The 72,089-nt window shown below is 41.4% G+C and overlaps 1 non-coding gene across 1 annotated transcript; it reads left to right on the top strand.

The window, feature by feature from the left end:
- Nucleotides 1-48,650: 48,650 nt before the first annotated feature.
- Nucleotides 48,651-48,756, top strand: LOC121978949. Its single transcript, XR_006111264.1, has one exon. It is a non-coding gene; the product is annotated as a small nucleolar RNA R71 (small nucleolar RNA).
- The last annotated feature ends 23,333 nt before the right edge of the window (nt 48,757-72,089 follow it).

The following is a 72,089-nucleotide window of genomic DNA, read 5'->3' as shown; positions in this document are numbered from 1 at the left end:
CCCCACTATCAATCTTGAGCGAGATGTTTCGTCATAGATATAATCGACGATTTGGGGCTGGGGAACGTCAATGATATCTAGGATTGCCTTCTTGCTAATTCTATAGAGCATAACAATCCTCTGTGTTGTGAGTGATTATTTAATAATACGTGCACCACTTTCGTAGGACTTCTCCAGGAACCCCCACGTGTTCTATGGCTTGGGCCCATGGCTCAGGATGATGATGCTGAGGACCCACACGAGATCCTTTGGGTGGAGGAGTAGGTACCACTGGACATTCAGGAACTAGAGCGGAGGCGGATGTAGCACCCTCCTTTTTTCGAGTAGCTTGAGCTTCTTCAATATTAATGAATTCAGTTGTCTATTCAATTAGTAGCTCAAAGTTAGTCAGAGGTTTTCTAACCAAATCTTTAAAGAAATCATTATCATTAATCCCCTAAGAAAAGACATTTACTAAAAGCTCTATGATGATCGTGGGAACATCCATAGCTACCTGATTGAATCTCTTGATGTAGTCTCGAATGGTCTCCTTAGGCCCCTACTTAAGTGAGAAGAGGCTTCAAAGGGTTTTCTAATACCTTCGGTTACTAGAAAAGTGATGGAAAAATATCTTATGAAAGTCCTTGAAGCGATGAATAGAGTTATCTGACAATCACTTAAACCATCGCTTGGTTGCTCCACCAAATGTAGTGAGGAACATCTAATATTTTACACCATCCATAAATTTTTAGAGAAGGGCAGTGTGCTCAAATTTGAGGAAATAATCCTCTAGATTAGTTGTTCTTGAATACTCTCCTATGTTCAAGTTCTGATAGCACTTGGGTAATAGATCATCCAACACCCTTGGAGAGAATGGAGTAGTAATTTACTCAGGGGAGCTATCACGAGCCACATATTTTCTCCAAAAGACTCTTGGGGCATTATTCCTTGGCCTAGCTGTTCTAGTGGTGTACGAAAAAGGACTCGGGGGCTTCGAGTTAGTGAGAGAGGCATAGGGAGTAAGTGAGCAGGGCCCTCCTCCTGAACCCCTCTCTCCCTCTAATGAGTGGTTATTGATGCTTCCAGATTTGGTGGTGGCAACATACCACCAGTGTTGGCTTGTTGTTGTTGAAGTAATTTCTACTCCCTGGTGTTGATGAGCAACTCCAGATCTTCTTGTCTTAAGGTTACGATATTGAGTTTTCCAGCTTCTTCCATCACAAAGCTTCAGATCCAGGTGAAGAGTTCCCACAGACAACACCAAACTTGATCCTGTCTGAAGGCGATGAGACGATGACCTAACTCCGATAGGTGGTTGATCAATGAACAATGAGCTTCTCTAGATCTGAAGGAAATTCCTCAATAATCATGTACATAGTTAGATGAGCTAACAAAGAGTTAGTAACCTAAGACCGGGGTGAGAATCCCTGGCTAGGTCCTTCGACACCCAAGTTAGTTTCCTTTCTTGAAAAGTGGAAGAAGAACAATAACGAAGAATGCAAGAAAGTCGGGTTTCAGACAAATGTTTTCATTGTGTACCTTGCCAGTGGAGAGAATTCTCCTTTTTATACCACCTTACATAACCTCCACGATCGTGAGGTGATCCCTGATTTGTTAGAGTTTGTTAGAAGATGAGAGAAGTACAACCTAGACATCGTGCAATAATCTTCCAAGGAATTTTTTTTCTACCCCAGATATACCTTCTTTGCCGTTTATAACTTGGGCCTCTTAATTAATGAAGAAGCTTCGAGGGTATATTTCCCAGCAAGTTTGTCAGACTGTTATAAGTTTATTGAATACTTGTCTGCAAAATATATCTCGATCGGTCATTTAGCCGGTCGTATATTGAGAATACATTCTATTGAATATATCTCGACCGATCATTAAGCCTGTTGTATATTGAGAATACCTTTAGTTAAATATATCTCGGTTAATCATTAAGCCAATCATATATTGAGAATACCTTCTGTTGAATATATCTCGGTCAGTCATTAAACCGATCGTATATTGAGAATATCTTCTATTGAATATATCTCGGTTAGTCATCAAGTCATTCATATATTAAGATTTTTATAAGGTTAAATAACTTTAAGCTCGCTCAGGCTTTGCCTGGTCGAGCGCATATAGGAAACCTTATGTTCATTCAGCCTTTGCTTAGTCGATCGTATATTAAAAGCTTTATAAGACTAAGTACCTTTAAGCTCGCTCGGGCTTGGCCCGGTCGAGTGCACATAGGCAACCTTATATTCGTTTGGCCTTCGCTTAGCCGATCGTATGCTAAGAGCTTTATAAGGCTGAATACCTTTAATCTCACTTGACCTTGGTCCGATCGAGCTCACACAAGTAACCTTATGTTCGTTCGGCTTTCGCTCGGTCGATTGTATACTAAGAGCTTTACAAGGATGAGTACCTTTAAGCTCGCTCAGGATTTTCCCTGTCGAGCACACACATGCCACCTTATGTTCGTTCGGCCTTCGCTTGGCCGATCATATGCTAAGAGCGTTATAAGGCTAAGTACCTTTAAACTCGCTCGCTCTTTGCCTAATCGAGCGCACACAAACCACCTTATATTCATTCAGCCTTCGCTCAGCCGATCGTATGCTAAGAGCTCTATAAGGTTGAGTATCTTTAAGCTCGCTTGAGCTTTGCTAGTCGAACGCATACAGGCCACCTTATGTTCATTCAGCCTTGGCTCGATCGATCGTATGCTAAGAGCTTTATAAGGCTGAGTACCTTTAAACTCACTTGGGCTTTGCCCGGTCGAGCGCACACAGGTTGTGAAGATCCGATTTTGGACATGATGATGGACACTAGTGGAGATACCTTTGAAGGTTAAGTTAGATTCGACTCCTAAAAATCTTAATACCATAAAATTTAATCCAAGTTTATGATTACTTTGTGTCATGTGTAGGTTTGGATCTTAGGGATTTCGGATGTTGGGCCTAGTTACTCATATGTTTCTTCTATGCTCTTCATCATGATAATTTAATGAGTCACATGTTAATTTTATGTGTTTTAAATTTTTATTCTAGTTATATCTATGTTTTTCTTGCTTTCTAACAAGATGACTTAGTGAGTCATATGTTAAAATTTTATGCCTATGTGTCTTTTAGTTTTATCATGATAACATAATGAGTCATATGCCAATCTTTTTATGTAATTTGAACTTGTTCTAGATATGCCTATGTTTCATATGCTATGTTGTAATGGTATGGTGACCTTCCACCTAGCCTTTTAATAAATGACCCTCCATCTAGCCATCTCTTTATATGCCTTGGCCACCCCTTCATCTAGCCATGACCCTTCATCTAGCCATGAACTTTTACCTAGCATTTTTAATGAATGACCCTTCATCTAGTCATGAACCTTAACCTAGCCTTTTAATGAATGACCCTCCATCTAGTCATCTCTTCATATGCCTTGGCCACCCCTTCATCTAACCATGGTTGGCCTATAAATAGCCAAGGCATTGTCTTCCAAAGGCACACTTGAATCCTTTGAAAAACTTCTTGTCCAAGTGCTGCAGAAATTCGTCCAAACCTCATCCATATTTCGTGCAAGTTTCTTCCCAAGTTTCGATCAACAAGTGGAAGTTCAAATCTCATAAAATTTCTATCCAAAATCGAAGAAGTTTCTGACCAAGTAGGCTTTTCGTTTCAAGTATAGCTGTGGAATATGTTTACATTTCATCATTTTATATTGCAAATTCATTTCTTTTTATTCCAAGATGCACTGTTATGACTTAAGTTAGATATGGTAATGAGAATTTCCAAAAATATGATAAGATATGACAAGTTATGACCCTGATACGATGGGTAATAATAATTGATATATGACCTCACCCCTTAGAGGAATTACATATAGGGGACTGATCAGTAAAGGGAATTTTCGAAAACATGATTATGGCCTTGATGCGATGGGTAATAATAATCGATATATGGCCTCACCCCTTATAGGAATTACATATAGGGGACTGATCAATAATACCATGGAAAATAAGATGATTAACAATGCTATGTTTTTTTAAGTTATGTTTCTGTCATGAATTTTGAATGTCTTGCTAAAAGTATATGTTTTTGATTAAGTTATGTTTCTGTCATATTTCATGAAATATGATTTCGTCATGAATTCCGAATGTCACGCCCCGAGAAAGACCCTGTCCGAAGAAATTTCGGCAGCACCTCCCCTGTACGGGTGACAATCTGAAGCATTTATACAAAGCCCTCAGGGCCACATATACCTCGGCCAACACGGCCGGAAATACTAACAAACAAATAAGTAAACAACCACGCAGTTATATATGTAGCAGCCCACTCGGCTGTACAAAAACCAAAGCACAACGGAAAATAACAGAAACCAAATACAAACCCAGACACTGAATGCTAGCCGGCTAGGCTTACACAACCATCAACCAATACAAAATACACTCCAGAAACAAAATCGGAACACAAGCTAAATAAACAAGTTCATATACCAAAATAAAAGTAAACAAAATGCGGAGACCGATCTTCTGAGGTGAAGTGGGGACCAGCAGACAGAATACTCCAAGCGACACCATAAACAACCTGGTACCTGAAAAAGATAGTGTCCACGGGGATGAGTTCAACGACTCAGCGAATACCAATAGACATGCCTAGTAAAATATATCTAACAACAATAAACATGGAATACAGCTTCCTAATCATATATATATAGGAAAGATGCAAAACTGAAAGATAACTAAGAAAGCTGTACTCACCAGGAACTCCTATCCAGACAAAAGGGTCGTCAAACCGAAAGTGGCCTAAATCCTATATGCATGTCAAACATATGCATCCAACCAAATGCAGCAAAAAAATGCAGTAAACACAATCACAAGAAATAAATACATCAATGCATATGATGTCAATGATGCGTCCTGGTCACCCCTGACGCCAGTCAATCATCTCACGCACAAATGGCGAGACCGAGTGGGTAGGGCTGTGACAACCGTGCACTCTGTCGTCACTGCTCCTGATGAGTGACCGAGTGGACGGGATGCTATCGGAGTACACCTATCCTCCTACCCCAAATCATAAATGGGGGAGCGCAATGCTCTCAACTCCCGGTACACGATGACGGGGAGGAATCCCTGCCGGCTAACACGTTGTGTCACACTACCCATGAGCGGACCAACGTAGCCAAACAAAGTCCCTGCTGCAACACACACTGCCTGAATCGACCACTAACCCATGAGTGGTGGTGTGTGCAGATCCATGTAACTGGCGATGTGCTCAACAATAATGGAGTCGACTATCGCACAGCATGCAATCATGATGCATGACAATATCCTGATCATCATAGAAAAATCCATGTATATATAATATGGGTACCACAATATTAGTAAGTCAAATTCACGAATCCAGGGTATACTGGTCCTCTATGTATAACAACCTATATCCTAAACATATCCCCCTCCATGACATATGTACCAACAATATGCATAGATCAAAGAAAAAGGGTCTAGGTACACAAATCAGATATGATATACAATATAGAGGTACACAAGTCAGGTATGTTATAAAAACCTAGATATCAGATAATCTAGATACACATGCCAAAATAAAATCCAGAACCTAGTCTTAACCTCAGTAAAGCATGGTATGTCACTTACTCTAGGAACTAAGGTACTCATGACAATAATCACGAGGTATAAACATGGGTACCTAACAAGCGACAAAACAGAACATGCTATGGATATCAAACTGACATACCAAAGACAATCATGACTATTGCTTGTAGCTATAAAATACTATGCATATCCAATTGACAATATCATAAAAGATAAGTCAAGAGGTATCCGACTCCAATAGAAAAGGTCCAATCCGATAATCGAGATACTCGTCTCGTGTTAAAGTCCTGTAATACATGATATCTAGATTTAGCTAATTTCATATAAATAATTAGCTAAATCAAATCCTCGAGAAGCTATCATAAATTTGGATCCAATTATAAACTCTAATTAGATCATTTAACTCCTCAACTGATTCTAAATATTCCATTCGAATTAGGATTTGAAATAAACATAATTAAGCATAGCATCTTACCCGACTTAGCCCAAATTCAATACATATTCAACTAATCAAATAAATCCAAATTCTTTACCTCAATTCCCACAGCCAATCTTGCTGCTAAAAATCAAAGAGAAGCTGGAAGGTGTGACTGCCGGTTCCATGATCAATCCACAGCAAAGCAAACCCTACTGGAACCTTCCCCACTGCTCGGATCAGATTGAGATACACAAATTACCCATTTAAGAAATCCTAATTACATAACACAATTTCTTACCTCCCAAAATCAACAAGACTCGGTTGGACCTGGTGGTCGGCAGCAGTGTGGTACAGAGACAGCGGCACGAAAGAGGGAACTTGGCCGACTGTGGTGGCTGTGAATCTGCTGGTGGGCTCGAACCTCACAGCGGCGACTAGGGCACAGGAAAATCAGCCGGCGGCCAGCGCTGGGTCGGACCTGGTGGCTGGCATAGAGGAGATTAGAGAGGAAGGTGATGCTCGGCAGAACCCAGGGCAGCAACCCACACAAGTGTGAGGCTCGGCTAGGGCAGAAGCAAGGACGGCAGACGACACTAGGGCAGAGAGAAGATCGGAGAGGGGCGGTGGCTGTGAACCCAAAAATCTAGGGCACAGGGAGTTAGCCGGCGACGAGAGCTCGGGTGGCTAGCGACCGGCCGCGACGCTGTGGCATCGGAAATGGGGTGTCGACGCTAAGGCAGAGAGGATTCTCGTTAGCGTCAGCTGTGGGGGCGTCGCCGCTATTCCTTGTGGTGGTGGCGGCAGTGGAAACTAGGGCACGGCTCGGCGTCGGTGGCCAGAGATCAGGCTCGGAGAAGAGGAGGCAGTGGCTGGCGCTAGGGCGGTGAAGTCAGCGTCGTCGGTGTGGAGAAGGAACGGCACAGTGAAGAATCGGGGAAGAAATGGAAACCGTCGGGTCGGGTGAGGGGTTCGGCGAGGGAAAGAAAAAGAAGAAAAACAAAACAAAAAGGAAAAGAAAATAAAACTTTTCCTCGTTAAATGGGGTGGCCTAAACAGGCTTTCCCGGACCCCGTTTTTATCCCCGTTAACTCGTCCGTATGAGCTCTGAAAAATTCCCGGAAAATTTCCAAAAATTATGAAAAATTCCATTATTAATATTCGCCTATTTTCGATATTTTACATTCTCCCCCACTAATAAAAATTTGGTCCCCAAATTTTGTTATCTACCATCAGGAAATACTAACAACAGGCAACGAGTATAAATGCTGAACGGTAAATAAAATCACATATCCCAAATGAAAAATGGGGTATCGAGCTCGGATAGTATCCTCGAGCTCCCAAGTAACCTCCTCGTCCAAATGATACTGTCATCTGACTTTAACCAGTCAGATAGTCTTGTTCCGCAACTGACACTCTTCCCGGTCTAGAATCCATACCGGAACCTGCTCATAGGTGACGTCAGGCTGAATAGGAACTGAGATATCTGTCAACAAATCTGTCGAGTCGGATATATACCTCCTCAGCATAGACACATGGAATACGTCGTGAACACCTGACAGGAATGATGGTAGTGTCAGACGATAAGCTACCGCTCCAATCCTCTCCAAGATCTGGAAAGCTCCAATGTATCGCGGAGCTAGCTTACCTCGGGGCCAAATCTCTTCACTCCTTTCGTGTGTGAAACTCGCAGAAATGCATGGTCGCCAATAGAGAACGCTAGGGGTCTGCGTCTCCGATCAGCAAAACACTTCTGGCGATCCTGCGCTTCTAACATTCTCCGTCTGATAATACGGACCAACTCTTCGTTCTGCTGAGCTCTATGAGGTCCCAACAACTGGGCCTTCCCAACCTCATCCCAAAGGGTGGGTGCACGATAAGACCTACCATACAACGCTTCAAGCGGTGTAATCCGAATAGCCGAAAGAAAACTGTCGTTGTAGACGAACTCTACCAATGGCAGATGGTCCTTCCAACTGCCTCCAAAATTCAATACACACGATCTCAGCAAGTCCTCTAGAGTCTGAATGGTCCGCTTTGACTATCCATCTGTCTGAGGATGGAAAGCTGTACCGAAACAGAGCTGCGTGCCCAAGGCCTACTGTAGTCTCTGTCAAAACGAGACGTGAACCGGGGGTCTCTATCCGAAACAATAGTCAACGGGACACCACGTGATCTGATGATCTCCCAGCAAAACAGATCTACTAATCGATCCAGGAAATCAGTCTTCCGGATCGCTAACGAGTGCGCGGATTGGGTTAATCAATCAACGATTACCCAAATCGTGTCATAACCTCGTCGTGTTCTAGGCAGACTCACCACACAGTCCATGGTAATATGTTCCCATTCCCCCTCAGGAATAGGGATCCACTAAAATAATCCAGCAGGTATCTAGTGCTCTGCCTTCACCTGCTGACAGACAAGACCTCTCGTTACAAATTACGCGATGTCTTCCCTCATATCGTTCCACCAATAGGAACACCTCAAATCTCGATACATGCGGGTCCCGCCTGGGAGGATAGCACATCGTGAGCGATGAGCCTCCTGACGTAACTCCGATAAGACCGGGTGAGACTGAGGTACGCACAATCCGCCTCAGAAGTATATGATACTCGCTTCATCTCGGGGAAACTTAGTCTGCTGCCCGAAAGCTATCCAGCTACCAATGGACCGTAAATACTGATCTCCAACCTGGGTCTCCTGAATCCTCATCCTGATCGAGGATTGAGCAACCATGGTAACCAGAATACCCTGCTCTGTCCGTCCCAGCTCCTTAAGGCCCAATTCGGAGAATTCCTGAATCAAATCTGTGACCACAACTCGGTGGTAAGCTAGAGTCCCTCTAGACTTCCGGCTAAGTGCATCGGCAACCACATTAGCTCTCCCCGGGTGATAGCTAATGGTACAAATCGTAATCTTTCAGAAATTTCATCCTTCTCCTCAGTCGGAGATTAAGTTTCTTTCTAAGTGAATTGATATTTGAGACTCTTATGGTCAGTGAGAATCTCAAATGTAATGTCGTACAGATAATGCCGTCAAATCTTCAAGGCAAAACTAATGGCGATCAACGACAAGTCATGTACTGGGTAGTTCTCCTCATGTTCCTTCAACTGCCGAGAAGTAAGAGACTACCCTATCGTGCTGCAGCAAAACAGCGCCCAAACCCTGTAGAGATGTGTCGGTACAGAGCACGAATCCGTCCTCTCCAGAAGGTAAAACCAAAAATCGTAGCCGACACTAAACTCCGCTTCAGCTCCTAGAAGCTGGTCTCGCAATCCTCAGTCCAAGTGAACTTCACGCCTTTCCCGGTCCGGCGTGTAAATAGCATAGCAATCCGTGAGAAATCCTCAACGTATCTCCGGAAATATCGAGCCAAACAAAGGAAGTTGCGAGCCTCTTATATCGACTCCGTCTACTCCCAACAGTAACAACCTCGATCTCCTGTGGAACCACGGTATACTCCTACTGGTGACCGCGTGTCCCAATCATCATCACATAAGACAATCCAAATAAGCACTACTGATCATCACATATAGATGTTCTCGTCGAAACATCTCTAGATCTAAGCAAAGGTGGTGTATGTGACTCACCGCGGATCCGAAATAGATCACAACATCGTCAACAAAGACAATGGAAATCGATCCAAACATCCTCAAAATACCAGAATCATCATGATAACATCTAGGGCACCGCAAACCCTAATGGTAAAACCAAGACACATAATGTCTGTATCACAGATATTCCTAACCATAAGATCCCTAACAATAAATCCGAAATGTAATCACCAACAATATAAATCGCCAAAGAATAGATCCTAGATCTGATCACCAACGATATAAATCACCAAAGAATAGATCCTCAGTTTGAGAGCAACGCTCCATCACAGAAAATACCACATATGTGGGAGCAACAGAAATCCTCAATATGTAGGAGTAACACTCCACTACAAATAATCTGAAATATGTGGGAGCTATGCTCTACCCCAACAATCCAGAATATGTGGGAGCTACACTCTACCACAAACGATCCATAACATGTGGGAGCTACGCTCTACCGCAACAATACATAAGTGCCCAAAGCACCTAACTATCTAGCTAGAGACTGCACGAGATCTCTCTACCACAGATCACTGTGGGTAGCCTAGGGTATAACCACCCAGTAAGCAAATCAAATCCATAGTCAACTCTATCATCCTCCTAGTGGGTGTGTCACCCACTAATGGAAGAATTAGTTGACCGGGTAAAACAACCAATATCATAATGTAGACATTTAACATTCTACATTTAACATAGGTAGAATCATCATGATGCTACCAACCATACATCTGACACACGTGCACACACAACATATGTATGATCGACATAATCCTCCAATTAGTACACACCAAATATACTCACATCATAGTATAAATCACCGTGACTCCTCCAACATATATACCGAACCCGTGTGCAGATATCATCGTAGGTAAAATCAACAATACCCCTCAAACAACACTCACATGACAAATATACACATATGCCAAGAGTATAATCAGCATATACTTCAAATAAGGCATACTAAACTCAGGTGCACTCACAAATCACACATAATCAACAAGATACCTCAGATACCACACCAAACACATATGTACATATCACAACACCGATGTAATCGACAAGATACTTCCACATGACACTCACACCCATGTGCACATACCACGACACAAATTTATATCAATAAGATACCTCCAATATGTCCATCAGGCACGTACAACTAACTAAATAGTTATAATCCACAAGGAACCTACAATAACCATATCTAGATGGGAATACCCACACTATCTACAAATGAACTATCCATCCTAGAACTCCTTCAACTCATAACAATCATATGTATACGAAACAAAGATATGAATAATCAACATATTTGACCCAATCAACCTGACATTCCGAAACGACAGGGTCACCTTCTAAGTTATCCAACTAGATACATACCGTCTAAAATTAAAGTATCCATAGAATATGATACATCGATCCTCTATAGACTGACCAAAATCGACAATGATATACGATCAACTCAGTCTTTTCCACGTCAGTACAAAACATGTACTCAAATGTGTTCTAGATACCAAACTAAGCACAAACTACCCAAAGATTCAGATCGGACCAATAAAGCTAAATCGGTCATCTATTAACTAATCAAGAATACCTTAATCCTCCATAAGCTACTAAGGTATATCAATCTACGACTACCCAAGTCGACAAGCGTAAGTCAGTCTTTCACTGACCAATCTAACAAGAGTAAATCAGTTATCTACTGATGTAATTAATTAAGATAAAATGATATACTACTGGCTAGGTCAACATGAAGATATAGATACTATCCACTACCCAGCTAATACTAGCAGAGGCTGGTATGTGCCTCAATATGCTAATCAACTAGTAGTAATAGAAGCTAATACTACTAATGGTGTGATATGAAAAATCAGCAGAGACTATATTCCTTAATCTCTATTAAGGGTGATCAAGATCAATGGCTAACCCATCACAAATAATATGTGCTACAACAACCAGACAGATACTAAATAAAAAGTGCTAATACATGTCATAACTATCATGGTCAACTATGCATACACTAACAGAAGTATATGATAACAATATACCGACATACTTCCTATAGCTTGGAGATGTCCTGATGCTGCCAGGTCCCAAATCTGAAAAGTCACATCGAGAAGACCAAAACACGAAATCCGAAACACGAGAAATAAGACTCGTAAACCGAGCTCTGATACCAAATAAATTGGTATCAGATAAATCTCGAAAATCCACAACATATAGCAAGTATCGTAAACCTCGCTCTGATACCACTAAATTGTCACGCCCCGAGAAAGACCCTGTCCGAAGAAATTTCGGCAGCACCTCCCCTGTACGGGTGACAATCTGAAGCATTTATACAAAGCCCTCAGGGCCACATATACCTCGGCCAACACGGCCGGAAATACTAACAAACAAATAAGTAAACAACCACGCAATTATATATGTAGCAGCCCACTCGGCTGTACAAAAACCAAAGCACAACGGAAAATAACAGAAACCAAATACAAACCCAGACACTGACTACTAGCCGGCTAGGCTTACACAACCATCAACCAATACAAAATACACTCCAGAAACAAAACCGGAACACAAGCTAAATACACAAGTTCATATACCAAAATAAAAGTAAACAAAATGCGGAGACCGATCTTCTGAGGTGAAGTGGGGACCAGCAGACAGGATACTCCAAGCGACACCATAAACAACTGGTACCTGAAAAAGATAGTGTCCACGGGGGTGAGTTCAACGACTCAGCGAATACCAATAGACATGCCTAGTAAGATATATCTAATAGCAATAAACATGGAATACAGCTTCCTAATCATATATATATATGAAAGATTTAAAATTGAAAGATAACTGAGGAAGCTGTACTCACCAGGAACTCCTATCCAGACAAAAGGGTCGTCAAACCGAAAGTGGCCTAAATCCTGTATGCATGTCAAACATATGCATCCAACCAAATGCAGCAAATAAATGCAGCAAACACAATCACAAGAAATAAATGCATCAATGCATATGATGTCAATGATGCGTCCTGGTCACCCCTGACGCCAGTCAGTCATCTCACACACAAATGGCGAGACCGAGTGGGTAGGGTTATGATCAGACGTCACTGCTCCTGATGAGTGACCGAGTGGACGGGATGCTGTCGGAGTACACCTATCCTCCTACCCCAAATCATAAATGGGGGAGCGCAATGCTCTCAACTCCCGGTACACGATGACGGGGAGGAATACCTATCGGCTAACACGTTGTGTCACACTACCCATGAGCGGACCAACGTAGCCAAACAAAGTCCCTGCTACAACACACACTGCCTGAATTGACCACTAACCCATGAGTGGTGGTGTGTGCAGATCCATGTAACTGGCGATGTGCTTAACAATAATGGAGTCGACTATCGCACAGCATGCAATCATGATGCATGACAATATCCTGATCATCATAGAAAAATCCATGTATATATAATATGGGTACCACAATATCAGTAAGTCAAATTCACGAATCCAGGGTATACTGGTCCTCTATGGTATAACAACCTATATCCTAAACATATCCCCCTCCATGACATATGTACCAACAATATGCACAGATCAAAGAAAAAGGGTCTAGGTACACAAATCAGATATGATATACAATATAGAGGTACACAAGTCAGGTATGGTATAAAAACCTAGATATCAGATAATCTAGATACACATGCCGAAATAAAATCCAGAACCTAGTCTTAACCTCAGTAAAGCATGGTATGTCACTTACTCTAGGAACTAAGGTACTCATGACAATAATCACGAGGTATAAACATGGGTATCTAACAAGCGACAAAACTGAACATGCTATGGATATCAAACTGACATATCAAAGACAATCATGACTATTGCTTGTAGCTATAAAATACTATGCATATCCAATTGACAATATCATAAAAGATAAGTCAAGAGGTACCCGCCTCCAATAGAAAAGGTCCAATCTGATAATCGAGATACTCGTCTCGCGTTAAAGTCCTGTAATACATGATATCTAGATTTAGCTAATTTCATATAAATAATTAGCTAAATCAAATCCTCGAGAAGCTATCATAAATCTGGATCCAATTATAAACTCTAATTAGATCATTTAACTCCTCAACTGATTCTAAATATTCCATTCGAATTAGGATTTGAAATAAACATAATTAAGCATAGCATCTTACCCGACTTAGCCCAAATTCAATACATATTCAACTAATCAAATAAATCCAAATTCTTTACCTCAATTCCCACAGCCAATCTTGCTGCTAAAAATCAAAGAGAAGCTGGAAGGTGTTAATGCCGGTTCCAAGATCAATCCACAGCAAAGCAAACCCTACAGGAACCTTCCCCACTGCTCGGATCAAATTGAGATACACAAATTACCCATTTAAGAAATCCTAATTACATAACACAATTTCTTACCTCCCAAAATCAACAAGACTCGGCTGGACCTGGTGGCCGGCAGCAGTGTGGTACAGAGACAGCGGCACGAAAGAGGGAACTTGGCCAACTGTGGTGGCTGTGAATCTGCTGGTCGGCTCGAACCTCACAACGGCGACTAGGGCACAGGAAAATCAGCCGGCGGCTAGCGCTGGGTCGGACCTGGTGGCTGGCATAGAGGAGATTAGAGAGGAAGGTGAGGCTCGGCAGAACCCAGGGTAGCAACCCACACAAGTGTGAGGCTCGGCTAGGGCAGAAGCAAGGACGGCAGACGACACTAGGGCAGAGAGAAGATCGGAGAGGGGCGGTGGCTGTAAACCCAAAAATCTAGGGCACAGGGAGTTAGCCGGCGACGAGAGCTCGGGTGGCTAGCAACCGGTCGCGACGCTGTGGCATCGGAAATGGGGTGTCGACGCTAAGGCAGAGAGGATTCTCGGCAGCGTCGGCTGTGGGGGCGTCGCCGCTATTCCTTGTGGTGGTGGCGGCAGTGGAAACTAGGGCACGACTCGGCGTCGGTGGCCAGAGATCAGGCTCGGAGAAGAGGAGGCAGTGGCCGGCGCTAGGGCGGTGAAGTCATCGTCGCCGGTGTGGAGAAGGAACGACACAGTGAAGAATCGGGGAAGAAATGGAAACCGTCGAGTCGGGTGAGGGGTTCGGCGAGGGAAAGAAAAAGAAGAAAAACAATACAAAAAGGAAAAGAAAATAAAATTTTTCCTCGTTAAATGGGGTGGCCTAAACAGGCTTTCCCGGACCTCGTTTTTATCCCCGTTAACTCGTCCGTACGAGCTCTGGAAAATTCCCGAAAATTTTCCAAAAATTCTGAAAAATTCCATTATTAATATTCGCCTATTTTCGGTATTTTACACCGAATGTCTTGCTATATTTTATATTCTGTCATGCTATGTTCGATCGATCCCACTTACTGAGTATTGTTCCAAGCACTTACCCCCTTACTCCCATCCCCATATAAAGATGAGGAACAAGTAGAGAAGGAGGAGCAAGAGATGTTTTGGGGCTGGTAATGAAGCCGTGTCCAAGTGATTCGTCCTTTTAGTTCATGTTATCTTTATTTGTATGCTTTCACTTTTGGATTGTAAAGACAATATTTTCATTATATTATTACTGGTTTGGTATACACTTTATGAGGCTTGTTGTTTTTGAGTATTTATATTCGCTAGCAACGCCAGTGTCACGCGCCTAGGTCACGGGATGTGACATTAAAGTGGTATCAGAGCCAAGTTTTAATCCGGTTGGGACGTTTTGTATGCAAATCTAATGAAGTTGGATTTTCGACAAATGGCTAGTGCCCTCTAAAATGGCCTAACTATCAAAAATCGCATGCCATTTCTCTACCAAATTCTCGCATGCCATTTCTCTACCGAATTCTATTGTTTAGGCCCTGAAATCATGTTTTTGCCATTTCAAGAAAGTTTTCGATTGCCTATAACTTCTCATAGGAATTATCATGAACCAATTCGCTTATCTGATTTTAGGAAATGGCCGACAGACCCGTCCAGAACAACCGTAACCCTAACTGTGCCAACCGCAACAACAATGAAGATACAAACCCTCCCCCAAGAGTTAGCCTAAGCTAAAAAGATTTAATGGTCATCGCTACCATCGTAGTAACCACACTGCAAGGGTTAGCAACCCCAAGTGCTAACCAGAATCCCAACCCACCACCAGAAGGCCAATCGCGTGGCATTAAGTACTACTATGAGCCCTTTCGAAAGAATAGAGCCCCGATGTTTGATGGCAACCCCGACCCAAAAGTTGGTCAAAACTGGCTCAAGAATATCGAGACTCAACTTTGACTACTGGAAATCTCGGAGGTATTTAAAGTGGACGTCGTGACACCCTTCCTAGAAGATAAGGCACGCAAGTTGTGGGAAATCATTTCACCAACAATGACTAAAGCTGGACCAGTGACATGGTAACAATTTAAAGAGATGTTCTTGAAGCAGTACTATCCGACTGAGTTCAGGTTACAGAAGCTGAGTGAATTTGAAAACTTTACTCAAACTCCGGGTATGTCCGTACTGGAGTACACCTTAAAGTTTAACTCGCTCGGGACCTATGCCCCTACCATCATGGCAGATGACACCCTGAAGCTACATCACTTCAAGAAGGATTTGAGTAGCCGAATTCAATCAACATTAGCAATCTACAAGCCAACTAACTTCGCCGATCTGATGGGAGTAGCCATTAGAGCCGAAACGGACATCAAACGGCGTGAAGAAGAAGGCAAGAACAAGCGACTCCTCGTGAATGAATCTTCCCCAAGTGAACAAAGGTTAAAACGGCTCAACCTATCAAGTGGCTAGTCCAAAGGACCCTCTTTCACTTTGCCCTCCCAAAGCATTAAGCCATGCCCTACTTGTAACTTCAGACATCTTGGAGAATGTCATAGGATCTCCCGTCATATTTCAACTATGGGAAGATGGGGCACCGAATTGCAGATTGTCCTAAACCCAAGAAACAAGGGGTGGTATCAAATTCTTTTGCAGTCCAGAATAAACCAAAGGAGAATAAGTCCAATGCTCGGGTGTTCGCTATGACTCAAGAAGAGGTGGACAACGCAAGTGATATGGTGGCAGGTACTATTCTAATCAATAAAATGACTGCCTATATATTGTTTGACTGTGGTGCTACTCATTCTTTTATATATAAAAGATTCACTATGAAGTTATGACTTAGAGTTAAAATACTTAGTGAACCATATAGAGTAGCTACACCCACTAATAAGGCCATCGAAACTCATAAGTTGTATCGAAGTTGTCAGGTCAGTATTGGTAATCATACATTCGAAGCTGATCTGATTTAACTAAACATGGTTGAGTTTGATGTCATTCTTGGAATGGATTGGTTAGCCAAGAACCATGCATTAGTGGATTGCCATAGGAAGATCGTCCAACTTCGGACTTCAAGCTAAGAAGAAATCATCTACCATTGCAAGGCCAAGGAAAAGAGATTGCTCCTGTCCTCATCTCAGACTTGGAAAGCCATGAGGAGTGGTGATGGAATCTACCTAGCTATGATAAGTGTGGTGAAAGAGAAGACCAAGGCCAGGCTAGAAGAAATTCTAGTCGTTCAAGACTTCCCAGATGTATTTCTCGAAGAACTACCTGACACAGTTCCAGACCGTGAAGTAGACTTTAAAATTAATTTGGCACAAGGTGTGACGCCAATATCAAAGGCACCCTACCGAATGACCCCAACAAAACTCAAAGAACTAAAAGAACAACTTCAAGAGTTGTTAAACAAAAAGTAAATCAGACCGAGCGCATCTCCATAGGGAGCCCCAGTCTTATTTGTGAAGAAGAAAGATGGGAGTATGAGATTATGTATCGATTACCGAGAATTGAACAAAATCACAATCAAGAATAGGTACCCCCTTCCAAGGATAGATGACCTCTTCGACCAACTTAAAGGAGATACAGTGTTCTCCAAACTTGATTTAAGGTCAGGCTATCACTAGCTGAAGGTTAAGGCCGAAGATATACCAAAGACGGCTTTCAGAACTATGTATGGACACTACGAATTCATGGTAATGCCATTCGGCTTAACCAATGCCCCGACAGCATTCATGGATCTCATGAATAGAGTGTTCAGACCATATCTTAATAAATTTGTGGCGGTGTTTATCGACGACATCCTCGTATATTCACCTAGTGAAGAAGATTACAAAGAGCACCTTCGCCTTACCCTCCATACACTAAGAGATGAGGAACTATATGCTAAATTCAAGAAGTGTGAATTTTGGTTAAAAAGCGTCACCTTCTTTGGTCACATAATCTCCGAAGTAGGTATTTCTGTAGACCCCAAGAAAGTGGAAGCAATTTTAGACTGGTTAAGACCAAAGACAGTAATAGAGATTTGAAGCTTTTTGGGGCTAGTTAGCTATTATCAAAAATTCATTGAAGGATTTTCCTCGATAGCTATACCTCTCACTAAGCTCACACAAAAGAACTCTAAATTTAACTAGAGTGAAGAATGTGAGAAGAGTTTTGTAACCTTGAAGAAAAAGCTTGCATCTACACCAGTACTAGTACTACCCGCAGAGGATAAGGATTTCACTATTTATAGTGATGCATTAAAAGGAGGTTTGGGGTGCGTCCTCATGTAAGAGGGAAGGGTTATTGCTTATGCTTCATGACAACTGAAACCATATGAGCAAAACTATCGAACACATGACCTCGAACTAGCTGCAGTAGTATTTACGTTAAAAATTTGAAGACACTACCTTTATGGTGCCAGGTGCAAAGTGTTTACAGATCATCAGAGTCTCAAGTATCTATTTACACAGAAAGAATTAAACATGAGGCAACGACGATGGGTTGAGCTCTTAAAGGATTATGACTTAATAATAAGCTACCACCCAGGCAAAGCAAACAAGGTAGCTGATGCATTAAGTCAGAAGAGTATGGGCAAGACAATTTTGGCATCACTCTCAGCACAACCATGCCTTCGAGAAACAATCAAGTTGAAGCAGAAGCAAGATCCGACATTGGCAAGACTTACAGAGCAGATCAAAAAAGGAAAAGTACCTGATCTTTAAATAAATGATAGCGGGATCTTATGGATGAAAGGAAGGCTGTGGGTGCTTGACATTGATAATCTTCGACAAGAAGTAATGTCTGAGGCCCACAAATCAAAATTCTCGGTCCACCCTGGCAGTACAAAGATGTATAGGGATTTGAAGAAGAACTTCTAGTGGAGCAGAATGAAGAAGGATGTTGGGGAATTCGTCTCTACGTGCCTAATAAGCCAACAGATCAAAGCAGAACACCAACGACCTGGAGGACTTCTTGAACCTTTAGAGATTCTAGAGTGGAAATGGGAGCACATTTCCATGGACTTTGTGGTGGGATTACCAAAGTCAAGACAAAGCCATGATGGGATATGGGTAGTGGTGGATAGACTCACAAAATCTGCACACTTCCTACCCATTCGCTTGAATTATAATCTAGATAAGTTGGCTACTCTATATATGGACAACATTGTGTGGCTGTATGAAGTTCCGACAAGCATACTATCTGACAGAGAACCAAGATTTGTGTCCCATTTCTGGCAAAATTTTCAAAAAGCTATGGGGACTAAGGTCATTCTCAGCACAGCTTATCAGCATCAGGTTGATGGCCAAACTGAGAGGACAATACAGACACTCGAAGACATGCTAAGAGCATGTGCTTTGGACTTCAGCAGTAATTGGAGTGAGTACCTGCCCTTAATCGAGTTTTCTTATAATAACAGTTATCATAGCAATATTAGAATGACCCCATATGAGGCTCTATATGGGCGCAAGTGTCGGTCACCTCTATATTGGGATGAAGTAAAAGAAAAAGCTATCACTAAACCTGAGCTTATCCAACCCACAGTAGAAAAAGTGACTGTCGTTAAGGAATGACTCAAGGCTGCTCAAGATCGACAGAAAAGTTGGGCTAATTTAAAAAGAAGACTAGTGGAATTCGAAATAGGTGATAAGGCCTATATAAAGATTTTGCCAATGGAGGGAGTAGTTCGATTCAATAAAGCTGAGAAACTGAATCCTAGATATGTAGGGCCTTTTGAACTTCTGGAGAAAGTGGGATCACTAGCTTATAGACTGGCATTACCATCAGATATGTCAAGGATTCATAATATTTTTCATGTCTCCCAACTAAGAAGATACATTGTAGACCCTAGCCATATTTGGAAACTGGACCACTCCTAGTCGAAGGGAACTTGAATGAATAATTGAAGTATAAAGAAGTTCTCATTTGAATTATTGACACTGAGGATCAAGTACTTAGATGAAGAACCATTCCGTACGTCAAAGTACAATGGTCCAATCACATTGAAAGGGAGGCTACCTAAGAACCCGAGGAAAAGATGCGCAAGCATTACCCATATCTCTTTGAAGATCAAGCGAGCAGAAGTTTCGAGGATGAAACTTCCAATAAGGAGGGTGGGATGTGAAGACCCGATTTTGGACATGATGATGGACACTAGTGGAGATACCTTTGAAGGTTAAGTTAGGTTTGACTCCTAGAAATCTTAATACCATAAAATTTAACCCAAGTTTATGATTACTTTATATCATGTGTAGGTTTGGATCTTAGGGATTTCGGCCAGCTAGGTTGACGGCCTGATTAGATAGCTGGCACAAAGTCTAGACAGGTCGACGGGTTAACGTGATGTTTGGTACAAACTCCAGACGGGTCGACGGGCTGACCAGACGTCTGGCAAGTAAGTTGAGGTAAGTCACTAGAGGGGAGTGACTGTGAGGATGCGTTCCCAGGAAGGGAACTTAGGTGTCGATCCAACTTAAAACTATTTCGAAACTCTAAGTTGAGATCTTGACTAGATTCCGGTCTCGGTGAGATAAAATCTAATTACTATTTTTTATTATTATAACTGTACTATGCTAACACATTTTTTTGCAGGATAGTTTTGTATTTTGCCTTGGACTAACGTTTTCTTGCAGGTTGCTGGAAACACAGAGGTTCGGGCGCCCGGAAGGAGTCCAGGCGCCCGAAATGCAAACTTTATCCCCTTGTCACGTCGCCACATGGAGCTTCATGATTGGACGAGCTACGTCACACTCCAGGCACCCGGAAGGGATCCGGGCACTCGGAGCCTCCTATATAAGGAGGATGCACCCTGGAGCAAAGAATCAACTGACAACAAAGCCTTCCAACGCTTGCTCTGCTGTACTGTGCTCATGCGACGCTGAAGCTTCTCCGACAAATGCGATGTCTTTTTCGTTTCTTAATTATTGTTAGTACTTCATTTCTTTTAGCAATTCTGTACTTTCATTCTGTAACTACTCTTCCAAATTGCTAGTGGATTATCCAATGAAAGCACTCAACAAGTGCGGGCCTTGGAGTGGGTGTCAACGAAGGCTCTGAACCAAGTAAAAAATTACTTGTGTTAGCATTGTTCTATTTTCAATTTTTCCACTGCATACTCGATCTTCTTCTTGAATTCTTAAATCGCTATTCACCCCCCCTTTACAATTCCGCAAGTGCATGGATTCGTTGTCAGTAATAAAGATTATCAATCCCACGAGGACTGGTTATAAGCACTAGCAATGGTTCACTTAGGATTAGCTAAACTACCGATGATTGTAAGTTATCTAAAGGAAAGAGATTGGGAAGCGAAAACGAGAACTAGTTAAGAGAGAGTAATTAACTTGGTTTATGAAGAGTTCTAGGAGTTCGGTTTCATTGTGGTGGTATTGATGTATCACTTTCTATCCTTTACTCATTATCCATCAACATGCATTCGCCGGAAGCTAAAGCAATCATCCTTAAGTACTAAATAGAGAAGGTCCCTGTGAAATCCTGTTACGGGTAACTCCTGTCACTAGGGTGCCTCGGTAGATCACAAGAATGCAACTCTAATTGGTGTCATTAAGGCTAGAAATAAGGGCTTGGTTTGGTCTCTTACTTCCTTATGGAGAAGTTGCCTCTCCTTTCAAGGAAATACCCTAGATGTCTGTGAACGGGTTACCTCTGTCACTAGGAACCCTCAGGTATACGATATAGGATACTCTCTCTACGAGGTTAGCAAGTCCTACACAATCAACTAATACGATATGGAAATCTAGCAACAAGTCTCATGCATAGTAGTTGAAACAAAGCAAGCGAAATCATCCAATGAATAAAGGCATAAATATGGGTCTTACATCAAAACCAATCCACAACTATTCCTTAATCCTAGAACAAGGAATCTACTCCATAGATGCTGGAGAAAAACTCGAAAACATAATGCAATCAAACATACTATCCTCAAACAAGAAGAGAGAAAGAGAAAGGATGTTTATCCAACGATGACGAGTGATCTTCGGATCCAATCCTTTGCTTCTGGAGTTGATGTGGTGATAAAGGATCACTGGATGGAGGTCTTGGACAGCGTGGAATGGCACCAAGGTAATTCTCCCTTTGACGGCTCGCTTCCCCCCGAGGAGAAGGGTTAGAACCCTTTTTATAGGCTAGGGTACGGCGCCGCGGCACGGTCGTGCCTTGTTTTTCTTCTGGCCGTGTGGATCTGGGGCTCGGCTCCTGGGACACGACCGTGTAGGATCGCACGACCATGTATGGCTTCGCTGCTGTAGTGGGTGGCACGGCCATGCAGGTTTGCACGGCCATGCCCGGATCCACCTCTGTTTGGTTGCACGGCCGTGCTAGAGTTGCATGGTCGTGCACTGTCCTTCCTCTGTTTGGCCACACGGCCGTTCGAGGTTGCACGACCGTGTTCTTTGCCTCGTTCCGGTGCATCGACAATCGCTATTTTTGCTCCGAAAGTTGTCCCTGTCAACACAAAATCAAACAAAGAGTAGATCTCCAAACAAAAGAGTATTTATGATGAGTATATGATAAAAGAGATGATCATGCAAAGAATATATACGCATAAAGCAAGTGAATGTGTATTAAAACATGCATAAATGATCATAATATTTATACACATCACACCCCCAGACTTGAACCTTTGCTTGTCCTCAAGTAAAATACTATAAACTATGTCCATAAGTTCCTGCAGTGTTTCATAATCCCTAGTGCATTCGCCTAACTCTATCAACTAGTTTCATTGATAAACACGATTGTGGAGTAACCTAAGTATGACCTAAGCATAAGTTCTTTGTGCTCGGTGCAATAAGTAACTCAAACTCTTCAAGTTTCAATTATATGTCTTAGTTAAGTCGTCATACAATTGAGTTCCTAATGATCCCGGTGATAGGAGTACCTACCACACACTTGGTTCATTTTCCTTAAATTACACAAGGTCTCAAAGGATACTACTCGGAATCAAGAGAAACATAACATTTATTTCCTCAATAACCTAACTCAGTCTCAAAGGGGTAAATTGTTAGTTTCCACTCATGATAATTATTTTTTATCCCTTATTCATTTTTTTTGGTGCTATAGAGGTGTAGCACTAATTACAAATGCGAGATGAATATGTTGGGATTTAAATTTTTCTAAATGAGCTTCCATGATCTGAGGTTATCCAGTAACCAAAATGTAAATAAGAAATCACCATGGGAACAAAAGTACTAAACAATTTGGATGAATCATAACTATTTCAAAAATATTTCTACTATTCAAGCTTAAGTACTTAAGTATGGTGAAAATAAGATCCTTAAAGTTAGGCCAAGACTTATACCAAACTCCATACAATACTTAGCTTATTTCATGCTACTAAAGATAGAGAAAGGAGATACACCAAACATACTAACACTATCTTGACAACACATGAACTAAGAAAATGCTAGACATTTTGCTATCGGACAAGTTAGCAAAGTAGAAGGTTTGATGTTCTTAAATATGTCTCAAAACTATTTTTTTATTTTTTTTCAAAAAAAATGATGAAGAACTACAAGTAGGAAAGTGCATATGAGATGCAAGTAGAAATATTAAACTAATAAAATACGAATAAACAAAATAGACTAATAAAATATATAGAAAGAAAAGAAAAACTTGACTCGACTTGGGTTGTGCAGACACAACACCCCCAGACTTAAACTTTTCATCGTCCCGATGAAATTAAAATGGTCGATGAGGCTGAAGGTCAGGGAGATCTGGAAGCTCAGGATAAGTCTCAACTACCCATCTCAGGTCCCTTACCTGTTTATGATATGCGAACAACTTATCAATATTACTCTGAAAGTTCCTCATATACCACCTAGAATCTTCGTTCCAAACCATTCTCTTTCTATGAGCCTCTATAAATTCAAGAATTCGTGTGCATAACTCTCACTCTTAAAACACTCCTGCAAACACTTAAATCACTCATCCTTCATGCAAATGTTTCTAGTAAGCAATCCATTATTTTGTTCTAAGTCATGATGAAGAGAGTCAATGATAGGGCAAAATTCTTGGAAATCGAATCGCAAAATATCTCGATTAACCGAAGGCATATTTCTAGGAAGGGAGGTTGGAGGTGGATTAATTTGTTGCTTTGATAAAGTCAAATGTCAATTCTCCTTAACATGGATCATGGTCAAAGCCGGGTTGGGCAATCTAAGGGGAAAACTATCCTTAATCACAAGATTATACCTATATTCTTCTCGGCGAATCAAACGAGTGGTTAAACAGAAATTTAAATCCATTCGATTAACATCTTCAATCATTTCAAGACCACTCAGATCATAACCTAGTATTACTGCAATATGAGTAAGCAATCCTCCTAAAATAATGGGGGCAGAGGAAGAAGTCTTCCCTAATGTTATCAAGTGCCTTAAAAAGAAATATCCAGAATTAATAGACACATTTTCTATCATTGCCCATAAACAATACAAGTCTGAAAGTCTTACAATTCCTTCTTTACCGCCCCTTCCAAATATCGTGTTCCTCATCATCATATGGACATATAAAAAAATTAGGTTAATGATACTACTACCATTAGAAACATGTGGATTAAAGCAAGACTATCCACCAATTTGCTCCCATAAATTTGAATTTTCAAAAACAGGTAGGATTATGTAAGTTCCATCCCTAGGCAAATCATAGCATACATTAAAATTCTTAAGACTCCATTCATAGTCATCATTAAATAAACGAAATTTTAATTTTCCTCCTCCTTGAACATTATCAACAGTGATGGAGCTTAAAATTTCCAAAATGATACAAGGATAAGTTGGGTACTTCATGGTCATTACGTTAGTCCAACCTATTCTATCAAGCAACCAATCAATATCATTCCCAAACCCTAATACTTCTAAAGTTTCTCGGTCCATAAACCTAGTTCTCAAAATGGAATGTTTAGATAAAGAATGATAACGATGCAATTGTTAGTCATTAGAGAAGGTAATGCCGAAGTTGTTCGATATACCTTTGAAGCATGCATTCTCCTCATTTGAGACAACCAACAACTCTTTTCCTTTCCTTTGACGAGAGCTCCCTTCGACGAAGTTCGACATCACGGATGATGAGAGAGGTAGATTTGAGTGAGATGAACGTGAGGAGTGGGCGGTAGCACCTTGGGAAGTTAGAGGAGGAAAGGAAAAGAAAGGAGGTATGGGGAAGGGGGTGAAGGTGGCGGCACGGGCGTGCAAGCCTCCGGACACCCATGCCTTAATAAAGAGGGATTTCGGGCTGGGCCGTGTAGGGTTGCACGCCCTCCTCTTGGTGATTCTGCACGGCCGTGCCAATTGTCACGACCCCCTCTTTTCTCTCCTCGACCAAAATCCCACGGTCGTGCCTCCTTCTTCTCTGCCTTGATCGCACGGTCGGCCAGCTCGTGGAGGCTATGCACATCCTGAAAACGAATACTTAAAAATAAAGAAATAAGAACAATACTCGACTAAACTTACTATAGAAATAAAATGATAAACGGAATAATGAACTAAAATAAAAAACCCTTGGGTTGCCTCCCAAGAAGCTCTTGTTTTAGGTCTTTAGCTCGACCCCATTTCAGTTAGTGTGGACTGAACCCATGGAAGCACGACTCTCCTCCTAGGGTTAATGCTCCAGTCTGCACCTTTAGTTTTACTCATGCAGGACAAATGTACTTCTTATTGCTCGCTGGAGGGGACCTCTCTTGGAAATTGCACTCCTCAGCTTTGTGTATGTTCATCTTGCTAGAATTTCCCTGAGAAGAGGAGACGCAGTTAGAAGAATCAAATAAATCAAATTCTAACCTTCCTTGTCGATCTCCAAGGATAACTTGTGACTTTTCACATCAATGAGAGCTCTAGCGGTGGCAAGGAATAGTCTCCCAAGGATGATTGGTATCTTGGGATCCTCCTCCATATCCAGGACAATAAAATCAGTGGGAATGATGCATCCACCTACTTTTACTGGCACATCTTCCACTATTCCCATTGGGTATCTACATGAATGGTTAGCTAATTACAATGCTATAGTAGTCAGTTTAATATTCTGGAATCCTAGCTTCTTACATAACGAGTACGGAAGTAGGCTGACATTGACTCCTAAGTCACAAAAAGCTTTTTGTATGAGTTCAGAACCAATTTTACAAGGTATGGTAAAACTCCCTTGATTGTAACACCCCAAATTTCCTCAATTAGAGTCCTAAAAGTAATTTTAAAATATTTAAAAATACTATAGAAATATTCTAGAGATTTTTAGAAATTTTTAGAGTATTTTTATGTAATTTTTGGAGTTTGTTTGGTATTTTTACCAAGAGGAAGAAGTTTAAAAAAAAAATGTTGAAGCTGGGTTTTGAACCTAAGACCTCGGACCCGAACCAGGTTTAACCGAACTCAGCCAACCAACCGGTCTGCGAGAGTTTTGTTAATCAAGTATGGAGTGAAATATATTTAAGCTATAGTTGGAACATTTAAAATAAATTGGAGAAAAAGGGGCACGGCTGAGAATCGAAGCCCAGACCTGTGGCTTCGATCAAAACCCAACGAACCAACTGCGCTATCGGACTTTGTTAGTTTAGGAAGGGGCAAAATATATTTAAGTGATAGTTATTAACAGAATACCGGGTTATTAAAAGGAGAACTTAGGTTTTCCCTTTTGGCCCGAGAACCCCTAATTCCTCTCTTCTCCCTCACGCGTGCGCGGCGTCGGCGATTTCTCTCGGGCGGAAATGAAACCAAAGCTAGGTTTCGTCTTCGGCGGCCGGTCAAGGACCAAATCCGAGGGTCTTTCACATCGTCGTGATCATCTTGTCAGGGAGGACGCGTTGACACGAGGAGAACGCTGAGATTGTGGGCTCGTCCGAACCCTAGAAGGGATTTTTGCCGGCTGCGAGTTCAAGAACAGCAAGGTAAGTCGCTACTCACCTGCAGTAGGATAGTTCCGGATTTTGATTCGTTTTGGTGTTCCCTTATTTGTTCGAGTTTTGCTGTGAAGCATGTTAGGGATTTGTCTGTTGCCATGAGTTTTCAAAGGAAGAATAGTTATATTTTGTTTTCCTTACCATGGCATTGAGCATGAAGAATAGAAGATATGAGGTGAATTTTAGGGATGCTAATTGTGCTAAACTATTCATGACCTGAAATATGTGGACCTTGATTCCTTTTAGTACAGATATAGAAGATATATAAGTAGGTTACTAGTAGTCTGAAATACCAGGTGTAGATCAAAACAAAGATTTCGGCCAGGAATTTATGTACTTATTCAGAAGAACTATAATGGAAAAAAAAGAAATATATCCTCTTTCCTGGATAGTTATCTTAACTAGGAAAGTGATATTATTTAAGTAGTTTGGTGCCCTATTAGTTTCTTTTAGAGGCTTATGGGTAATTGCAAGTAAAGTAAGATTAAGTTTTTTATAGGTTTTAAGCTTCAGCAGATTTTAGTTTTGTTTGTGCTATGCATTTGACATGATCAGTTAGTTTAAGAATAGTTAGGATTAGCATGGATGCAGATTTCTGTTAAGCAAGTACATATTTTTATTAAGCTAGTATGCAGACTTCTGTTAAGTTAGTATGCAGATATTATGAGCAGAATTTTATGTAGAATTTTATTAGCTAGTAAGCAGATTTGATTAAGTTAGTATGCAGATTTTTATTAAGCTAGTATGCAGATTTCTGTTAAGCAAGTGCATATTTTGTTAAGCTAGTATGCAGATATCTGTTAAGCTATTATGCAGATTTTTATTGAGCTAGTATGCAGATTTCTGTTAAGAATTAGTGCAGATCTTTGATAACTATTATATGTGCAGATTTCTTTTGTATTCTATGCATGATTATGTGTTACATAGTTAGTTTCATTCATAGATGCATACGAAAGATACCCTAACAGTATTTTGGGTTTAAGAAAAGTATAAGAAAGATAAAGAAAAGTATAAGAAAGATAAAGAAAAGAAAGAAAAGGCCAAGGCTTTAAGTAGATCCCGAAGTCAAGACTTTAGGGATTTTGGCACACAAGGTGCTAAAGAAAGTGCCGAGGCATTATATATTAGAAGTATTAAAAGATAACAAGTATTTTACTTTTATCAGTGGCACTGTGCTAGACTCTCAGTAGTCCTTGGGCTGGGCTCCCATAGTCGGTCCCTAGGTTTAGATAACCTAGTATGCAGGACTCTCAGTAGTCCTTGGGTTGGGCTCCCATAGTCGGTCCCTAGGTTTAGATAACCTAGTATGCAGGACTCTCAGTAGTCCTTGGGCTGGGCTCCCATAGTCGGTGCCTAGGTTTAGATAACCTAGTAAACCCTACTAGATTTGGGACCAGCTATCTCGGGTCTAGTTAGGGATGCCCGCATAGCAAGCACAGTTGCCGGGCCCAAGAGAAGTTGATTATTATTTTGAAGTATTATAAGTACAAGTTTTTGAACAAGTAAAGCAAGTTTTACCTAAGTATAAAGTATTAAAGAATAAGTTTTAAACAAGTGAATTAAAGAATAAGTTTGGAACAGATGAATTAAGTTTCACTTTGTTCTAAAAATCAGTAAGTTTAGTTCTTTATTCTACCATGTTTATCTAGTGAATGAGTAGTCTTCATGTTTACCTATTAGATGAGTAGCGTGATTAGCTATTAGAATTACATGAGTAGATTCCTTAGCTTTTCTTTGCTATTAGTTTGACATGAGTAATTATGTTTATGCTTTATTTCTTTTTAGAGCATATAGTTTCTAGTTCTTTTCGTATACATGCACATTCGTGATTTTGTGAGTTAGATAGCGCTTACTAAGCAAATTTTGCTTATAGATTGCACTTCCTCTTACTGCAGATACAGGAAAGGAAAAGATATAGAAAGGAAGGCGACAAGGAGGTGTTCGAAAGATGTGTGATGCCAGGACTATGGAAGCCTTGGGACTAGGAAAGAAGTTTTAATTTTAGTTTTCGCATTTTAGTTATTGTAAACATTCGAGTTATATTTTAAGTTCATGTCATTTGAGATTATTCTTGTTCTAGATTGCATGTAGGATGAGTTTAGTTTAGTAAGTAGATATTTGTGTGTTTGATACTTATTTAACTGCGTGGTTGATTGATATGTGTTCCAGCCGCTTGTGGCTGAGTATATATTGCATGTATTGTTGAATATGATCACCGGTACAGGGGAGACTCTGTCGAAATTTTTCGGTAGGGTTTCCATGTGATTTTTAATCATACCGGTTAAGTAGAGTTAGTAGTTAAGTAACAGTCATCCTTAGAGTATAGTAGTAGTAAGAAGGGTGGTCGTTACATTGATCCTGAAGTTTTGATGGAATATTTACCATAAGTAGAGTGCTGTAATTTTCCGTTAATGCTACGGTCTCGAAGTCGCCCTTCTACCTCCTGTTAGATAAAATACCCTTTAAAAATTTTACGAACTTCGCCATTTGGTGTAGTGCATCTATCAGAGGTACTTCTACGTAAATTTCCTTAATCTTCTTCAGGAATCGGTTGAACTCTTCATCCTTTTAGGAAGTTATCAGTTTCTAAGGGAAAAGAATTATCCGACTTTATGGGGGAATTTGAAGAGTTCCTTCGATCTTCTTGGTGATCTCCTCTCTGTTGGTGCAGTAAGCATCCGACGATCGAACCTCAGTTTTGATAATGGCAAAGGGATTCAAAGTTAAGATTCCTTGTTATCTAACGTGGTTAAATAAGGTTTCAGGAAAGTCCTAACTGCGGTTAGGCAAGGGAAAATTCTAAGGGGGGGGGGGGGGTAACCTTAGGTCCTAGGGGCGGTAACCCTAGGTGAAGGAAAATCCTAAGGGGGGGGCAACCTTAGGTCCTAGGGGCGGTAACCCTAGGTGAAGGAAAATCCTAAGGGGGGGCAACCTTAGGTCCTAGGGGGCGGTAACCCTAGGTGGAGGAAAACCCTAAGGGGCGGCAACCTTAGGTCCTAGGGGGCGGTAACGCTAGGTGGAGGAAAACCCTAAGGGGCGGCAACCTTAGGTCCTAGGGGGTGGTAACCCTAGGTGGAGAAAAACCCTAGGGGGCGGTAACCCTAGGTCCTAGGGGGTGGTAACCCTAGGCGGAAAGTCCAGTCGGTTTGGAGGACCGGACTGGCATCAGGTAAATCTCCTGAGTGGAGTAGGTGAGGACGCGTTCCCCGTAGAGGGAACAGTAGGCGTCGGGTCGACCTAGGGTTTCCGAATGGAAATCCGAAGTCAGACTCGGACAGTCCGGAGACTGTCTATACTTTATTTATCATGTTTATTGTGCTAACTTTGTGCTGCAGGATAGTGTTTGGGACTAACGTATCTTGCAGGTGCAAAAGAGCAACCTAAAGCCTCGGATGAACAGTGTCCGAGGTGCCTCCATGGAGCTTGGAGGCGCCTCGGGTGCAAAAGCTGAGCTGGCTTCGAAGCACCACTGGAGGCGCCTTGAAGAAGGTAGAAGGCGCCTTGAGTGAGGTTTAAAGCGCCTTGAATGGATGAAATTCGACCAGATCAGATTTGATCCACGCGGAAGACCAGGCAGCATGGAGGCGCCTTGAACAGCCTTCAAGGCGCCTTGAACACCCTTTATAAGGGGGTTTCAACCAGCACTTCAGAAAAATGAATTCCAAGTGATCTTTCATCAACGTGCTGCTCCAAAAGACACTCCGAAGTGCTGCTACAAGTGCCCGACGACCCGAAGCTTCAGAATTAGCATTTCTTGTTGTCGGTATAATATTTATAGCTTTTATTTGTACTCATAATTGTAATCTTTTAACGAGCTTATAGTTGTTGCCCACCGGAAGCGATCAAGGATCGTGGGCCTTCGAGTAGGAGTCGATCAAGGCTCCGAACGAAGTAAAAATCCTCCTGTCTCTGTGTGCTTACTTTGTTTTATTCCGCTGCTTAATTACTCTGATAAATCTTACGATTCCGATAATCGAACAAGATAGCCACGAGCGCTATTCACCCCCCCCCTCTAGCGCTTCTCGATCCAACAATTGGTATCAGAGCGGGGTCGCTTTAAACTGGTGCAACCACCATTCAAGCATTTTTTTTTCGTGGCTTTGTCGCTTTTTTCGTTTTTTCCCTCCAAAATTATTTTCGAAAAATTCATTTTCATTCTTTCATGGTTTATTAGTATTGATAAAATATTGAATTTGGCAAAATTTGAAATAATATTTTTAAAATATTTTTTAATAATATTTTTTTATTTTTTTATTATTTTTTTTCGAAACTCGTAAATTTCTATTTCTATCCCTCTCCCGCACTACTAATCCAAGACTAAGTCTTGGAACAAGTTTTATTGTGTTTGTTTTACGAGATTCCTTCTAATGGCCTACGAAGATGGGTACAACTCCACATGCCTACCACTGCTGTCTGACGAGAACTTCAGATACTGGAAAGACCAGGTGGAGCATCAATTAAAGACCGAAGCAGAAATATGGACCATAGTCCATATTGGATTCACTCTCCCCACCAAAGAAGGTGTACTCATCACCTGTGACAAGTGGGATGCACAAACAATAAGGACATTCGAGGCAAATGCAAAAGCAACTTACATTCTCCTATGCGGACTAACAAATTCAGATCTTGATCGAGTTGGAAAGTTCAACAATGCTAAGGAGCTTTGGGAGAAAGTGCTCAAGCTTTATGAGATCCCTTCAGAGTTAGAAGATCGAATAGAACCTGAGTCCGAATTTGAAATTGAATCCTCAGAGTCAACCTCCGAACCAGACTCAGAAAAATCAGAGCAAACCGATATCATAGCACTGATGGCCAAAGACGAGATATCTGAATCTGAGTCAGAATTTGAAATGGCAACGGTCAAGGGGGAGGATCCTATCACAGATCTAAAAGGTAAAATTGTAAATTCAAATTGTAAATCTCTCATAATCTGTTTTAAGTGTAGGGAGAGAGGGCACTATAGAAACGACTGCCCCACTCGTAAGACTCGACCGGCACAATCGGAGGAGAAGGAGAAAATGATCAGGAGAGGGAAGAAATACATCAAATGCTCCAAATGCAAACTAATGGGTCACTGCAAAAGACAATGCCCAGAAAGAAGACCCAAGAATCCAGAGGGAGAAATCAAGGTTAGTACATTTACATTATATGAAAATCCAGTTTTTGCAACACATGATCGCACTTGCTTAACTAATCCTGCTTGCTCTAGTATAGATTTCTCTTCAAAATTAGATATGCATGCTAATAATGTAATAAACAAAATTAATTCAAATAAAAATAAGAAATTAACTCTTAGAAAAGTAGAAATACAAAATAATATTTTAAAAGATAAAATTGATAAATTAGAGAAGATTGTTAATAATTTAGTCAAATCACGAAATCTAGACTTGGGTTATAAGTCTAAAGTAAAACTTAAACAGTACAAACCAAGTTATAATCAAGTACCTTTTGTTTATTTAACTTAATAAAATGTAAATCAATAACATAGGAGGAGGCTCCAGAATAGCTGGCACCTCCGAAATTAATCCACCCGATAAGGGTAAATAAGAGTAGATTACCCGGCAGGGTAATTAAGGTTAGATTAAAATGGATTAAGTTTAACTTAACCAACGGTACTGGTAAAGTTTTTGGATGATAGTACGTTAGGGAAGCTTGGGCATCGCATGTCTAGGAAGATATGGCTTCGACCTGGTGCATTTGGCCAAGTGGAACTGACCGAAGCTACCCTTAAATGGATCCTAACTAGTTAGACCAAAGTTTAGTATTAAGTTCAATGAGTAGGACTATTTGGAAAACCTCGAAGGCATGGTTACTTTAATGAGTTCCTTGTGACTCACCATAGCCTAGAAGTTTATCCAAAGAATGCTTATTTGTTGAACCCAAAGCTAAACCTGAATCTAACATAAAGTTAAACCAAACCCTTAAATTGAACCTCAATTCATCTCACAACAATTATAGGGTTCCCTGATTGAAAATTTAGATCGGGTGAGAAGACTAAGAAATTAAAATTGATTTAAAACATAATTTCAAAATTATTTAAAAATCTTTTCAAAATTAATTTCAAAATAATTTTAAAAATCTTCTCAAAATTAATTTCAAAATTATTTAAAAATCTTTTCAAAATTATTTTAAAATCTTTTCAAAATTAATTTCAAAATTATTTAAAAAACATTTCAAAATTATTTTAAAATCTTTTCAATATTCATTTCAAAATTATTTAAAAATATTTTCAAAATTAATTTCAAAATTATTTAAAAATCTTTTCAAAATTAATTTCAAAATTATTTAAAAATCTTCTCAAAATTAATTTCAAAATTATTTAAAAATACTTTCAAAATTATTTTAAAAATATTTTCAAAATTATTTTTAAAAAACGTTTCAAAATTATTTTAAAATCTTTTCAAAATTAATTTCAAAATTATTTAAAATTCTTTTCAAAATTCATTTCAAAATTATTTTAAAATCTTTTCAATATTCATTTAAAAATTATTTAAAAATATTTTCAAAATTAATTTCAAAATTATTTAAAAATCTTCTCAAAATTAATTTCAAAATTATTTAAAAATCTTCTCAAAATTAATTTCAAAATTATTTAAAAATATTTTCAAATTATTTTAAAATCTTTTCAAAATTCATTTCAAAATTATTTAAAAATCTTTTCAAAATTATTTTTAAATCTTCTCAAAATTATTTTAAAATCTTTTCAAAATTCATTTCAAAATTATTTAAAAATATTTTCAAAATTATTTTTAAATCTTTTCAAAATTAATTTTAAAATTATTAAAAATTCATTTCAAAAACATTTCAAAATTATTTTAAAATCTTTTCATTATTCATTTCAAAATTATATAAAAATCTTTTCAAAATTAATTTCAAAATTATTTAAAATTCTTTTCAAAAACATTTCAAAATTATTTTAAAATCTTTTCAATATTCATTTCAAAATTATATAAAAATCTTTTCAAAATTAATTTCAAAATTATTTAAAAATCTTCTCAAAATTATTTAAAAATCTTTTCAAAATTAATTTCAAAATTATTTAAAAATCTTTTCAAAATTATTTAAAAATCGTTTCAAAATTATTTTAAAATGTTTTCAAAATCTTTTCAAAATTATTTAAAAATCTTTTCAAAATTATTTAAAAATCTTTTCGAAATTCATTTCATTTAAAAATCTTTTCAAAATTCATTTCAAAAATATTTTTAAATCATTTCAAAATTCATTTCAAAAGTGTTTGAAAAATCTTTTCAAAATCATTTCGAAATCTTTAAAACTTAATTTCAAAATTCGTTTAAAATTTATTTGAAACATCTTTTCAAAATCATTTCAAAATCTTTAAAACTTAATTTCAAAATTCTTTTAAAATTTATTTGAAAAATCTTTTCAAAATCTCTAAAACGGAATTTCAAAATTCTTTTAAAATTTATTTGAAAAATATTTTCAAAATCATTTCAAAATCTTTAAAACTTAATTTCAAAATTATTTTAAAGTTTATTTGGAAAATCTTTTTAAAATCATTTCAAAACTTAATTTCAAAATTCTTATTAAATTTATTTGAAAAATCTTTTCAAAATCTTAAAAACTTAATTTCAAAATTCTTTTAAAGTTTATTTGAAAAATCTTTTCAAAATCATTTCAAAACTTAATTTCAAAATTCTTTTTAAATTTATTTGAAAAATCTTTTCAAAATCTTTTCAAAACTTAATTTCAAAATCATTTTAAAATCTTTTAAAATCTTTTCAAAATCTTTAAAACTTAATTTCAAAATTCTTTTAAAATTTATTTGAAACATCTTTTCAAAATCATTTCAAAATCTTTAAAACTTAATTTCAAAATTCTTTTAAAACTTATTTGAAATATCTTTTCAAAATCTTTTCAAAATCTCTAAAACCTAATTTCAAAATTCTTTTAAAGTTTATTTGAAAAATCTTTTCAAAATAATTTCAAAACTTAATTTCAAAATTCTTTTTAAATTTATTTGAAAAATCTTTTCAAAATCTTTTCAAAACTTAATTTCAAAATCATTTTAAAATCTTTTCAAAATCTTTAAAACTTAATTTCAAAATTCTTTTAAAATATATTTGAAACATCTTTTCAAAATCATTTCAAAATCTTTAAAACTTAATTTCAAAATTCTTTTAAAATTTATTTGAAAAATCTTTTCAAAATCTTTTCAAAATCTCTAAAACAGAATTTCAAAATTCATTTAAAATTTATTTGAAAAATCTTTTCAAAATCATTTCAAAATCTTTAAAACTTAATTTCAAAATTATTTTAAAGTTTATTTGAAAAATCTTTTCAAAATCATTTCAAAACTTAATTTCAAAATTATTTTTAAATTTATTTGAAAAATCTTTTCAAAATCTTAAAAACTTAATTTCAAAATTCTTTTAAAGTTTATTTGAAAAATCTTTTCAAAATCATTTCAAAATTATTTTTAAATTTATTTGATAAATCTTTTCAAAATCATTTTAAAAACTTAATTTGAAAATTCTTTTAAAGTTTATTTGAAAAATCTTTTCAAAATCATTTGAAAACTTAATTTCAAAATTCTTTTTAAATTTATTTGAAAAATCTTTTCAAAATCATTTGAAAACTTAATTTCAAAATTCTTTTAAAATTTATTTGAAAAATCTTTTAAGAAATCATTTAAAAATTATTAGAAAAATCTTTGAAAAATTATTTTAAAAAATCTTTTAAAACTTAATTATTTGATGAATCTTGTAAAAATCTTTTAAAACTTAAAAGTTATTTGTAAAATCATTAGAAAAATGATCATTTCAAAATCATTTGAAAAATCCCTTGAAAAATTAATTTCAAAATTATTTTAAAACTACTTAAAAAATTATTTGAAAAATCATTTGTAATATCTTCTGAAAAATTAATTTCAAAACCCTTTTCAGAAGTTATTAAATTCTTTAAAATTCTAAACTCAATTAATTTTTAAATCTTCAAAATAATGGTCACTTATTTGGAATTCTAACTGATATTTTCAATGTTGTAAATTAAAGTAAACTCCATCTCACACTCACTCATATGCTAAACATGCTTGTTAATCTAGAACGACTGAGATGGAAAATTAGGAAAATAATTTTTTAACCTCTCATGCTTGAACTCCTGAACTCAAAAATTTATTAAGGCATTAATTAAGGGGGAGTGATTTTGAGTCGGTTTTAAAATTAGTTTTTCTTTAAAATTTTTAACTTGACCTTAAAATTAAAAACTATTTTTGGCATATCTTCGAAAATTCAAGCTATTTTTAACTTAGCTTTAAAATTAAAATTATTTATGACCTGACTTTTAAATTATAACTCCTCTATAAGCTAAATGTTTTCAAAGCTGAGTACTTAATTAAGTTTTCTCTAACTAAACTTAGTTAAATTATTTTCTAAACTTAGCTACTTGGCAAGATATTTTCTCAACGCAATCATTTTTACGCTGAAAACATAGCTAAGTATTTTCAAATATAGCTAAATATTTTTTTTCAAAAATGTTTAGCTAAGTACTTTTTAAAGTGTTTAAAACAAAAAAAAAGAAATTTAGCTAAGTATCTCTCAAAGCAATTGTTTTCAAATGCTAAGTTCTGCTGAAAATGCTAAGTATTTTCCAAAGCATTCTCAAAATTTCATCAAAATAATTTTTTTTTAAAAAAAAACTAAATCTTTTTGAAATCACAAAAATTTGCTAAGTTACTGTTTAAAGACAAAATAACTTTATCTCAGCTAAAAATATCTCTCAAACTAAAAGAAGAATTTTGCTTTCAAAATTATGATTTAACCTATCTAAAAGTCTTACAAGAAAAACTAAGTGTTTATCAAAAGTAAATTAAAAGATTGGAAGATAAGATTGAAAATATTTTTGAAAGTTAAGCTAAGGCCCAGATTTTCTTCACTCTCTTGGGTATTTTGATATATGGCAAAGGGGGAGAGTAGGAAGAAATTCAAAGAATATTATAAATTAAAACGAAAATTTTGTTGTGAATGTGCCTATGCTTTATTTATGCCTGTGCTTATTTATGCGTATCTTTATTGCATTTTTACTTAACTTTGAATTTTTGTTGCCATAATCAAAAAGGGGGAGATTGTTGGTGCAGTAAGCATCCGACGATCGAACCTCAGTTTTGATAATGGCAAAGGGATTCAAAGTTAAGATTCCTTGTTATCTAACGTGGTTAAATAAGGTTTCAGGAAAGTCCTAACTGCGGTTAGGCAAGGGAAAATCCTAAGGGGGGTAACCTTAGGTCCTAGGGGGTGGTAACCCTAGGTGAAGGAAAATCCTAAGGGAGGGCAACCTCAGGTCCTAGGGGGCGGTAACCCTAAGTGGAGGAAAACCCTAAGGGGCGGCAACCTTAGGTCCTAGGGGGCGGTAACCCTAGGTGGAGAAAAACCCTAGGGGGCGGTAACCCTAGGTCCTAGGGGGTGGTAACCCTAGGCGGAAAGTCCAGTCAGTTTGGAGGACCGGACTGGCATCAGGTAAATCTCCTGAGTGGAGTAGGTGAGGACGCGTTCCCCGTAGAGGGAACAGTAGGCCTCGGGTCGACCTAGGGTTTCCGAATGGAAATCTGAAGTCAGACTCGGACAGTCTGGAGACTGTCTATACTTTATTTATCATGTTTATTGTGCTAACTTTGTGCTGCAGGATAGTGTTTGGGACTAACGTATCTTGCAGGTGCAAAAGAGCAACCTAAAGCCTCGGATGAACAGTGTCCGAGGTGCCTCCATGGAGCTTGGAGGCGCCTCGGGTGCAAAAGCTGAGCTGGCTTCGAAGCACCACTGGAGGCGCCTTGAAGAAGGTAGAAGGCGCCTTGAGTGAGGTTTAAGGCGCCTTGAATGGATGAAGTTCGACCAGATCAGATTTGATCCACGCGGAAGACCAGGCAGCATGGAGGCGCCTTGAACAGCCTTCAAGGCGCCTTGAACACCCTTTATAAGGGGGTTTCGACCAGCACTTCAGAAAAACGAATTCCAAGTGATCTTTCATCAACGTGCTGCTCCAAAAGACGCTCCGAAGTGCTGCTACAAGTGCCCGACGACCCGGAGCATCAGAATTAGCATTTCTTGTTGTCGGTATAATATTTATAGCTTTTATTTGTACTCATAATTGTAATCTTTTAACGAACTTATAGTTGTTGCCCACCGGAAGCGATCAAGGATCGCGGGCCTTCGAGTAGGAGTCGATCAAGGCTCCGAACGAAGTAAAAATCCTCCTGTCTCTGTGTGCTTACTTTGTTTTATTCTGCTGCTTAATTACTCCGATAAATCTTACGATTCCGATAATCGAACAAGATAGTCACGAGCGCTATTCACCCCCCCTCTAGCGCTTCTCGATCCAACACTCTCTATCCTTGTTCTGGATTTGATTGGGCATGAGGGGAGAGGGCTCTTCCTCTAAGTCAAGTTGTAACGCCCAAAAATTCTCAAAACTATTTTAGAAATATAGTATGATTTTTCTGGAATTTTTAGATATTTTTCCGAAATTTTTAGAGTAGCGGAAGTAGTAAAAATAAATATAAGCGAAAAACGGCCTAAGCGGGGATTGAACCTGAGACCTACAGTTTACGGATAATGTTAGTAACCAGTTGAACCCAGCAGGGCCGTGCTGAAAGGAATGGGGACCAATAATATTTATACTTAAGTTGGCCGAAATTACCACTTAATATAAATAGGAATTTAAGAGAGAAATTGCTATTTTTCTTTAACGAGAAAACTTTTCTCTCCTCACCCTAGCCACACGCCGAACCCCCCTCTTCTCCTTCCTTCTCTTGGCGCCAACACCCAAGCAAGCCTAGGGTTTCATCCCTAGGGCCATAGGAGTGCCTTCCGGTGACATCTCGGACACGAGGACGCTCCCCTCCGCGAGAGGAACACGTAGACGCGAGAAGATCGACGAAGGGACCTTCTCCACCGGAAACTAGCGCTTAGATTTGTAAGAAATCTTGCACACGAGGTAAGAAACCCCTCACCTGCAGTATAAGTAGCTCTCGTATGAATTCCATGCTTGTAGATTAGTTGTACGCAGTTTTTCGGCACGTAAGGTGTGTTTAACCTCCTTCGCGACTTAGGGATTTAGTTGAGCACCTCTAGATGGGTCAGACACGTCCTTCCCCTACAGTTGGAGGATGTAGACGCTGTCGGGTGCCTAGAGGTGGTCTCCCTAGTAGAGGAGAGGGTTGGAGCACACCAAGTGTTTGATAAAATGCTCAGCCCAGAAAAGAAATGCAATTTAGGCATTTTAATAGCTTAGTTAAATGCAATAAAAGCATTCATTTAGCACATTCAGCTTTATTACAGCTTATATGGGACTAGATGTCCAATGGGTGGGCTCCCACAGTCGCCTCTAGGTTCAGACAACCTAGCTCTAGGTTCAGATAACCTAGAAATAGCAAGAACAACCAAGAATACATCTATAATCAGTATTTTACTTTTCAGTGGCACTGTACAGGATTAGATATCCATTGGGCTGGACTCCCACAGTCGGTCCCTAGTTTCAGATAACCTAGTAACCTTTCTAAATTCGGGACTTGCAAACCCGGGTCTAGTTAGGGATGCGCGCACAACAGGTACAGTTGCCGGGCCCAACCAGCAGCATGATTATGTATTTTCACATATTATGTATATAGTTTTCAAAAGTTCATAAAATAGTTATATGAATTCAGTACAGTTTTAGTATCAGATCAGTAATAGCTTAGCTCAGTATCATGCTCCAGCTTAGTTTTTTCCTGTGATTGTGCATGATAACTCTATGTTCAATTCGATATACATGTTTGGATGATTGTATGCCATGCCATCTTTTACATGTTCAGCATATGTTTTAAATAGCATGTTTTAAAAACATTATTAGCACCGTATGCATGTTTTTGTGAGGTAGATGGTTTCTTACTAAGCTTTAAGCTTACAGATTCTATTTTCCTTATACTGCAGATAAGGGTAAAAGAAAGATGGACTAGCGAAGGCTGGAGGTCAATGCAATGATGAGGATGTGTGTGGATGGAACATGGAATAAAGATCCTAGGGATCCAGCAATTTCAATTAAGCATATGAACTTTAGTATTTCTATTACTCTTTGTTTTAGCATGTTAAACGCCATGAGCTAACGAACCATGCTTTAGATTATGCTTAGAATGTTAAATATATGATGTTAGAATGATAGTTGTCATTGTTAGAGTGTTTCCTAGCCATCTTAGAACAAGTAATGTGATTGAGGCACGAAATAGTGCTGAAATCAGGAGTTTCAGTGCGAAATCAGAACCCAGATCGGTCTACAGACCGATCAGAGTCGAGTTGTGCCATTGGATCGGTCAGCTGACCGATCCATGCGCGAACAGAGAGTTGGCGTCTGTTATGGATCGGTTAGCCGACCGATCCATGTGCGAACAGAGAGCACAGATGCTCACTGATCGGTCAGCCGACCGATCAGTGAGCCACTGGATCGATCTACCGACCGATCACTGTGCTCTTGGATCGGTCGGTAGACCGATCCAGCCGCATACAGAAGCGAGGGTTTTTCCGTGCCAGTATCAAGCTGAATTGATCACTGGATCGATCCGACAGGCCAATCGATCCAGGGATCGATTGAAATGCCTGATTACAGCTAGCAAGTCATCCGAGAGGCATAGATTCTCTTCACTAGCATGTGTACAACTCCTAGGTACACTTAGAATGTTAAGTTCAGATTTTACAGTAATTAGTTTAGCAAAATTTTAATCAATCTAGATTTCTGCAATAGTAATTTAGCACAGCATTACGTAACGATCGGCCTCGCAGCCTAGTCAGTAGGAGGCGGGTCGTTACAGAGTGATATCAGAGCAGTTTCCATACTTCCTACACACACATCAGCATTGTACCTGCAGCTTCCAAGTAAGAATACCTCTACTTTAATTATGTCTTGCTTTCATGTTTATGGATAATTATAGCATGCTTATATATGATAGCTTTAACATGTTTATAGTAGCTAGCTAAACATGATAGTAGAAATTCTACAAACATGAATGCTTTAGTTATATATGTCTTCGGTGTACGAGAAATGGCACGAGGACGCCCAGTTAGAAGGGCACCAGCTACTGAGCCCCAGCATGAGGCAGGCAGTTCAGTGCCTCCCCCAGACCTTACAGCACTAGTGTCTCAGTTACAGCAGCAGCTAGCTGAACAGCAACAGGAAATAGCCACCTTAAAGGCTAGTCAGCAGAACACCCCCACTATCACCCCGGAGCCTAACTTAGCGACACCAGTGGTCTTAGAGGTTCCACCAGTCCAGCCTACGGCACCAGTAGCCCCAGCAGCAGGAACGCAGAGAGAAGCCTATCTGATCCAGTGGCAGAGAGTTAAGCTAGAGAACTTCTCAGGCAGCAATGAACCATGGGATGCTCAGGCATGGTTCAAAACACTGGAAAGTACGATGGAGCTTCTGGACTGGCCAGAACATGAGAAGGTGAAGTGCGCCTCCTTCTGTCTTACAGGAGATGCACGTATGTGGTGGGAGAGAATCAGAGCGAAGCGCCCAGTGAACCAGATGACATGGGTAGACTTCGAGAAGGAGTTCTTTGAAGAATTCTTTCACGTGCGGGTCACCAACCGTCACTATGACGAGTTCACTGAGTTTCGTCAGGGCAACCTATCAGTTGAGGAAGTTGTGAAGAAATTCAACAGGTTGGCTCGTCTATGCCCTGAATTAGTCAGCACAGAAACGGAACGAATCCGGTTGATGCTCAAGATACTGAGGCCGAAAATAGCAATAAATGTGGCTGGTGGCGTTCATAGGCCACGAACCACAGAAGAATTAGTGAGCAGTGCTCTAATCACTGAGCATTACCAGAATAGCATCAAGCAGCAGAAGCAAGTCCTCTCAGAAGCTAAAGGTCAAGGAGGCTCAGGCACTCAGAAACAGCAGGGCCACAGCTCCCACAGCTCCAACTGGAAAGGGAACTCCAGCAACAAGCGCAAACCAGGGAGTTACCCAAAAGGAGGGCCAGCCAGCAAGTAGCCCAGTTATCCAAAGTGTGCTACTTGTGGGAAATTCCATCCTGGAGTTTGTCGTAAGGGCACACGAGGATGCTTTGAATGCGGAGAGGAAGGGCATATGGCCAAGCAGTGTCCAAACAAGACCAGTCTTCCTCAGCCACAGCCGATTCAGTATGGAGGCCAGCCAGCTCAGTTACATCAGATGCAGGCCGCTTTAGATGGTCCACATATCAGCCATGGCAGATTAGAAGCCCCTCCAGCTATGACAAATGAGAGGATCTACTCACTCACCAGAGAGGACGTAGCAAATGCCTCGACAGTTGTTACAGGTCAGATTAGTATTTTACAGCAAAGTACAACTGTCTTATTCGATACTGGGGCAACCCATTCATACGTATCCAGGGCATTTGCTGAGAAGTTAGCAGTACCTCCAGAGGTACTCAGTAGCCAGTTCCTTACGACGTTACCCTCAAGAGAAATCATGGCGTCTACGCACTGGCTCAGAGCAGTGCCAGTCACTATAGCAGACAGAGAGCACTTTTGCGATCTGATAGTGATTAATATGACCGACTACGACGTCATCTTCGGGATGAACTTCTTGATCAAATACGGTGCCTCCATCGAGTGCCGTAAATAGAAAGTCATATTCCAACCTGAAGCGAAAGCACAGTTCGAATTCGTCGAAGAACCTAAGAGAAAGGCCAAGAAGTTTCTCTCAGCTATGAACGCACAGAGGTTGATGGATTCAGGATGTACGGGGTTCTTAGCACACATAGTCAGCACCAGTCAGGACAAGGACCAACAGCTAGCAGAGGTCCGAGTCGTATGTGACTACCCACCAGTCTTCCCTGAAGAGTTACCAGGCCTAGCACCAGACAGGGAGATCGAATTTGAGATAGAGCTCATTCTCGGTACAAATCCTATCTCCAAAGCACCTTACCGCATGGCTCCAGTAGAACTGAAGGAACTTCATGAGCAACTACAGGAGCTGCTTGACAAAGGCTTCATACGCCCTAGTCACTCACCATGGGGAGCGCATGTATTGTTCGTGTAGAAGAAGGACGGAAGCATGCGCCTGTGTATAGATTACCGGGCACTGAACCAGGTCACAATCAAGAACAGGTATCCTCTTCCCAGAATAGATAACCTGTTCGATCAGCTAAAGGGAGCAACAGTGTTCTCTAAAATAGACCTCAGATCAGGTTATCATCAGGTGAAGGTTAAAGAAGGGGATATACCCAAGACAGCATTCAGGACCAGATACAGACATTATGAGTTCGTAGTCATGCCCTTCGGCGTGACAAATGCTCCAGCTACTTTCATGGACCTTATGAACAGGGTATTCGGGGAATATTTAGATAAGTTTGTTATCGTGTTCATCGACGACATCCTTATCTATTCCAGAACTCAGGAAGAACACGCAGAGCACCTGAGGATAGTATTGCAGACCCTTCAGCAGAATCAGCTGTACGCCAAGTTCATGAAATGTGAATTTTGGCTAGATCAGGTGTCCTTCCTAGGTCATATCATCTCAAAGGATGGTATCATGGTAGATCCCAGTAAAATAGAAGCAGTGAGTAACTGGAAAAGACCCAAGAATGCTAGTGAGATCAGAAGTTTTATGGGATTAGCAGGTTACTACAGAAAATTGTAGAGGATTTCTCCAGGATAGCCTCCCCACTGACAGCTCTTACCAGAAAGAACAGAAAATTTCAGTGGACAGAGGACTGTGAGAACAGCTTCAGCGAGCTCAAGAGGAGATTGACCAGTGCACCCATTCTGACTCTACCAGAGAACGCAGATAGCTTTGACATCTATAGTGATGCCTCTATGTTGGGACTAGGAGCAGTACTGATGCAAAACGGCAAGGTGATCGCCTATGCCTCCAGACAACTCAAGGATTATGAGAAGAATTACCCTACTCATGACCTCGAGCTTGCAGCAATAGTGTTCGCTCTCAAAATTTGGAGACATTACTTGTATGGAGCTCAGTGCAGAGTGTATACAGATCATCAGAGTCTGAAGTACCTCTTCACTCAGAAGGATCTGAATATGCGACAGCGCAGATGGCTAGAGCTGGTCAAGGACTATGATATAGACATCCTCTATCACCCAGGGAAAGCAAATAGGGTAGCAGATGCACTTAGCAGAAAGTCCAGTGCTACCTTATTATCTCTAGCAGCCATGTCACCACCCCTACAGAAAGAGATCACTGATTTCGATCTCGAACTCATAGTTGGGCAGCTCTCTACTATGACCTTAGAGTCTACCTTGCTTGGTGACATCCAGATAGCTCAGGAGCAGGATCCTGAAATTCAGAGAATCAAGCAAGGTATAGCAGAATCAGAAGGTGGAGAGTTCAAAATATCAGATAGCGGGGTGTTGTATTTCGGTGGCAGGCTATGTGTTCCAGATCAGGAGGAACTACAGAGGAAAATCCTAGATGAGGGTCACAAGACTCCCTATGCGATGCATCCTGGCTCCACCAAAATGTACTAGGACTTGAAGAAACGTTTTTGGTGGCCGGGGATGAAGAGGGACATCGCTCGATATGTCAGCACCTGCCTAACCTATCAGAGGGTTAAGGCAGAACATCAGAGACCAGAAGGAGTTTTGCAGCCCATCCAGATCCCAGAGTGGAAGTGGGAGGATATTTCCATGGACTTCGTAGTGGCATTACCCAGGACCACAAATGGTTTTGATATCATCTGGGTAATAGTCGACAGGTTGACTAAATCATCCCACTTCCTAGCTATCAAAATATCCTATTCCATGGAGCAACTAGCTCAGTTGTATCTCAAGGAGATCGTCAGGCTGCATGGAGTCCCACGAACCATTATTTCGGACAGAGACACTAGGTTCACATCACACTTCTGGGAGTGTGTACAGACAGCCTTGGGCACGAAGTTAAAATTTAGCACAGCTTTCCATCCTCAGACAGATGGTCAGACTTAGCGAGTAAATCAGGTACTCGAAGATATGCTCCGAGCATGTGCCCTAGACTTCAAGGGAAGTTGGTGAAAATATCTGAGCTTAGCAGAGTTTGCATACAACAACAGCTATCAGGCCACTATCGGTATGACACCTTACGAGGCTCTCTACGGGCGGAGGTGTAGATCTCCAATCTGCTGGTATAAGAGTGGTGAACAGAAAGAACTAGAGCTTCAGACAGATCTAGTAGCAGATACCACAGCAGCTATACAGCAGATCCGCCAGAGGATAGAGACAGCTCAGAGCCGCCAGAAGAGCTATGCTGATACACGGCGCAGACCCTTAGAGTTTTCAGTTGGGGATTCAGTGTTCCTCAGAGTAGCTCCCATGAAGGGAGTAATGCGTTTTGGGAAGAAGGGCAAGCTAAGTCCCAGATATGTGGGACCATACATTATCAGCAGAAGAGTGGGCAAGGAAGCATATGAGCTAGAGCTACCCCAAGAAATGTCAGCTGTCCACAACGTATTTCATGTCTCTATGTTGAAGAAGCATACCTCAGATGCCACCCAGGTGATTGAGCCCCAGTCGGTACAGATCCGCGAAGACCTCAGTTATGACAGTCGGCCTATTAAGATAATAGACCGAGCAGTTAAGAAATTGCGGAACAAGGAAGTACCATTATTCAAAGTTATTTGGCACAACCAGAAGAAAGAGGCAACTTGGGAGGTGAAGTCAGTATGAGACGAGTACCTGGAATTATTCTAAGTTCGAGGATGAACTTTTTATAAGGTATGGGGGATTGTAACGCCCGAAAATTCTCAAAACTATTTTAGAAATATAGTATGATTTTTCTAGAATTTTTAGATATTTTTCTGGAATTTTTAGAGTAGCGGAAGTAGCAAAAATAAATATAAGCGAAAAACGGCCTAAGCGACCTACAGTTTACGGATAATGTTAGTAACCAGTTGAACCCAACAGGGCCGTGCTGAAAGGAATGGGGACCAATAATATTTATACTTAAGTTGGCCGAAATTACCACTTAATATAAATAGGAATTTAAGAGAGAAATTGCTATTTTTCTTTAACGAGAAAACTTTTCTCTCCTCACCCTAGCCACACGCCGAACCCCCCTCTTCTCCTTCCTTCTCTCGGCGCCAACACCCAAGCAAGCCTAGGGTTTCATCCCTAGGGCCATAGGAGTGCCTTCCGGTGACATCTCGGACACGAGGACGCTCCCCTCCGCGAGAGGAACACGTAGACGCAAGAAGATCGACGAAGGGACCTTCTCCACTGGAAACTAGCACTTAGATTTGTAAGAAATCTTGCACACGAGGTAAGAAACCCCTCACCGATAGTATAAGTAGCTCTCGTATGAATTCCATGCTTGTAGATTAGTTGTACGCAGTTTTTCGGCACGTAAGGTGTGTTTAACCTCCTTCACGACTTAGGGATTTAGTTGAGCACCTCTAGATGGGCCAGACACGTCCTTCCCCTACAGTTGGAGGATGTAGACGCTATCGGGTGCCTAGAGGTGGTCTCCCTAGTAGAGGAGAGGGTTGGAGCACACCAAGTGTTTGATAAAATGCTCAGCCCAGAAAAGAAATGTAATTTAGGCATTTTAATAGCTTAGTTAAATGCAATAGAAGCATTCATTTAGCACATTCAGCTTTATTACAGCTTATATGGGACTAGATGTCCAATGGGTGGGCTCCCGCAGTCGCCTCTAGGTTCAGACAACCTAGCTCTAGGTTCAGATAACCTAGAAATAGCAAGAACAGCCAAGAATACAGCTATAATCAGTATTTTACTTTTCAGTGGCACTGTACTGGATTAGATATCCATTGGGCTGGACTCCCACAGTTGGTCCCTAGGTTCAGATAACCTAGTAACCTTTCTAAATTCGGGACTTGCAAACCCGGGTCTAGTTAGGGATGTGCGCACAGCAGGTACAGTTGTCGGGCCCAACCAGCAGCATGATTATGTATTTTCACATATTATGTATATAGTTTTCAAAAGTTCATAAAATAGTTATATGAATTCAGTATAGTTTTAGTATCAGATCAGTAATAGCTTAGCTCAGTATCATGCTCCAGCTTAGTTTTTTTCCTGTGATTATGCATGATAACTCTATGTTCAGTTCGATATACATGTTTGGATGATTGTATGCCATGCCATCTTTTACATGTTCAGCATATGTTTTAAATAGCATGTTTTAAAAATATTATTAGCACCGTATGCATGTTTTTGTGAGGTAGATGGTTTCTTACTAAGCTTTAAGCTTACAGATTCTATTTTCCTTATACTGTAGATAAGGGTAAAGGAAAGATGGACTAGCGGAGGCTGGAGGTCAATGCAATGATGAGGATGTGTGTGGATGGAACATGGAATAAAGATCCTAGGGATCCAGCAATTTCAATTAAGCATATGAACTTTAGTATTTCTATTACTCTTTGTTTTAGCATGTTAAACACCATGAGCTAACGAACCATGCTTTAGATTATGCTTAGAATGTTAAATATATGATGTTAGAATGTTAGTTGTCATTGTTAGAGTGTTTCTCAGTAGTGTAGAACATGTGAGATTGAGGCACGAAATGTGAAATCAGAGTTTCAGGCTGAAATCAGAGTTTCAGGCTGAAATCAGAACTCTGATCGGTCCACCGACCGATCAGAGAGGGGGTTGCGCCTATGGATCGGTCAGCCGACCGATCCATGTGCGAACAGATAGCACAGACGCTCACCGATCGGTCAGCCGACCGATCGGTGAGCCACTGGATCGGTCGGATCGGTCGGTAGACCGATCCAGCTGCATACAGAAGCGACAGCTTATGGATCGGTCAGTCGACCGATCCAGTGGGTTTTTCCGTGCCAGTATCAAGCTGAATTGATCACTGGATCGATCCGACAGGCCAATCGATCCAGGGATCGATTGAAATGCCTGATTACAGCTAGCAGGTCATCCGAGAGGCATAGATTCTCTTCCCTAGCATGTGTACAACTCCTAGGTACACTTAGAATGTTAAGTTCAGATTTTACAGTAATTAGTTTAGCAAAATTTTAATCAATCCAGATTTCTGCAATAGTAATTTAGCACAGCATTACGTAACGATAGGCCTCGCAGCCTAGTCAGTAGGAGGCGGGTCGTTACACAAGTCCTTTCTTAATAGTGATTTGGGGGTCTCCCAAAGTTCATCCGCTCCTCAGCTCGATGCGGTTGTAGTGTTCCACCGGATTTATATCGGGCTTTCCTTGAAATATTCCTTGTGCTCTTGAAAAGGGCTGGGATATCTAGGCTATCTGGCTGTCTTGCATCTTCTGTTATTTTTCAAAATTTTCCAATCTTTGAGTCAATTGCTTGATCTCATTTTTCATCTCTTTTTGCTCTGAGAGAGCTTCTTCGAGCATCTTTTCGATTCTGGATAGTTGTGAAGGTTACTGTTGTTGATAAGTATGTTGTCCAGATGAGTAGCTCTGTTGCCCAGGTTAATAGCTTTGTTTTGTTGGTCCTTGGTCCTGATTATTCCGGTATGAAAATTTTGGGTGGTTCCTCCATCCAGGTTTGTATGTGTTGGTGTATGGATTATTTTACTTTTGGTTGTAACTGACTATCGCATCGCATTGCTCAAGTTGATTTATCTGTGCTTGTATTGGCCTTAGGGGGCAAGTATCTTGAGCATGATCCATACTTCTGCAAGTTTCGCAAACACATACTATTGCATTGGTCGTGTTGTTTCCCATGGCCTCAAGCTTCTTAGTCAGAGCGTCCAGCTTTGCAGATATAAGTGTGACTGCATCTGTATCAAATTTTCCTGACGCCTTTATTGGATTCCTTAAGAAAGAACCACTAGATCTTTCGGTTACCCACTGATGGTGATTCCATAACACATTCTCTATAATCTCTTCAGCTTCATCAAGGCTCTTGTTCATTAATGCTCCTCCTGCAGCAGAATCGAGGGATATCTTTGTGTGATAGTTGATTCTATTGTAGAATGTGTGTAGAACCAACCATTTCTCAAGGTCATGATGGGGGCACTGTCTCAGCATACTTTTGAATCTATCCTAAGCTTCAAATAATGATTCTGATTCTATCTATTTGAAGCTTGCGATCAAATTCTTCATGTGGGCAGTTTTGCTTGGCGGGTAGAATTTGTCCAGAAATTTCTGCTCACACTGCTCCCAAGTGATGATTTGGATCATCGTGCGATCCTCCTTCAAATTGATTCTGCTGGTGTAACGCTCGAAAATTCTTGAAACTGCATTATAAATATTCTATGATTTTTCTGGAATTTTTAGATATTTTTCCGGAATTTTCCGAGTAGCGGAAGCAACAAAAATAATTAGAACCGCAAAATAGCTTAGGCGGGAATCGAACCCGAGACCTATGGCTTAGGGATAATGTTGGGAACCAGTTGAACCCAGCAGGGCCGTGCTGAAAGGAAAGGGGACCAATTATATTTATAATTGGGTTGGTCGAGTTAGTTACTTAGTATAAATAGGAAGGTTAAGTTGGGGGTTGGTTTATTTTGAGAACTTGGTTCGGCAACATCAAAAATTTCACCGTGACCTATCCCTCTCCCAAAAACCTTCACCGCCGCCCACTCCTCTCCTTCCTCCTCTCTCGGCGCCCAAGCCCCAAGGGCTCTCAGATCATCTTCCGGCGACGACTCCAACACGAAAGAGGTTCTTCTCCGCGAGAGGAACGCAAAGACGTGAGCGGATCGTCGAGAAGGTCATCTCCACCGGGATTCTAGCGAATAGAATCATAAGAAATTACGAACAGGAGGTAAGAAACCCCTCACCTGCAGTATAATAGCTACCGTTTGATTTTCTGTGCATCGGTTTAGTTATCTGCGTATGTTTTCGACACATAGGGTGTATTTAACCCTCCTCGCAGGTTTAGGGATTTAGTGAGTACCTTTAGATGGGCCGGACACGTCTTTTCTCCTTCAGTTGGAGGTTTAGATGTTGTTGGGTGCCTAAAGGTAGTCTCCCTAATAGAGAGGGGAGTTAAAGCACACTAGGTGTTCGATTAAATAACTAGCTTAGAAAAGAATGCAACTTAGGCATTTTTATTAGCACAGTTGAATGCATTAGAAGCATCTAAATTAGTAAATCAGTTTATTCTAGCTTATATGGGACTACGGTCCAATGGGTGGGCTCCCACAGTCGCCTCTAGGTTCAGACAACCTAACTCTAGGTTCAGATAACCTAGAAACAGCAATTTAGAACAGTTTAGCTATACTCAGTATTTTACTTTTCAGTTGGCACTGTACTGGATTAGATATCCATTGGGCTGGGCTCCCATAGCCGATCCCTAGGTTTAGATAACCTAGTAGCTCTACTAAATTCGGGACTTGCAACCCCGGGTCTAGTTAGAGACGCGCGCATAGCACGTACAGTTGTCGGGCCCATCAACAGCATATTTAGTATTTTCACTTACTATATGTATATGGTTTTCAACTTTTCATAAATTAGTTCATGAATTCAGTACAGTCCTAGCAGTAGCTCAGTATTAGCGTAGCTCAGTTCTTAGTATCAGCTTAGTTTTTCCCTGTGAATATGCATGATGATTTTATGTTCAGCTTTAGATATGCCATGATTGTATGCTTATATGTCATGCCATGCTTAGTTTATTCAGTATATCCAGCATATGTTTTAAACAGCATGATTTAAAATCATATTTGCATCGTTGCATGTTTTTGTGAGGTAGATGGTTTCTTACTAAGCTTTTTAGCTTATAGATACTACTTTTCTTATACTGCAGATAAAGGTAAAGGAAAAGTGGACCAGTAGCGGAGGCTGGAGGTCAATGCAGATCAAGATGTGTGTGGCAGGAACTGGAATAAGATTCTAAGGGATTTTAGCAAGTTTTACTTAAGCATCAGAACTTTACAGTATTTTGTTATTTGCACTCTAGTTGTTAATCACTATGAATTAGTTAGCTATGCACTCTATTATGCTTAGAACCCTTCGTTTATGATGTGAGAATGTTAGTTTCCATTGTTAGAGTGCTTCCTAGCCTTATTAGAATTGTTGTGTGGGGTTTTGGCACGCCAAAGTGCTGAAATCAGAGTCCCCGAACGAAATCAGAACTCTGATCGGTCTCCAGACCGATCAGAGCCTGAGCAGTGCCACTGGATCGGTCGGCCGACCGATCCAGACAGATACAGTATGCTACTGTATCCTCCTGGATCGGTCAGCCGACCGATCCAGCACGATACAGTAGCGTTCCAGGAGAGCTTCAGGTGCTTGGATCGGTCAGCCGACCGATCCAGACATACCTGGATCGGTCTGCCGACCGATCCAGCCACACCTGGATCGGTCTGTCGACCGATCCAGTTGGGAACAGAACGACCGCAGCTCCGATCGATCTGTGGATCGATCGGCAGGTCCGTAGGTAGTTGGGAAGTTTAGTTTCTAGTCCCTAGCTCAGTTGGGATGTTCAGTTTCACCTCCTTAGCATGTATACACCAGCAAAGAAGGTCTTTAGACCTTTCTTATCAGTTGTATCCATCCTTAGTAGAGTAAAATTTTAATTATCCCAGCTTTCCGCACAGTATAGTTTAGCATTATCGTGACGATCGACCTTACAGCCAGTGATCAGAAGGCAGGTCGTTACAGAGTGGTATCAGAGCAGTGTTCCATACTTCCTACACACACATCAGCATTGTACCTGCAGCTTCCAAGTAAGAATACCTCTACTTAATTTATGCTCCTTGTTTTGTTATTCCAGTTCATGTTTATATGCCTATTACTTGTTAGTATGTGATTGTTGTTAAACATGATATCAGTAGTTATATAACTGTGATTACCTTAGTTATGTTATGTTCTCTATGTCTTTAGTAATGGCACGAGGACGCCCAGCTAGAAGGGCACTAGCTACTGAGCCCCAGCAAGAGGCAGGCAGTTCAGTGCCTCCTCCAGACCTTACAGCAGCAGCTAGCTGAACAGCAACAGGAAATAGCCACCTTAAAGGCTAATCAGCAGAGTACCCCCACAGTCACCCCGGAACCGAATCTGACGACTCCAGAAGTCTTAGAGGTTCCACCAGCTCAGCCTACAGCGCCAACGCCAGCACCAGTACCAGCACCAGCAGTTCCAGCAGCTGAGCCAAGAAAGGAAGCCTATCTGATCCAGTGGCAGCGAGTCAAGCCAGAGAACTTCTCAGGCACTAGTGAACCATGGGATGCACAAGCCTGGTTCAAAACACTGGAGAGCACGATGGAGCTTCTGGACTGGCCAGAACACGAGAAGGTGAAGTGTGCCTCCTTCTGCCTGACAGAAGACGCACGCATGTGGTGGGAAAGAATCAGAACGAAGCGCCCAGTAAACCAGATGTTATGGGCTGACTTCGAGAAGGAGTTCTTCGAGGAGTTCTTTCACATACGGGTCACAAACCGCCACTACGACGAGTTCACTGAGTTTCGTCAGGGCAACCTTTCAGTTGAGGAAGCCGTGAAGAAATTCAACAGGTTGGCTCGTCTATGCCCAGAGCTAGTCAGCACAGAGAAGGAACGAATCCGGTTGATGCTCAAGATGCTGAGGCCAGAGATAGCAGTGAACGTGGCTGGTGGCATACATAGGCCACAAACCACAGAGGAGTTAGTGAGCAGTGCCTTGACCACAGAGCATTACCAGAACAGCATAAAGCAGCAGAAGCAAGTCTCCTCAGAGTCCAAAGGCCAAGGAAACTCTCACACTCAAAAACAGCAAGGCCACAGCTCTAACTGGAAAGGGAACTCCAACAGTAAGCGCAAATCAGGTAGTGATCCAAAAGGAGGACCATCTAGCAAGCGACCCAGTTATCCAAAGTGTGCTACTTGTGGGAAATTCCACCCAGGGGTTTGTCGCAAGGGCACACAAGGATGCTTCGAATGTGGACAAGAAGGGCACATGGCCAAGCAGGTGCTCGAACAAGACCGGTCTTCCCAGCCACAGCAGATTCAAGATGCAGGTCAGCCATTATATCAGATGCAGGCAGCTCTAGAAGGTCCACTTATCAGCCAGGGCAGAACCCCTCAGCCACGGCGAACGCGAGGATCTACTCACTCACCGAGAGGACGTAGCCAATGCCTCGACAATGGTCACAGTCGATTAGCATTTTCAAAGATAGTGCTACCGCTCTATTTGACATCGGGCAACCCATTTATATATAGCCGTGGTGTTCTCCAAAATTAAAAATACCCTCGAGGTACTCAAGGGTCGGCACTACCTTCGGGAGATCATGGCATCCACGCCGGCTCGAGCAAGGCGGCCATTATAGCGCATGGGAACTCTTTTGTGATCCGATCCTGCTGGAAGACCGACTACGACGTCATCCTTGGAATGGACTTTCTGATCAAATACGGTGCTTCCATAGAGTGCCGTAAACAGAAGGTCGTATTCCAACCTGAAGCAGAAGCACAGTTCGAGTACATCGGAGAACCAAAGAGAAAAGCCAGAAAATTTCTCTCAGCTATGAAGGCACAGAAGTTGATGGATTCGGGATGTACGGGGTACCTAGCACATGTAGTCAATACCAGCCAGGACAAGGACCAACAGCTAGCAGGGGTCCGAGTTGTATGTGACTACCCAGCAGTCTTCCCTGAAGAGTTACCAGGCCTAGCACCAGTCAGGGAGATTGAATTTGAGATAGAGCTCTTCCCCGGCACCAATCCTATTTCCAAAGCGCCATATCGCATGGCTCCAGCAGAACTGAAGGAACTTCAGGAGCAACTACAGGAGCTGCTTGACAAGGGTTTCATACGCCCTAGTCACTCACCATGGGGAGCGCCTGTGTTGTTCGTGAAGAAGAAGGATGGAAGCATGCGACTGTGCATAGACTACAGAGCACTGAATCAGGTCACGATCAAGAACAGGTATCCTCTTCCCAGAATAGATGACCTGTTCGACCAGTTAAAGGGAGCAGCAGTGTTCTCTAAGATTGACCTCAGATCAGGATATCACCAAGTCAGAGTCAAGGAGGGTGATATACCCAAGACAGCATTCAGAACCAGATACGGACACTACGAGTTCGTAGTCATGCCCTTTGGCGTGACCAATGCTCCAGCTACATTCATGGATCTCATGAACAGAGTATTCAGGGAGTATTTAGATAAGTTTGTTATTGTGTTTATCGATGACATTCTTATCTACTCAGGAACTCAGGAAGAACATGCAGAGCACCTGAAGACAGTACTACAGACACTTCAGCAGAACTAGCTATATGTCAAGTTCACGAAATGTGAATTTTAGCTAGATCAGGTGTCCTTCCTGGGCCACATCATCTCCAAGGATGGTATTATGGTAGATCCCAGCAAGATAGAAGCAGTAAGTAACTGGAAGAGACCTAAGAACGCCAGCAAAATCAGGAGCTTTCTGGGATTAGCAGGATATTACAGAAAGTTTGTAGAGGACTTCTCCAGGGTAGCCTCCCCACTGACAGCTCTTACCAGAAAGAACAGGAAATTTCAGTGGACAGAGGACTGTGAGAACAGCTTCAGCGAGCTAAAAAGGAGATTGACCAGTGCTCCCATTTTGGCTCTACCAGACAACACCAGCAGCTTTGACATCTATAGTGATGCCTCTAAGTTGGGACTAGGAGCAGTACTGATGCAAAACGGCAAGGTGATCGCCTATGTCTCCAGACAACTCAAGGATTATGAGAAGAATTACCCTACTCATGACCTCGAGCTTGTAGCATGTTCGCCCTCAAAATTGGAGACATTACTTATATGGAGTTCAATGCAGAGTGTATACAGATCATCGAGTTGAAGTACTTCTTCACCAAGGATCTGAATACGCAGATGGCTAGAGCTGGTCAAAGACTACGATATAGACATCCTCTACCATCCAGGAAAGCCAATAAGGTAGCCGACGACTTAGCAAAAATCCATACCTTGTTATCTCTTACGCCATGTCACCACTCCCTGTAGGAGATCGAGATTTCGGTCTTGAACTCATCGGGGGAGCTCTCTACTATGACCTTAGAATCTACCTTGCTTGGTGATATTCAATCAGCTCAGGACCCTGGAATTCATAAAATCAAGCAAGGGCTAGCAGTAATCGTAAAGTAGAGAATTCAGAGTGTCCGATAGCGGGTGTTGTATTTCGGTGACAGGCTGTGTTCCCGATCGGGAGGAGCTATGGAGGAAGATTTTAGATGAGGCTCACAAGACTCCTTATGCGATGCATCCAGTTCCACTAAATGTATCAAGACCTGAAGAAACATTTTGGTGGCCGGAATGAAGCGAGACATCGCAGATATGTTAGCACCGCCCACCGCTGAGGGTCAAGGCGAACATCGACTGTGGGGAGTTCGCACTATACTGATTCCAGAGTGGAAGTGGGAGGATATCTCTATGGATTTCATAGTGGACTGCCCAGACCATGAATGGTTTTGACGCCATCCGGGTAATAGTCGACTAAATCAGCTCACTTCTAAGCTATCAAGATATCCTACTCCATGGAGAAGTTAGCTCAGTTGTATCTTCATCGTCAGACTTCATGGAGTCCCACGAACCATCATTTCAGACAGAGATATTTACATCACTACTGGAGTATGTACAACAAGATCGGGCACTAAGTTAAAGTTCAAGACAAGATTCCATCCTCGACAGATGGTCAAACGGAGAGAGTAAACCAGGTATCAAGATATGCTCCGAGAGTGTGCCCTAGACTTCAAGGGAAGTTGCAAATATCTGAGCTTAGCATAATTCGCATACAACAACAGTTATGCCACTATCGGCATGGCACCCACGAGGCTCTCTATGGGCGGAGTGTAAACTCAATCGGTACGAGAGTGGTGAATGAAGAACTAGAGCTTCAGATGATCTAGTAGCAGATACCATGGCAGCCAACAGATTCGCCAGAGGATAGAGACAGAGCCGCCAGAAAAGCTATGCCGACACACGCCGAAGGCCACTGGAATTCCAAGTAGGAGTAGCTCCCATGAAGGGAGTGATGCGTTTTGGGAAGAAGGGCAAGCTTAGTCCCAGATATGTGGGACCATACCTTATCAGCAGAAGAGTGGGCAAGGTAGCATATGAGCTAGAGCTACCCCAGGAAATGTCAGCTGTCCACAACGTATTTCATGTTTCTATGCTGAAAAAGCATACCCCAGATGCCACTCAGGTGATTGAGCCCCAGTCGGTACAGATCCGCGAAGACCTCAGCTATGATAGTCGGCCTATTCAGATAATAGACCGAGCAGTTAAGAAATTGTGGAACAAGGAAGTACCATTAGTCAAAGTCATTTGGCACAGTCACACGGCAGAAGAGGCAACTTGGGAGACAGAAGCTAGCATGAGACAGAAGTACCCAGAATTGTTCTAAGTTTGAGGATGAACTTTTTATAAGGTATGGGGGATTGTAACGCCCAAAAATTCTTGAAACTGCATTATAAATATTCTATAATTTTTCTGGAATTTTTAGATATTTTTCCGGAATTTTCCGAGTAGCGGAAGCAACAAAAATAATTAGAACCGCAAAATAGCTTAGGCGGGAATCGAACCCGAGACCTATGGCTTAGGGATAATGTTGGGAACCAGTTGAACCCAGTAGGGCCGTGCTGAAAGGAAAGGGAACCAATTATATTTATAATTGGGTTGGCCGAATTAGTTACTTAGTATAAATAGGAAGGTTAAGTTGGGGGTTGGTTTATTTTGAGAACTTGGTTCGGCAACATCAAAAATTTCACCGTGACCTATCCCTCTCCCAAAAACCTTCACCGCCGCCCACTCCTCTCCTTCCTCCTCTCTCGGGCCCAAGCCCCAAGGGCTCTCGGATCATCTTCCGGCGACGACTCCAACACAAAAGAGGTTCTTCTCCGCGAGAGGAACGCAAAGACGTGAGCGGATCGTCGAGAAGGTCATCTCCACCGGAATTCTAGCGAATAGAATCGTAAGAAATTACGAACAGGAGGTAAGAAACCCCTCACCTGCAGTATAATAGCTACCGTTTGATTTTCTGTGCATCGGTTTAGTTATCTGCGTATGTTTTCGACACATAGGGTGTATTTAACCCTCCTCGCAGGTTTAGAGATTTAGTGAGTACCTTTAGATGGGCCGGACACGTCTTTTCTCCTTCAGTTGGAGGTTTAGATGTTGTTGGGTGCCTAAAGGTAGTCTCCCTAATAGAGAGGGGAGTTAAAGCACACTAGGTGTTCGATTAAATAACTAGCTTAGAAAAGAATGCAACTTAGGCATTTTTATTAGCACAGTTGAATGCATTAGAAGCATCTAAATTAGTAAATCAGTTTATTCTAGCTTATATGGGACTACGGTCCAATGGGTGGGCTCCCACAGTCGCCTCTAGGTTCAGACAACCTAACTCTAGGTTCAGATAACCTAGAAACAGCAATTTAGAACAGTTTAGCTATACTCAGTATTTTACTTTTCAGTTGGCACTGTACTGGATTAGATATCCATTGGGCTGGGCTCCCATAGTCGGGCCCTAGGTTTAGATAACCTAGTAGCTCTACTAAATTCGGGACTTGCAACCCCGGGTCTAGTTAGAAACGCGTGCATAGCACGTACAGTTGTCGGGCCCATCAGCAGCATATTTAGTATTTTCACTTACTATATGTATATGATTTTCAACCTTTCATAAATTAGTTCGTGAATTCAGTACAGTCCTAGCAGTAGCTCAGTATTAGCGTAGCTCAGTTCTTAGTATCAGCTTAGTTTTTCCCTGTGAATATGCATGATGATTTTATGTTCAGCTTTAGATATGTCATGATTGTATGCTTATATGCCATGTCATGCTTAGTTTATTCAGTATATCCAGCATATGTTTTAAACAGCATGATTTAAAATCATATTTGCATCGTTGCATGTTTTTGTGAGGTAGATGGTTTCTTACTAAGCTTTTTAGCTTATAGATACTACTTTTCTTATATTGCAGATAAAGGTAAAGGAAAAGTGGACCAGTAGCGAAGGTTGGAGGTCTATGCAGATCAAGATGTGTGTGGCAGGAACTGGAATAAAAGATTCTAAGGGATTTTAGTAAGTTTTACTTAAGCATCAGAACTTTACAGTATTTTGTTATTTGCACTCTAGTTGTTAATCACTATGAATTAGTTAGCTATGCACTCTATTATGCTTAGAACCCTTCGTTTATGATGTGAGAATGTTAGTTTCCATTGTTAGAGTGCTTCCTAGCCTTATTAGAATTGTTGTGTGGGGTTTTGGCACGCCAAAGTGCTGAAATCAGAGTCCCCGGACGAAATCAGAACTCTGATCGGTCTCCAGACCGATCAGAGCCTGAGCAGTGCCAGTGGATCGGTCGGCCGACCGATCCAGACAGATACAGTATGCTACTGTATCCTCCTGGATCGGTCAGCCGACCGATCCAGCACGATACAGTAGCGTTCCAGGAGAGCTTCAGGTGCCTGGATTGGTCAGCCGACCGATCCAGCCACACCTGGATCGGTCTGCCGACCGATCCAGTTGGGAACAGAACGACCGCAGCTCCGATCGATCTGTGGATCGATCGGCAGGTCCGTAGGTAGTTGGGAAGTTTAGTTTCTAGTCCCTAGCTCAGTTGAGATGTTCAGTTTCCCCTCCTTAGCATGTGTACACCAGCAAAGAAGGTCTTTAGACCTTTCTTATCAGTTGTATCCATCCTTAGTAGAGTAAAATTTTAATTAGCCCAGCTTTCCGCACAGTATAGTTTAGCATTATTGTGACGATCGGCCTTACAGCCAGTGATCAGAAGGCGGGTCGTTACAGCTGGACTATGTAGATTACTGCAGGCTTGATTTCAAAATTGTTAGCTTCGATTGGCGGTCGAGTGATACTAGACCGAACCCCTCGTGTATAAGGTGTTGCGTAATCCTTCAACAGTTTGTCAGCTATTTCTAAAGGTTCTTGTTCATCTTAAAATGCTTTTTGTAAGTTTCTTCTTCTCAGGAAAGTCCTATCGATCTCTGGATCGAACGGTAGAAGTTGTCATGAAAGATTAGCTCTTCGCATGCAAAAAAAAAAAAGATATGGAATATTTTGAATGTAAAATTAAGCAAAATAAAGTAAAAAAAAGAGTTGGAATAATATTATATATTTTTTTAGCATTTTAATAAAAATGCAAAAAATAAAGAAAAATAAAAATAAATAATTATTTATCTCTAAAATGCAGAATATTAGAAAAAGGAGAGATAAAGAAAAAAACAAAGTTTAGTCTAATCTAATATGATTTTTGCTAATGTTATAGATGCAGTCCTCGGCAACGGCGCCAAAAACTTGTTACGATTCCGCAAGTGTACGGATTCGTCGTCAGTAATAAAGATTATCGATCCCACGAGGACTGGTTATAAGCACCAGCAATAGTTCACTTAGGATTAGCTAAACTACCGATGATTGTAAGTTATCTAAAGAAAAGAGATTGGGAAGCGGAAACGAGAACTAGTTAAGAGAGAGTAATTAACTTGGTTTATGAAGAGTTCTAGGAGTTCGGTTTCATTGTGAAGGTATTAATGTATCACTTTCTATCCTTTACTCATTGTCCGTCAACATGCATTCGCCGGAAGCTAAAGCAACCATCCTTAAGCACTAAATAGAGAAGGTCCCTGTGAAATCCTGTTACGGTTAACCCATGTCACTAGGGCGCCTCGGTAGATCACAAGAACACAACTCTAATTAGTGTCATTAAGGATAGAAATAAGGGATTGGTTTGGTCTCTTACTTCCTTTTGGAGAAGTTGCCTCTCATTTCAAGGAAATACCCTATATGTCCATAAACGGGTTACCCCTGTCACTAGGGCCCCTCGGGTATACGATCTAGGATACTCTCTCTACGAGGTTAGCAATTCCTATACAATCAACTAATACGATATGGAAATCTAGCAACAAGTCTTATGCATAGTAGTTGAAACAAAGCAAGTGAAATCATCCAATGAATAAAGGCGTAAATATGAGTCTTACATCAAAACCAATCCACAACTACTCCCTAATCCTAGAACAAGGAATCTACTCCATAGACGCAGGAGAAAAACCCGAAGACATAATGTAATCAAACATACAATCCTCAAACAAGAAGAGAGAAAGAGAAAGGATGCTTATCCAACGACGACGAGTGATCTTCGGATCCAATCCTTTGCTTCTGGAGTTGATGTGGTGATGAAGGATCACTAGACGGAGGTCCTGGTTGGCGTGGAACGACACCAAGGTAATTCTGGAGAAGGGCTAGATCCCTTTTTATAGGCTAGGGTACGACGTCGTGGCACGACCGTGCCGATGTGGCACGACCGTGCCTTCTTTTGCTTCTGGCCGTGCTGCACGGCCGTGCCAATTGGCATGGCCGTGTGGATCTGGGGCTCGGCTCCTGGGACACGACCGTACAGGATCGCACGATCGTATATGGATTGGCTACTGTCGTGGGGGGTACGGCCGTGTAGTTTGCACGGCCATGCCCGGATCCACCTCTATTTGGCCGCACAGTCATGCTAGAGTTGCATGGGCGTGCACTATCCTTCCTCTGTTTAGCCACATGGTCGTGCGAGGTTGCACGACCATGTTATCTGCCTCATTCCGATGCGTCGACAATCGTTGTTTTTGCTCCGAAAGTTGTCCCTGTCAACACATATTCAAACAAAGAGCAGATCTCCGAACAAAAGAGTATTTATGATGAGTATATGATAAAAGAGATGATCATGCAAAGAATATATACGCATAAAGCAAGTAAATGTGCGTTAAAACATGCATAAATGAGCATAATATTTACGTACATCACCCCCCCTCTCTAGCGAATTACTCGATCCAAAAAGTGTTATCAGAGCAGGTACCGCTCTGATTTGGTGCAACCACCAGTCAGACAGGGGGTGAATTTTTTTTAATTTTCTTTCCGATTTTCAGTTTTACGTTATAAATCCAAACTGGTATCGTTATTTTTTTGGAAATCTTTTTTGTAGTAATTAAGCTGAATTGGTGCAACACCAATTCGGTTTTAGATTCTTTCTAATTTTATATTGCACTACTAATCCAAGACCAAGTCTTAGAATTCCTCGTTTCTTTATTTATTTGTGTGTAAGATAAAATGTCTCAAGTCAAAGGCTTCAGCATAGTTCGTCCCCCCTATTCAACGGGGATGACTTCCCCTACTGGAAGAAGCGAATGGAGGTTTACTTAAAGACCGACTTTGACCAATGGTTCAATGTCACCAGAGGCTACAAGTTGACGGTCGACAATTCCAGAAATCTACTAGACCCGGAATAGTGGACTCCAGACATGAGAAAGAAATCCTTGATGAGCTTTAAAGCTCTCAACACACTGCAATGCAGGCTAGCAAAGGAAGAGCTGAACCGAGTGGGACCGCACCAAAATACGAAAGAATTATGGGATAAGCTGATCGAACTATACGAAGGAACGAGCGATGCCAAGGTAACAAAGTGTGACCTTTTGTTAAATAAATTATTTAATATTAAAATGCAGAAAGGAGAAACAACGAGTCAACTTCATGCGAGAATCAAAGACATCCTCAACGGACTCCATGTGATAGGCCACCAAATGGAAAATCGCGACTTAATCAGGTACGCATTAAATGTTTTTCCATGAAATACATTGTGGGCATCTATCGTAGATGCCTACAAAATTTCAAAAAATTTATCTAAATTAAAACTAGACGAATTATTCTGCGAACTTGAACTACACGAGCAGACTAACGCCAGAACCGAGAAAGGTAGTGCTTTGTTTGCAGGTTCCTCCAAGGAAAGGACAAAGACCAAGCCTGAACTTGAAGATGAGTCCGATCAAGATTCTGAAGACGAAGAGTACCTGGTGAACCTGGTAAGGAAGATGTTCACCAGGAGGAAGAAAAGCTTCAGCAAGAAGGACCTGCAGAAGACCAACTCCCCGACTGAACCAAGGAACGTGACTTGCTTCGGGTGCAATAAGAAAGGCCACTATAAGAACGAGTGTCTGAGATTGAAGAGCGACAAGTCAAAGACATCTAAGAAGAAGGCTCTCAAAGTGACTTGGGATGACTCATCCTCAGAAGAATTGGAGGCTGAAGATCAGAAGCATTAAAGCCACTCGCGTTGATGGCCCGTGAAGCAGAATCAGAGGACGAATCGGAAGACGGGTCCGAACCCAAATCGAGCCACGAGTTCGTATTCATTTCCGAAGGTCCCAAAGAGGTATATTTTAATTTGAGCAAGAAATTTTTTAAAATTATTGATTTTTTAAATAAGAAATTAACTGCAACTAAAAATGATAATAAATTGCTCCTTGAGGAAAACCAAAACCTCAAGGAACAAATCACAAATACTAATCCAACTCAAGATCTAACACTTGAGGAGGAAAATCTAACACTAAAAAATAGAAAATAATAAATTAAGAAGTATTTTAGAAAAATTTACAACAAGATCTAAAAATTTAGATCTTATTTTAAATAGTCAAAAAGTAGTCTACAATAAAACCGGGCTTGGCTACAAGTCAAGTTCAAATAAAACGTTTAAATCACTAATAACCCAACATAAACAACAAAATAAAGCTTGAGTTCCAAAAGTGTGCTTAACCACGCAAGTAGGAATTAACCAACATTACATACCTAAAGATAAAATATACTTTATAAAATCTGATAAACCAAGTCAAAAATTAAAACACAAACCTAGACCAACAAAATCAAAATTGAAAAATTTTAGAACCCATCAAAAATTTGATTATCATCAAGTTAAATATAATTATAAAAGTAACAGACATAAACCTAGAACTATAACTTAAAAATATAGACCAATAATTTAGGGGGAGACTTCAGAATAGCTGGCACCTCCAAAAATAATCTACTCGACAGGGTAACCAAAACTAACCTACCCAGAAGGGTAATTAGGATTAGAGTAAAAATGGACAAAATTTAACTTGACCTATGGTACTGGTGAAGTATTGGATGATAGTATGTTAGGGAATGTAACGACCCACCTTCTGGGTACTGGTTGTAAGGCCGGTCGCTACAATTACTGCTGTCTATATGCTGTGCAGAAAGCTGGGCTAATTAAAATTTTACTCTACTAATGACGGATACAATTACTAAGAAAGGTCTAAAGACCTTCTTTGCTGATGTACATATGCTAAGGAGGGGAAACTGAACATCCCAACTGAGCTAGGGACTAGAAACTAAACTTCCCAACTAACTACAGACCTGCCGATCGATCCGCAGATCGATCGAAGCTATGGGGCATTCAGTTCCCAACTGGATCGGTCGGGCAGACCGATCCATGTGTGGCTGGATCGGTCGGAAGACCGATCCAGGTGTGGCTGGATCGGTCGGCTGACCGATCCAGGCACCCGAAACCCCTGGAACGCTACTGTATCGTGCTGGATCGGTCGGCTGACCGATCCAGGAGGATACAGTAGCATACTGTATCTGTCTGGATCGGTCGGCTGACCGATCCAAAAGTCTGGTACGCTACTGGATCGGTCGGCAAACCGATCCAACGTCTGATTTCCTGATACGAAATCAGAGATGCTGATTTCGACACTTTGTCATGCCAAAACCACCTGCAACCACTCTAAACATATACTAATAACTATTCTATCATACATTGGGCAACATTCAAGACATAATATAATGCATGTTCACTAGTTCATACCATTAACCATACTAGAATGCGAAGCATAAGGGAAAAGAGAACAAGACTTTAATAACTAGACTTGCTACAAGTTCTAATGCGTAGTAAAATAAAACTAGATCCCTAGGATCTTTATTCCAGGTTCCTTCCACACACATCTTGATCGGCATTGCCCTCCAGCCTCCACTAGTCCACTTTTCTTTTACCTGTATCTGCAGTATAAGAAAAGTAGCATCTGTAAGCTAAAAATCTTAGTAAGAAACCATCTACCTCACAAAAACATGCATACGATGCAGATATGGTTTTTAAAACATGCTATTTGAAATATACTGACTAGGCTAAACATGGTATGGCATGTGATCATACAAGCATAGCAATCAAGAACTGAACATAAGTTATCATAATGTATCAACAAGGAAGAGCTAAACTGAAGCTGAAACTGAAACTAAACTGATCTCACATAACTGATTGTGAATTTGACAAGCTATACATATAATAAGTGAAAATACTAAACATGCTACTGAGGGGCCTTGGCAACTGTACTTGCTGTGCGCGCATCCCTATCTAAATCCGGGATTGCAAGTTCCGAATCTAGTAGGGTTTACTAGGTTAGCTAAACCTAGGGACGACTATGGGAGTCCAGCCCAGTGGATATCTAATCCAGTACAGTGCCACTGCTGAAAGTAAAATACTGAATGCTATATACTTATTTTTGCTGAATCTAGGTTATCTGAACCTAGAACTAGGTTGTCTGAACCTAGAGACTACTGTGGGAGCCCACCCATTGGACTGTAGTCCTACATAAGTTGAAATAAAACTAATTTGCTGTTTTAAATGCTTCTAGTGCATTTAATAAGTTAATTAAACTGTCTATTATTGAGCTAGACCTTTAATCGAGCACCTAGGATGCTCTAACTCTTCTCCCTATTAGGGAGACCACCTCTAGGCACCCGACAACGTCTAACCTCCTATCTGAAGAGGGAAAACATGTCCGGCCCATCTAGAGGTGCTCAACTAAATCCCTAATATGCGAAGAGAGTTAAATACACCCTAGATATCGATAAAAATCTGCATACATCCTAACTAAAGCATAAAAACTCAAACGGAAGCTATTATACTGCAGGTGAGGGGTTTCTTACCTCGTATGCTAGATTTCTTACAAATCTAATCGCTAGAAATTCCGGTGGAGACGACTTCTCGACGATTCGCTCGCGTCCACGTGCTCTATTCACGGAGGGAAACGTCCTCGTGCTGAAATCATCGCCGGAAAGTGACCTTGGGACCCTAGGGAAAGAACCCTAGGTCTTCCTTGATGTGGCGCCGAGAGAAGGAGAGAAGAAGGGGTTGGCGTCGGTGAGGGTTTGGAGAAAAGTGGCGTGAGGTTTGTGAGGAGAGGGCTGCCGAACCAAAAATAAACCAAAACCTACTTGAGTTTTTAATTTATATTAAGTGGGTAACTAGGCCCAACTCAAATATAAATATAAATGTTTCCCTTCTCTTTCAGCACGGCCCTGCTGGGTTCACCGGTTACTAAGGCTAACTAAAGGTTTAGCGGACCCGAGAGGTCCCGGGTTCGATTCTCGCTTAAGCCTTTTTATTCTTCTAATTATTTTTGCTACTTCCGCTACTCGAAAAATTCCGGAAAAATATCTAAAAATTCCATAAAAATCACGGAATAATTCTAATGCAAGTTTGAGAATTTTCGGGCACTACAATCCCCCATACCTTATAAAAAGTTCGTCCTCGAACTTAGAACAATTCTGGGTACTTCTGTCTCATGCTGGCTTCTGTCTCCCAAGTTGCCTCTTCTGCTGTGTGACTGTGCCAAATGACTTTGACTAATGGTACTTCCTTGTTCCGCAATTTCTTAACTGCTCAGTCTATTATCTGAATAGGCCGACTATCATAGCTGAGGTTTTCGCGGATCTGTACCGACTGGGGCTCAATCACCTGGGTGGCATCTGGGGTATGCTTCTTTAGCATAGAGACATGAAACACGTTGTGGACAGCTGACATTTCCTGGGGTAGCTCTAGCTCATATGCTACCTTGCCCACTCTTCTGCTGATAAGGTATGGTTCCACATATCTGGGACTAAGTTTGCCCTTCTTCCCAAAACGCATCACTCCCTTCATGGGAGCTACTCTGAGGAACACTGTATCCCCGACTGAAAACTCTAAGGGTCTGCGCCGTGTATCAGCATAGCTTTTCTGGCGGCTCTGAGCTGTCTCTATCCTCTGGCGAATCTGCTGTATAGCTGCTGTGGTGAAGCTCTAGTTCTTTCTGTTCACCACTCTCATACCAGCAGATTGGAGATCTACACCTCCGCCCATAGAGAGCCTCGTAAGGTGCCATGCCGATAGTGGCATGATAGTTGTTGTTGTAATTCTGCTAAGCTCGGATATTTGTACCAACTTCCTTGAAGTCTAGGGCACGCTCGGAGCATATCTTGAGTACTGATTTACTCGCTCCGTATGACCATCTGTGATGGAATGCTGTGATGAACTTTAACTTAGTGCCCAACCCCGACTGTACACACTCCCGGAAGTGTGAATCTGCTGTCTCTGTCGAAATGATGGTCCGTGGAACTCCATGTAGTCCGACAATCTCCGAGATATAACCGAGCTAGCTTCTCCATGGAGTAGGATATCTTGATAGCTAAGAAGTGGGCTGATTTAGTCAACCCGTCGACTATTACCCGGATGACATCAAAACCATTCGTGGTTACGGGTAGTCCCACTATGAAATCCATAGAGATATCCTCCCACTTCCATTCGGAATCTGCATTGGCTGACCTCCTGGTCGCTGATGTTCCGCCTTAACCCTCGACAGGTGAGGCAGATGTTGACATATCTGGCGATGTCTCGCTTCATCCCGCCACCAAAATGTTTCTTCATGTCTTGATACATTTTGGTGGAACCTGGATGCATCGCGAAGGAGTCTTGTGAGCCTCATCTAAAATCTCTCTCCGTAGCTCCTCCTGGAACGCAGAGTCCATCACCAAAATACAACACCCCGCTATCGGACACTCTGAAATCTCTACTTTCTGATTCTGCTAGCCCTTGCTTGATTTTCTGAATTTCAGGGTCCCGCTCCTGAGCTGACTGAATATCACCAAGCAAGGTAGACTCTAAGGTCATAGTAGAGAGCTGTCCAACGATAAGTTCGAGACCGAAATCTACAATCTCCTTCTGTAGGGGCGGTGACATGGCTGTAAGAGATAATAAGGTAGCACTGGATTTTTTGCTAAGTGCGTCGGCTACCTTATTGGCTTTCCCTGGATGGTAGAGGATGTCTATATCGTAGTCTTTGACTAGCTCAAGCCATCTGCGCTGTCGCATATTCAGATCCTTCTGAGTGAAGAAGTACTTCAGACTCTGATGATCTGTATACACCCTGCACTGAGCTCCATATAAGTAATGTCTCCAAATTTTGAGAGCGAACACTACTGCTGCAAGCTCAAGGTCGTGAGTAGGGTAATTCTTCTCATAATCCTTGAGTTGTCTGGAGGCATAGGCGATCACCTTGCCTTTTGCATCAGTACTGCTCCTAGTCCCAAATTAGAGGCATCACTATAGATATCAAAGCTGCTGGTGTTGTCTGGTAGAGCCAAAATGGGAGCACTGGTCAATCTCCTTTTTAGCTCGCTGAAGCTGTACTCACAGTCCTCTGTCCACTGAAATTTCCTGTTCTTTCTGGTAAGAGCTGTCAGTGGGGAGGCTATCCTGGAGAAGTCCTCTACAAACTTTCTGTAATATCCTGCTAATCCCAGAAAGCTCCTGATTTCGCTGGCGTTCTTAGGTCTCTTCCAGTTACTTACTGCCTCTATCTTGCTGGGATCTACCATAATACCATCCTTGGAGATGATGTGACCCAGGAAAGACACCTGATCTAGCCAAAATTCACATTTCGTGAACTTGGCGTATAGCTGGTTCTGCTGAAGGGTCTGCAATACTAGTTTCAGGTGCTCTGCGTGTTCTTCCTGAGTTCCTGAGTAGATAAGAATGTCATCGATAAACACAATAACAAACTTATCTAAATACTCCCTGAATACTCTGTTCATGAGATCCATGAATGTAGCTGGAGCATTGGTCACGCCAAAGGGCATGACTACGAACTCGTAGTGTCCGTATCTGGTTCTGAATGCTGTCTTGGGTATATCCCCTTCTTTAACCTTCACCTGATGATAACCTGATCTGAGATCTATCTTAGAGAACACTGCTGCTCCCTTCAGCTGGTCGAACAGGTCATCGATTCTGGGAAGGGGATACCTGTTCTTGATCGTGACTTGATTCAGTGATCTGTAGTCTATGCACAGTCGCATGCTTCCATCCTTCTTCTTCACGAACAATACAGGCGCTCCCCATGGTGAGTGACTCGGGCGTATGAAACCCTTGTCAAGCAGCTCCTGTAATTGCTCCTGAAGTTCCTTCAGTTCTGCTGGAGCCATGCGATAAGGCGCTTTGGAGATAGGATTTGTACCGGGAATGAGCTCTATCTCAAAGTCAATCTCCCTGTCTGGTGCTAAGCCTGGTAACTCTTCAGGGAAGACTGCTGGGTAGTCACATACGACTCGAACCTCTGCTAACTGTTGGTCCTTGTCCTGGCTGGCGTTGACCACGTGTGCTAGGAATCCTGTACATCCTGAATCCAGTAGCTTCTGTGCATTCATAGATGAGAGAAATTTTCTGGCTTTTCTCTTTGGTTCTCCGATGTACTCGAACTGTGCTTCTGCTTCGGGTTGGAATACGACTTTCTGTTTACGGCACTCTATGGAAGCACCGTATCTGATCAGGAAGTCCATTCCAAGGATGACGTCGTAGTCAGTCATTTCCAGCAGGATCAGATCACAAAAGAGTTCCCTGTCTGCTATAATGAGCCAGCGCGTGGATGCCATGATCTCTCCCGAAGGTAGTGCCGTAAACGACCACCGAGTACTTCCGAGGGTATTTCTAACTTTTCGGAGAACATCCGGCTATATATGAATGGGTTGCCCAAGATCGAATAAAGAGCACTATCTTGAAAAATGCTAATCGACCGTGACAACCGCCGAGGCATTAGCTACGTCCTCTCGGTGAGTGAGTAGATCCTCGATTCGCCATAGCTGGGCTTCTAATCTGCCCTGGCTAATGAGTGGACCTTCTAGAGCGGCTGCATCCGATATAATTGAGCTGGCTGATCTGCTGTGGCTGAGGAAGACCGATCTTGTTCGGGCACTGGTTGGCCATGTGCCCTTCTTGTCCACATTCAAATCATCCTCATGTGCCCTTGCGACAAACCCCTGGGTGGAATTTCCCACAAGTAGCACACTTTGGATAACTGGGTTGCTTGCTAGATGGTTCTCCTTTTGGGTCACTCCCTGATTTGCGCTTGCTGTTGGAGTTCCCTTTCCAGTTAAAGCTTTGGCCTTGCTGTTTTTGAGTGTGAGAGTTTCCTTGGCCTTTGGACTCTGAGGAGACTTGCTTCTGCTGCTTTATGCTGTTCTGGTAATGCTCTGTGGTCAAGGCACTGCTCACTAACTCCTCTGTGGTTTGTGGCCTATGTATGCCACCAGCCACGTTCACTGCTATCTCTGGTCTCATCATCTTGAGCATCAACCGGATTCGTTCCTTCTCTGTGCTGACTAGCTCTGGGCATAGATGAGCCAACCTGTTGAATTTCTTCACGGCTTCCTTAACTGAAAGGTTGCCCTGACGAAACTCAGTGAACTCGTCGTAGTGGCAGTTTGTAACCTGTATGTGAAAGAACTCCTCGAAGAATTCCTTCTCGAAGTCAGCCCATGACATCTGGTTCACTGGGCGCTTCGTTCTGATTCTTTCCCACCACATGCGTGCGTCTCCTGTCAGGCAGAAGGAGGCACACTTCACCTTCTCGTGTTCTGGCTAGTCCAGAAGCTCCATCGTGCTCTCCAGTGTTTTGAACCAGGCTTGTGCATCCCATGGTTCACTAGTGCCTGAGAAGTTCTCTGGCTTGACTTGCTACCACTGGATCAGATAGGCTTCCTTTCTTGGCTCAGCTGCTGGGACTGCTGGTGCTGGTACTGGTGCTGGTGCTGGTGCTGTAGGCTGAGCTGGTGGAACCTCGGTTCCGGGGTGACTGTGGGGGTATTCTGCTGATTAGCCTTTAAGGTGGCTATTTCCTGTTGCTGTTCAGCTAGCTGCTGCTGTAACTGAGCCACTAATGCTGTAAGATCTGGAGGAGGCACTGAACTGACTGCCTCTTACTGGGGCTCAGTAGCTAGTGCCCTTCTAGCTGGGCATCCTCGTGCCATTTCTAAAGACATAGAGGATATAACATAACTAAGGTAATCACAGTTATATAACTACTGATATCATGTTTAAAACTATCACATACTAACAAGCAGTAGGCATATAAACATGAACTGTAATAACCAAAACAAGGAGCATAAATAAAGTAGAGATATTCTTACTTGGAAGCTGCAGGTTCAATGCTGATGTGTGTGTAGGAAGTATGGAACACTGCTCTGATACCACTCTGTAAGGCCGGTCGCTACAATTACTGCTGTCTATATGCTGTGCAGAAAGCTGGGCTAATTAAAATTTTACTCTACTAATGACGGATACAATTACTAAGAAAGGTCTAAAGACCTTCTTTGCTGATGTACATATGCTAAGGAGGGGAAACTGAACATCCCAACTGAGCTAGGGACTAGAAACTAAACTTCCCAACTAACTACAGACCTGCCGATCGATCCGCAGATCGATCGAAGCTATGGGGCATTCGGTTCCCAACTGGATCGGTAGGGTAGACCGATCCATGTGTGGCTGGATCGGTCGGCAGACCGATCCAGGTGTGGCTGGATCGGTCGGCTGACCGATCCAGGCACCTGAAACCCCTGGAACGCTACTGTATCGTGCTGGATCGGTCGGCTGACCGATCCAGGAGGAAACAGTAGCATACTGTATCTGTCTGGATCGGTCGGCTGACCGATCCAGAAGTCTGTAATAACCAAAACAAGGAGCATAAATAAAGTAGAGGTATTCTTACTTGGAAGCTGCAGGTTCAATGCTGATGTGTGTGTAGGAAGTATGGAACACTGCTCTGATACCACTCTGTAACGACCCACCTTCTGGGTACTGGCTGTAATGCCGGTCGCTACAATTACTGCTGTCTATATGCTGTGCGGAAAGCTGGGCTAATTAAAATTTTACTCTACTAATGACGGATACAATTACTAAGAAAGGTCTAAAGACCTTCTTTGCTGATGTACATATGCTAAGGAGGGGAAACTGAACATCCCAACTGAGCTAGGGACTAGAAACTAAACTTCCCAACTAACTACAGACCTGCCGATCGATCCACAGATCGATCGAAGCTATGGGGCATTCGGTTCCCAACTGGATCGGTAGGGTAGACCGATCCATGTGTGGCTGGATCGGTCGGCTGACCGATCCAGGCACCCGAAACCCCTGGAACGCTACTGTATCGTGCTGGATCGGTCGGCTGACCGATCCAGGAGGATACAGTAGCATACTGTATCTGTCTGGATCGGTCGGCAGACCGATCCAGCGTCTGATTTCCTGATACGAAATCAGAGATGCTGATTTCGACACTTTGTCGTGCCAAAACCACCTGCTACCACTCTAAACATATACTAATAACTATTCTATCATACATTGGGCAACATTCAAGACATAATATAATGCATGTTCACTAGTTCATACCATTAACCATACTAGAATGCGAAGCATAAGGGAAAAGAGAACAAGACTTTAATAACTAGACTTGCTACAAGTTCTAATGCGTAGTAAAATAAAACTAGATCCCTAGGATCTTTATTCCAGATTCTTTCCACACACATCTTGATCGGCATTGCCCTCCAGCCTCCACTAGTCCACTTTTCTTACCTGTATCTGCAGTATAAGAAAAGTAGCATCTGTAAGCTAAAAAGCTTAGTAAGAAACCATCTACCTCACAAAAACATGCATACGATGCAGATATGGTTTTTAAAACATGCTATTTGAAATATACCGACTAGGCTAAACATGGCATGGCATGTGATCATACAAGCATAGCAATCAAGAACTGAACATAAGCTATCATAATGTATCAACAAGGAAGAGCTAAACTGAAGCTGAAACTGAAACTAAACTGATCTCACATAACTGATTGTGAATTTGACAAGCTATACATATAATAAGTGAAAATACTAAACATGCTGCTGAGGGGCCCTGGCAACTGTACTTGCTGTGCGCGCATCCCTATCTAAACCCGGGATTGTAAGTTCCGAATCTAGTAGGGTTTACTAGGTTAGCTAAACCTAGGGATGACTATGGGAGTCCAGCCCAGTGGATATCTAATCCAGTACAGTGCCACTGCTGAAAGTAAAATACTGAATGCTATATACTTATTTTTGCTGAATCTAGGTTATCTGAACCTAGAACTAGGTTGTCTGAACCTAGAGGCTACTGTGGGAGCCCACCCATTGGACTGTAGTCCTATATAAGTTGAAATAAAACAAATTTGCTGTTTTAAATGCTTCTAGTGCATTTAATAAGTTAATTAAACTGTCTATTACTGAGCTAGACCTTTAATCGAGCACCTAGGATGCTCTAACTCTTCTCCCTATTAGGGAGACCACCTCTAGGCACCCGACAACATCTAACCTCCTATCTGAAGAGGGAAAACGTGTCCGGCCCATCTAGAGGTGCTCAACTAAATCCCTAATCTGCGAAGAGAGTTAAATACACCCTAGGTATCGATAAAAATCTGCATACATCCTAACTAAAGCATAAAAACTCAAACGGAAGCTATTATACTGCAGGTGAGGGGTTTCTTACCTCGTATGCTAGATTTCTTACAAATCTAATTGCTAGAAATTCCGGTGGAGACGACTTCTCGACGATTCGCTCACGTCCACGTGCTCTACTCGCGGAGGGAAACATCCTCGTGCTGAAA

Source organism: Zingiber officinale, chromosome 4B (genome assembly GCF_018446385.1).
Source record: "Zingiber officinale cultivar Zhangliang chromosome 4B, Zo_v1.1, whole genome shotgun sequence".
NCBI classification, from domain to species: domain Eukaryota; kingdom Viridiplantae; phylum Streptophyta; class Magnoliopsida; order Zingiberales; family Zingiberaceae; genus Zingiber; species Zingiber officinale.
The sequence above is the reverse complement of the archived record's forward strand: the minus strand, read 5'-3'. Positions and strand labels throughout refer to the sequence as shown.